This window comes from Zea mays, chromosome 1 (assembly GCF_902167145.1).
Source record: "Zea mays cultivar B73 chromosome 1, Zm-B73-REFERENCE-NAM-5.0, whole genome shotgun sequence".
Lineage (NCBI taxonomy): Eukaryota > Viridiplantae > Streptophyta > Magnoliopsida > Poales > Poaceae > Zea > Zea mays.
Window position 1 is genome coordinate 62682869 of NC_050096.1, and position 72089 is coordinate 62754957.

The following is a 72089-nucleotide window of genomic DNA, read 5'->3' on the forward strand; positions in this document are numbered from 1 at the left end:
TACGTGGTAGTCCCTTGGTAAAAGGATCTGCCAGATTTTTATCTGTTGAAATATAAGTCACACTTATAACTCCGGAGTTTCTCAACTTTCTGACAGACTTCAATCGTCTTTTGACATGTCTTGATGACTTTCCATTATCCTTAGAACTCGTCACTTTAGCAATCACTGTCTGATTGTCACAGTTCATAAGGATAGCTGGTATTGGTTTCTCAACCACCGGCAAGTCCATCAAGAGTTCACGCAACCATTCTGCCTCAACGGTTGCTGTGTCAAGTGCAGCTAGCTCGGCTTCCATGGTTGACCTCGTCAAAATGGTCTGCTTGCATGACCTCCATGATACCGCACCTCCACCAATAGTAAAGACATAACCACTGGTGGCATAAAGCTCGTCTGCATCAGATATCCAGTTCGAATCACTATATCCTTCAAGTACTGCATGCTGACCAGAATAGTGAATTCCATAACTCATTGTACCTTGCAGGTAGCGCATAACCCGCTCAAGTGCATGCCAATGATCAGTCCCGGGGTTTGACATGAACCTACTCAATTTGCTCACAGCAAACGAGATATCGGGCCTTGTTGCACCAGCAAGATACATGAGTGAACCGACAATCTGAGAGTATCTCAATTGGTCTAAACCAATTCTCTTGTTCTTTCGCAGTGTCACACTAAAAAGGCGGCTCAGCTATGAAGAGAGGCGAAAGCGAACTGGGATCTGGGATGAATTGGAGGCTGGCTGCCGGGCTCCTTTTATAGGGCCGAGTCCGCGACCCCCGTGCTTATCCACCCACGAAAATCTCGCAATCAGTTGAGATTTTGTAGCGATCGGTTAGGATAAGCGTAACAGCCAAGAAACCAAAAAATCAAACGGCAAAAGGTAGCCGCGCCCCCGCAAGGCGAGGGGCCGGATTTCGGCGGACCATTCACGCGCATGTCGTGCGCCCGCGCCCTTCGCCCCGCCCCGCCCCGGCCAGGCGAGCGAGCGCGCGCGCGCGTGTGGCTCTCCACACTCTCTCCTCTCATCCATGACTTGGTGAGTGAGTGTGGCTTCCATATTTAAGTTAGCTCTACTCCACAAGAGCTAGCAATATGGTGCTATTGGTTCCACCTATCCCTTTGCCATCCACTTATATGGGCTTTTGAGATTTTCCTGGGATTTATTTGAATAACTTAATTGGGCCAAGCCCATAAATCCTAACAACTGTGAGCTCGAAGTTAGGACGCCTTCTCCACGTGTTTTGTATCTTTTTGCAAATCGGGAGCTTATTAGAGTTTCTTTTTTCATAACTAGCTGGATGCCCGTGCAATTATTCGGCTAGTATATGGTTCAACCCTAATAAAAGTTAACACATACCTTGGTGGCAGCTCAGTCTTCTTGCACTTCGACTACCGATTTGCGGGGTAAAGTTTATGTTTTTAGCCAGATTTCTAAATGAATTTTTATCATATTATATACTTCCTCCGTTCTTTTTTATTTGTTACGGTTTAGTTCAAAAATAAACTAGCCGACGATAATTATTTGATAACAGAGGTAGTATATTTTTTTATGAGACATCCTACAACAAAATTCTACATCTGCTAATGACTAGAGGTGAACAGAAAAATGGTACTCCCTCTGTTCTTTGTTCTTTTTTATTTGTCACGGTTTAGTTAAAAAATGAACTAGCGGATGAAAAGTATTTGAGAACGAAGGTACTAGGTTGTAAGGACCTTGGCCAAAGATATAAGCGTTGAGAAATCATTTCATTATAGAGAATTGGATGGTTCATCGTTGGATGATGATGACTATTTCATCTTTTCAACAGTTAGATTTAGGCATACATATATTGTCAAAAACATGATAGCTCTATCCCACGATATATAGCTATTTGTGGAGATAGAGATCGATCCAGATTACTTAGGTGTTGTTTGGTTCACGAAATGTAACGCAAATGACAAGGATAATGATTCACACTCGAGTGCCAGCGGTAATAAATTTAAATAAATCGATATTAGTTTCTAGTTTGGTATCTGATTACGGTATGACTTAAACAAACATGATTTAATGTTAATAGTTATCCATCACGTTATAAATATGTGAACCAAATAACACCTTAGTGGCCACCAATCCTAAATCAAGAGACCAAGTTAAAATTCTGTAAGTGCATTGCTAGAAATTACAGAGGGAAGGGGGTGTTCTAGAAATGTAAAATGTTAGAGCGACAAAATCAATATTTTTACTCTCTCTGTTCTAAATTAAAAGTTATTCTATCATATACTACCCCTGTTCTCGAATATTTATCGCTCACTAGTTTATTTTAAACTAAACCGTAACAAATAAAAAAATGGAGGGAGTATTTAGTAACATCATAAAAGCTATGTATCTAAAAAAATCAAATATATACATATATAATTTATAGTGGATAGAGTGCTTAAAGAAAAATCATCGAGCATATATGGTGTTTAGCCCCTCTCTAGCCTTGCTTTAGGCCTCCCATTTCTTAAAAGGGTCAATTAACTCGAACTATTGCTACTAATATATCGACCGACAATTCTACATGGGCGAGTAACTTATATAATTCTTTGTATTGTCAATATTAGTAGTAATTTAGATGGCTATATATTGTATTTTCTACCTAATATGCCTACGTTGGTATGCTAATAAATTTGTTTACTAATATTTTTGTAGCGTTTTACTTGAATGGCCAAGAATTACCATTCTTCTCAATCTTTTTTTTCTCAATGTCTAAGGGCTTTCTAGTCTAATTTAACTAAATAAGTAACCTTTAAAGAAAAAACAGATAAATCTCCAACCAAGAATCCGAACCAACGTTTTCCAACCAAATAAACCGTCGCAGCCCTCAGCTACCGAAAAAATCTCTACTAACTATTAACGGGGCAGTGTAAACTGCCCCCGCTCCCGCACGCCCGCGCGCCAGCGAAACCGCCGCTCCCGCAACGCCCGCGCGCCAGCAACCCCCCGCTCCCGCACGCCCGCGCAACTGCCTCCCGCGCGCGCCGCCGACCTCGCTCCCGCAACGGCCTCCCCACCCCCGCCGCCGCGATTCCCCTCGCCCACCCCCGCCGCGACGGATCACGCGCACAGCTCGCCCCCAGCCGCCGCAATTCCCCTCGCCCACCCCCGCCGCGACGGATCACGCGCACAGCTCGCCCCCAGCCGCCGCGATTCCCTCGCCCACCCCCGCCGCGACGGATCACGCGCACGACCACCCCCTCCCGCCACGATTCCCCAGCCTCCCGCTGATCACGCGCACGACCGCGGCGAATCCCCCACTACGCCCGCTCTCAACAACCTCCGCCTCCATCGCGGTGCGTCTCGGCCATCCCTCGACTCCGAGATTTACGCCGCTCTCAAGAACCTCCCCTCTCAAAAACCATACTCCCAAGGAGGTACTGTAGACTGCTCGCCCATCCTTTTAGCGCAGAGCAGCGCGTCCTCAATCCGCTACTCCGGCAAGCCCGCTCCCCGACTGTATATCTACTCCGCTGTCACCTAGCGGCCGCCCTCGTCATGTTGGTTTTCGCCGAGGTGAGTTCTCCATCCGTCCTTTTTCCTCTGCCCCACCGGTTGCTTGTGTCATCTGTTGCGAATGTCCGTAGAAGGATTGAATATTCAAAAGTGCACGTCTCTGATGTGCTTATAGGTTATGTCATTGAATTGAAACTGGAAGTGTAGGTAGCCAATTTCTACGATACCGCATGATGTACTGCTCTATCTTCTATGAACACACCCAATGCTAAGAAGTCTGACAATTGATAGGGTGTGAAGGGAGATTGTTTGCTCTGCTTAAGAAGTTGTCTCGGTATTAGTAGACCCGTGCTTTACTGGTATAGTAGTTGGACCCAAAAAAAACTTTACTGTATCGAGCTAATTTTATATAGGAAGATGACCTCACAATGGAAATTCTCCAGTGAATTTGAATGGTACTCTGGTTATTAATGCCCATTGAAGATTATTGGCTCTCCTGTATGACATTGCAAAAAGGTTCACTTTATTCATGGACACGCGATTCACCGCGTTACTTGTTTCAGGTATCAGGATTCCAGGATTCCAAATCTGAGACGGATGTTGATGTTGACTATAACAGTTTGTACTCAAGGCAGGACTTTCTAAAAGGCAAGGACAGTGAGCTTTCATGGTTTAATGCTGGTGTCCCTATAATACCTTGCTCATTTATTTTTTCTGTTGTACCTTAGTTTGCACCTCTGGAGGCCACCTTGAAAGGAATATAAATCAACAAAGGGGGCTCATTTATTTTTTCTGCTGCACCTTAGTCTACACCTCTGGAGGCCACCTTGAAAGGAATATAAATCAACAAAGGGGGCTCATTTATTTTTTCTGCTGCACCTTAGTCTACACCTCTGGAGGCCACTATTTTTGCACAACTACTACTTCCCCCTTTGTTGATTTATGTTCCTTTCAAGGTGGCCAATGGGTTCAGATTTGGCGCTCCTGTCGCGTGTTAGTCTTGCGGATTGTAACATTTCCTTATCCCTTAGTTCAATTCATGGATAAAATTTTGTTTTAGGCTACTCTTTGATGTGTTAAATTATTACAAAAAAACAACTTGGTCTTGGTTCATTTCTAACATGAAAGTAGCCTCTTGCTGTTCTTATGCTTCCCCTAATATAACTTTTATTTTTTTGAATAATTTCCCAGCTTGTCGACAATTAGAGGCTCTCCCATTCTTGGATCCACTGAAGCATTTTAGAGGTGCTCTGTTCTACTATCAAAGGTTAGCATTATTGTTTCTGCACATCTCCTACTCCCTTCTTTGCATATTTATGGTTGATAAGTATAAGCACATGAATAGTATGGAAGAGAAAATAGATAATACATTATTACAAAGACCAACTTGGTCTTAGTTCATTTTCTGACATGCAATTAGCCTCTTGTTGTTCTTATATGCTTCCCCTAATATAACTTTTATATGACAAATGTTAAGTAATACAATGCCGAGCTTGTGTGTATTAGGGTTTTTTAATTGGGGTATAATGTTTATATGCATTCTTCCGGTATAAATCGGTTGATGCTAATTTTTAGATAAAATGATAGTGGGGAGGCTTAGCTGGTAGTATACTTTAACTTCGCTTCATTTGCATTTCTTAAGAAGTGTTGGCAGTTATCTGTAGCAGTCACCAAAAGCAGACCATTCTAGGTCAAACTGAAATGTGTAATGCTTGACAGCTTGAGCAATATGTACTTACCATCACAAAAACCATATCGGAACCAGCACCAAGACCACGTGTCAATTCCTGGCCAATCTGTAACCTATATTCTGGTTCAATGGGTGACATCCACATAGCCTGAAAATCAGTGTTCATAATCCAGAATTCCACACCCTTCATGGAGCTTTCAATCATCCTGTACAAGCATTGGAGCCACCACCTCCAACCCCTATGACTTTAATCCTGGGCTCATTATAGCAGTAAGAGGGAGAAGTGTCCACCAATCTTCGTCGATGGCCACAAAATGGCATTACATGTAGGAAAGCACAAAAGAAATACATGCACGATTGCAGGTGTTTGGGTAGCAGACACATGAGTTCCAAAATCTGGGGAAAAACAATCAAGCCTCCATATGGTTTCAACTTCCAAGCCAACTGACTTTCCTAACGAGACAATTGCATTTTTGGGACTTCAAATATGACGTTTCGCAATAATACCATCCAAAACATTTATTTTGTAAAAACAGGACAATAAACATCTTCCAATTGATTATACTACCATTTATCGTATTTTTTCACTTTTCTAATTTCTTTCCACGTATTTTATACTCACATTTACATCTCTTCGTCACCTGACCAAGCTGTCAAGCGCGTGGCAAAGCAGGAGCAGTCACCAAAAGCAGCTTCTAGCTTCCTAATTTTTTTAGTGACTAGCGACTCATCAATGCTTTTGAAGCTAATCCACTTTGAAGGAGTCCTTTTGTTGGCTTGTAGTACCTTGCTCCTCCAAGACGCACCAAGCACCAAGAGGATACTAAAAATGAACCAACATTGTTGCCTCTTGGAAGCGCAAGGGTAGGTAATAGGTCATCGCAATTTTGGAAACAATTAAAAGACACGTTGGCTGTTTGAAAGTCAAAAGGTTCATCCCTAAGGCGGCGACCACAGGAACATGCATGGAGGAAGACATATCCACTAAAATGTTGCTCCATTGCATCTGATGAAAAGAAATCGCCATGCCTGCGGTGCTTACATGGTCTGCCAGTTAGGCTAACAGCGTCACATTGCTGTCTTCCAGATTCCCATATTGCCCGGCATTCATCTTCTAGCTTCTTTGAGAATACCTTGACTGCTGGTCCTTTAACCATTGAGCCAAAGGACCACAATGCCTTCTGTAGCTGCACTTCATGCATTTTTGTGGTCTAAAAGGCAGGCAAACCTTTCAGGTATATCTACCTCCTTATCAGCTGGAAGCACCCTTTGACACCATGATGAAGGAAATTTCATGTTAAGCCCATTGTTACTTTCCAAGCACGATAATGTGATCTCAATAGCATTAGATCCTACAGGAAGTTGTCCATTCTTCTCAGTAGGACTTGCATGAGTCTTGCTTTCAGACTGACATCTCAGCATATTTCTTCCACTCAACAGTGCAATTAGAATAGAGGTACTTATAGACAACCATTTATCAAAAGTAGGGAGGTTAGGTGCATTAACTGGTTTCCCAGATGCAGCTGATACTGCAGCTGCGGCAGCAGCCACCATGCCAACACCTGCAACAGACCCGACACTTGCATTGCTTGAATATCCCCCTCTCCCTCTCAGCGCATCAGATTGCCGAAATATAAAATCCTTGATCAACTGAAAGTCATCATGGTTTGTTGAATATCCCCCTCTCCCTCCTGCCTCTCGCCAATCGCCTCGCGCCCTCGCCTCCGGTCCTCCGCACACCGCCCGGCTAGGAACCAAACAATCACTAAAGCAAGTGGATCTCCAGGGCCCAACCTAGCCTAAAAATGAGTTGATGCATTTCTCTGCTGAATTTCTACAACTGCGTACAAAGTAATTTAATCTAGGTAGCGACAATATTTAGAAAGACTTGATTGGTCGAGTACTAATTGACACACTAATTAGTAATTAGTATAATATTCCAAACTTGTGTGTGTTTCAGGTATTTATTGGGGTAGTGTAAAGTTTATATGCATGCTTCCTGTATATAGAGGTTGATGCTATTTATCTAATGATAGTGGGAAGGCTTAGCTAATAGTATGATTTGTGTACGGTGAGCCTATTGCCGAATAGATTCAAGGGTTGACGGCGGCAGACGTGGCAATGGTTGGTGATGGGGTAAATGACTCCCCAGCATTGGCGGCGGCAGACGTGGGCATGGCGATCGGTGCTGGCACAAACGTGGCCATCGATGCTGCTGACATCGTTCTAATGAAGAGCAGCCTTGAGGACATCATCACCGCCATTGATCTCTCACACAAGACCCTCTCCAGGATTAGGCTGAACTACATGTGGGCCCTGGGCTACAACGTCCTGGGCATGCCGATCGCCGCCGGCGTCCTGTTCCCTTTCACGGGCGTCGTCTGCTCCTCCAGCTCTACAAGAAACCGCTGCACGTTGAAGACGTGCCCAGGCCCGGGGAGGACTCAGATTTGGTGTGACTGCGAGTGAGTACTGATCCCTCGATCTCGATGTGTACTAACGATTGCATGCTGGCGTCACTGATGCTTAACGAGCCAACACCTGATCAATCCGTGTACAGCAAGCAACACGTTTTGGAACAGTTCGCCAATTGATTGTGCAATAATTTAAGACAAGGTTTATCTCTACTATATTAAGCTTCAAGAGTTTTTATCTTTTGTCTGGAAATGATGTTTACTTTTATTATCAAATATTATGTCAATCACTGTGTGTTGTGTCCTGTGCTGCAGTTTTTTACATGTGCCATGAATTGTTATGCATTTCCTAAAACAGCCTTCCCTTTACCTTCTACGTATGATCCCTTTATTATTTTCCTTTCAGGTTTTCTCGGCTTTTGGGTATGTTCATAAAATAGCCACCTTTAAGATATTGGAGCCACTGTTTTTTCTGACAGTGCAAATATACGGATCTAGAATTTTTTTATCCCTATTGGTAGCTTGATTTGTATCATAGTAGAACACTGATACACTGAGTAAAGTGTTCCTCGTTACAATACATTGATACACTAAGTAATCTTGTTTTTTCGGCTGGAGTGGAGTCCACTGTCACAGCCAACATGTGACTAAATTTCCTCACTACAGTCTACACCTTGTAGGTCAGTCTCTCTGTCTTAAGTCATCACAAGTTTAATGTTTTTCTTGCTTTCAATGACATTTTATTTGAAAACATTTGCTCTCTGACTTATTGCAATTGGTTGCTTCCAAAAGTGTTGGCATCCTCAACTCCACTGTAAGTCTCGTCTTTTTATCTTTTACAGTAGTATTCTTACGGACGAATCAAACCAAACATCAACACGGGATCAGGTGATTACTTTAGCAGCAGTATATTCTCTAGCCTTGCTTTGCTATTTTCATAAAAACATCTTGTGTTTTATGTTATTATCAGGCACATATAGTAATGTTTTAGGCATGATCAATGAAACTCAAGTCCTTCTTAGTCTACTTCCTCCCACTCGCATTCCCATCTCATTGTTCTGTTACACCAAAGACAGATGGATTTTAAAAGGTGTTACAAACGCTACCACATTGACATGTGACTTTACTCTGTTTTTCAGGTAGCATGCCCACTACTCTACCACCACTGATCCATATCTTTTAGGTCATTGTATTGCTATTTTGCAGGCCATCGACTAGAACAAAGATCTTTCTAGAGAATCATATTGTTGATTCAGAAATTTCTCTTACAGCCACTGTTAATTTGGTGTGTGTTTCGTCTTTATATATGTGCTTTTGGAGAAAGCTGATAGGCTAAATTGTTTGGGTTCTAGGCAGTAGCTAGAAAGAAACTTGGAAGCTGAGAAAAGCTGCTGCAATATATTGCAAGAACTTATCTCACGGCATTTCAAACTCGCTCGCTTCTTTCTTTTCTACATACATTCATAGTACATTGATATGTGATCCAATTTATAAAATTTTAAGCGAAATTTCTTGTGGATGGTGACCACTACCAAGTCTGGATCGTGAGTAGTACTTGGGAGATACTAATCATTGTTTGGTATACTAAAATAATCTGTTGTGGTTCTATGCATTCAGAATATGCGTTCATGATTTTGTTTTTGAGGAATTGGATGATGTGTTGTTTACTATCCTCGGGGCTACATGGTGTGGATTGTGAAGGCCGGCCGATGTACATAGAGAGGCCAGGGAAGGTGTCCCGGAGTTTGAGAGAGCTTTTAGGGAGAGGTTCTCTGCCTGCACATTAGCTTCTAAGAGGCATATTGACTCCACTACCATCTTCGACGTCCAAGGTGTGGTATGTTAATGATTCAGTTTGAGCTGTGCTTACAAAATGCAGATCTGTGTGGTTTTTGCTCTTAGAATATATTGCTTGTCATATATATATGTTTGTTGTTCTGTATCACAACTTCTTTAGCTAATCGATATGATATGAGGCCTATGAGTTGCCACTTTGCTTATGCTTGCTTCAACTCTTCTCAGGGGCTCACATGGATCATCCCAGAGCGCAAGCAAACTTTGAGATCGCGCCGAAAGCATGCCATCCCTGGAATCCTTCAGTTGGGAGTAACATTTAGTTCCACTGTGTGGTTTTTGCTCTCTAAATATATTGCTTGTCATACATATGTTTGCGATCTCATAGATTTGGATTTTGAGCATTACCAGTTTATTATTTTTGTTAATGCAAGCCTTGAAGCGTATCAAACTCTATGAACTGGTATGATTTGGAAGATAGGAATTGTAACTTCTGTGTTGCAAATAATCTATGAGGTGTGAGCTGCTAGAGGTAAAATTTGCTGAAATAGTTGATCTGAAATAGTCATGTATCTTGTGATATTAACAATTCCTCACAGTATTTGACTATTTGTATTGTAGCAACTGCTCCTTTTGCTTCGTGTAGTACTAAATTTACTGTTGTTTGTTTAAAAGAAAAATTTAGGTTCCATTTGCAATAGTGGATATGTTTTCACTGTCTGATGAATGCTGTTGGGATATTTGGTTTTTCTTTTGTCAAACTCTAATTAATATATTTTCCTTGTATTGTATGAATTGCGATGTTCAGAAGTACAAAGATATTAGTAAAGTCGAGAAGGACATCGTTCTCAGGTGTGTTCTTATGTTTACATTACATTCGAGAGGGACATTCTATTTGAAGCTCAACTTATCGTGTAAATTGGTTTCAAAGCTCAACGAGTATTGTGATGCTTGGTATTTTTGTTCTTCACACCCTCTTCGCCAAGGCCATCAATGGCGCCGCGCTGCACCTCTTCAGCTTCGCCGAGGCCATCAGCATCGGTCGCCCACCTAGAAACTCTTCAAGATCATAGACCTCCACGACAGGCTCTCGAAGTCTCGGACCTCCTATCCGACGTCTTTGGCTATACCTAGCCTCAACATCGAGATGACGATGTGAGGACTCTAGGTCAGTGTCTCTAGCGTTGTCCTGTCATGAAAAGCAAACTATCACGAAATGTTTTTATGGATTTTATCTTCATTGATGAAGATAAAATTATAGTTATGTAAACATTCTTAACCTTTAAAAAGATGCTAACAAGAACATTGAATGATAATTAATGTTTCTGCATCTCAATGTATCTTATTATAGCATGTTTACTCCGTAGCAATGAACGGGCACACACCTAGTTGTAAAGAAGACTGAAAACTGGATGGTCGCGGTGAGAGAGCTCCATCACCCAGCAGCTATCATGGCTTGTGCACTTGGAAGCCTTCTTTGTCTGATAGGGACCTGATCCTCGAGATTTCCCATGAGAAATGTATGTATTAGAGGACAGAGATAACAATAATATAGCTTTCACAAATAGGAACAAAAAATAGTCCTAATCGAGTCCGTGAAGACCTGGATGGAGGACCGTTCTTCATCCATGTTCCAGTCCCACAAACTTCTCTAGCTCTAAATTAGTTCTTTAGCATGTTAAAAATCTACCCAAAAAAACTTAGCACATAACTTGATACAGTTAGCAAACAAAACTGTAAAATAGATGTTGCTTGTTGTTTTAAATCCTGCTTCTTCAGTTTATATTGATTTGATATAATCAATTTATATTTGGCTTTAAATACTGTATTTCGTATCGGAGAAGATTTTCCATCTCGATCTGTGAGTGTTCGTGGAGACGAAGATGGAAAATTGTACATCCCTATCTTTGTCGCTGCATAGTACTGCTTGCTTCTCTGTAGACCGGCACGACATCGGCGTGGGCTGAGCGCCTGAGCCGGTTACTTTCAACGTGGTTCCTGCTGATAGAGACAAGGGAGCGACCACACCTGCAGGGCTTCCAAGGCTCCACCGACCCAAGCGACGCCATTGTGATAGCACTGAGGCTGAGCTCGCGAATGCGAAGGAGATTATATTATACTCTCCCTATTCTAAATTAAAATTGGTTTTACCTTTTTTATCGAATTCATACAGTAATTAATGTATGTGTTATATATATATATATTTAATTTTATAATTATCTATAAAAATCTAGAGCTAAAACTACTACTAGGACGGAGCGAGTACATGAGGAGAGGGACATGTTTAAAAAACGTGCACACAATTATAAATAATTATATGTGTCTGCTCTTCCCATTCTATAGTACTTTCTTTTTAGCATATCGACATCCATCCATGTGCTCACAAACAAAGGACGCCACGTTCAGCTGTCGGTTCCAGCATCAGCTAGCGCCTAGTGCCCGTCCAATCGTCCATCATGGGAACGATGATCACTGATGCCTTGTCCTGTTTGCATAGCGTGTTTTCATCTTAATTCATAGGTGCCGAAGCGATTTAACTTAGAACTACAAATTGATTTTTACACCATAGTAATTTAACACATTGGTAAATTATAACCATACATGGACATTCAAAGAAGTCTTAACAATGGTGCTTTAATCACAATAGTACGATGTCCGTGCGCTGCGATGGCCTCCCCGCCTCCTCTTTTCCTTCGAGACCTACCTCGTGGCCTCATGTGGCCTAACCCTAGCTCAAGCCAGGAGCACGTCCTGGAAGTTGCTCGTCGAGGCATCGTTTGAGAGGGCGTTTAACAATCTCTCCTCGTGCCTCCACCCTGGCTTTGAACCCAACGTCGTTCTCACCCAACTCTTTGGCACCGGTCTCTCCTGCGCCAACACTAGAAGCGTGATGATCTGTTTATGTTAGTTAGGTGGGGAGAGGGGAAGGAATAGATCGAGATAAGTCTTATCTAGAAGTATGATTATCTGTTTCTATTGATTAGGTTGAGGAGAGGGGGAAGGAATAGATCTACACGCATGATGCACGACGCACAACGGTGGAAACTCGTGCTCAAGGAGTAGAGATATTCATACCATTCCTGAACCTATGCGTGTTGTAGTAGTTTATTGTAAAATTTTAAAGAAATAAGTTCTCGAGACTCTGTTTATGTTAGGAAGCATATCAGGTGTATATGGTCCTTTGATGTATATATTGAATCATGACCATTTATTTCATAATTAATGTTCTCCTGTCCGTCTCTTTTCCTACAAAGAGAAGCATTTGTACGGTATAACTTGTCCTTTGTACATACAGAGGACAGAAATGTAAGGTATGAAATAATATTGAATCCAAGAAGGATGACACAAATTAATAAGTACACTATATATCTATATTGTACTTTCTCTATCTTAAATTAAAATTATTTTTAAATTTTAAAATGATTCATACAATAATTAGTATATATATTTTTGTATGTGTCTAAATTAATCATTATTAATTTAATTATAGATAAAAAATTTAAAAGCTAAAACGAATACTAATTTAGTAAGATAGACTATGAAAGTCTAACATGCGGTTGACATGGTTTTCTTATAAAGGCTAGTTTAGGAATCCTGTTTTCTCACGGGATTTTCATTTTCTCAAAGGGAATTAATTCATTTTCCCTTGATAAAATAGAAATTTCTTGGGAAATGTAGCTCCCAAACTAGCCCTAAATTATGGAAAACTGCGCTTGGGATTGGGAACCGCGGTGCGCCCGCTCTTGTTATCTTGTACTCCCTCAGGTTTCCTATTAGTTATCGTTTTAGATAAGGTTTAAGTCAAACTTATAAAATTTTGACTACAAATAACTATTTTGTTATTTAGTTTTGGAACCTAATATTTATATGCATTAATTTATCATAAAAAGTACTTTTATAAAAATATAAATGTATTAAGAGTTCATTTGTATTTTAACAAAAAAACATTGGTCAAAGTTATATATTGGAGACCGTGTCGTTGTCCTAAACGACAACTAATAGGAAACCGGAGGGAGTATGCTGAGTTGCTGACAACCTAAAAGCAGAAAGTATAACTGTATAAGTAATGCCATCAGCTCCGTACTTGACGTAGAATTCCAATGGAAATGGAACTAGACCCTTTCCTGGGCGTCGTGCTCGCCACCGCCGTCCTCCTCGTCGCCGTCCTCCGCCGGAAGCGCGGCTCCAGCCGCAAGTACAAGATGCCACCCGGGCCTAGGCCGTGGCCGGTGATCGGCAACCTCAACCTGATCGGCGCGCTCCCGCACCGCTCCATCCACGCGCTCTCCGCGCGGCACGGCGCGTTCATGTCGCTCCGCTTCGGCTCCGTCCCCGTCGTCGTCGGCTCCTCCGTGGAAGCGGCCAGGTTCTTCCTCAGGACCAGCGACACGTCGTTCATCGACCGCCCCAGGATGGCGGCCGGGAAGTACACCGCCTACGACTACTCCGACATCGTCTGGTCGCCCTGCGGGGCGTACTGGCGCCAGGCGCGCAAGCTCTGGAAGGCCCATCTGTTCAGCGACAGGCAGCTCAGGTCGCAGGAGCACGTCCGCAGCGAGGAGCTGCGCGTCCTGCTGCGCGCCCTGTCGTCGTCGTCCTCCGCGGGCGCGGCCGGGCGCGGCCGGCGGGCCGTCGCGCTCAAGGAGCACCTGCTCATGTACAGCCTCAACGTGATCTCGCGCATGGCGCTGGGCGGGAAGTACGTCGGCGAGGGCGGCACCGCGGGCTCGCCGATCTCGCCGGCCGAGTTCAGCTGGATGGTCGACGAGCTCTTCCTCCTCAACGGCGTGTTCTGCGTCGGGGACTTCATCCCGTGGCTCGGCTGGCTGGACCTCCAGGGCTACGTCGGGAGGATGAAGAGGCTGGGCAAGATGTTCGATCGCTTCCTGGAGCACGTGGTGGACGAGCACGACCAGCGGCGGCGGCGGGAGGGCGGCGGGTTCGTCCCCGCGGACATGGTGGACCTGCTGCTGGAGCTCGCCGACGACCCCAAACTCGAGGTCCCCATCGAACGGGATGGCGTCAAGGGATTCGCGCTGGTAAGGCTTGCTAATAATTCACTCCTTCGGCGCTTAGCTGGACGATTTGATCACAAACTTAAATTTAATAACAACATGTTAGTGGTTTGTCCCCAAATACCCCATCAGGAGCTGTCAATTTATTTGGATATGATAAGCTCTTCTCCAGTTTATTTAATTAACCAATCGCTGTCAATCATGTTAATTTAATTAGAAAATAAAGTGATGGCACATATGTTATAGTTATTTGTCACGTGGTACATGAACGCATTAAATCGAGATCTGCAGGGTAGTTCTAGTTTGAAATTTGAACAGTTGGCTTATTTAAAAATTTTCTTTCCGATTTCGATCGACAGGAGGAGCCCGCTATCTAATTTTGTACCTTGGTTGAAGTTCAGACTGGTGCACAACTTAAGTTAGGGATTGTTTGCTTTGTAAAGACTAATTCTTAGCCTCTCTTTTTATTCTATTTTAGTCTTTAAATTGTTAAATTGAAAAAGTAGAGTTTTAGTTTCCGCATTTATTAATTTAAAGATAAATAAAATAAAATGGAAACATTAAAAATTAGTCCTAGAAACAACCTCTAAATGGTACTCCCTCCGATTTTTTTATATTTGACTTTTGTTAGTATATAATTGAACTAACCAGCGTCAATCCTTAATATATAACTGAACTAATCAGCGTCAATTAAAAAAATGAGGTAGTACAGTATAATATACTTCGCCATACTTTTAAAAGAGAACCTCTGAAGCGATGAATACCGAATACGGATGCAGGACCTGATCGCTGGCGGCACGGACTCCACGGCGGTGACCATCGAGTGGGCCATGTCGGAGCTCCTGCGGAAGCCCGAGGTCCTCGCCAAGGTCACCGAGGAGCTGGACGGCGTCATCGGCCACGGCCGCCTGGTCACCGAGCAGGACATCCCGGACCTGCCGTACCTGGAGGCCGTCGTGAAGGAGACCCTCCGCCTGCACCCGGTGACGCCGCTGCTGGCGCCGCGGCTGTGCCGCGAGGACGCGTCCACGGGCAGCTACGACATCCCGCGGGGCACGCTCGTGTTCGTCAACGTCTGGGCCATCGGCCGCGACCCCGCCGTGTGGGGCCACGACGCGGAGGAGTTCCGCCCGGAGAGGTTCGTCGGCAGCGCCGTGGACGTGAAGGGCCACGACCTGGAGCTGCTCCCGTTCGGGTCCGGCCGCCGGATGTGCCCGGGCTACGTCCTCGGGCTCAAGATGGTGCAGGTCACCCTGGCCAACCTGCTGCACGCCTTCTCGTGGAGGCTGCCTGATAGCGTGGCGCCGGAGAAGCTGAACATGCAGGAGAAGTTCGGGCTCGCCGTGCCGCGCTTGGTCCCGCTCGAGGCCGTCGCCGTGCCCAGGCTGCCACCACACCTGTATGCCGGGCCATGATGCATGTCTATGTTTGTTTTTGTAGGCGCATACAACTGTCTCGTAATAAAAGATACATATCTTTTCTCTGTACATATACACCTAATAAAGAGACAAACAATATCGTCTACTACTACAGTCTATATTAACAGCAAAATGGTTAGAAGTTAGAAGAGACGCACACAGGACTCCCACTAAAGGCCCACAATTCGTACTTAAGTACGGAGTATTGTCGGCGTTTTGGACTCGCGAGGACCCTCAGCCGACTAGTGAATTTGACGCTGCGTGTCCCTGCCCAGATGGGTGATGCAATATGAAACACAAGAGTAAGGATGAGGCTTATATTATCTTGCACCGGGGTGCTCGTAGTAGAGGTTCCAAGCTTCGCGAGAGAGGGTTTTGGCCTTGAAGTGGGCCGTCCGAGTTAGCCTCCTCCCGTCTCCCCTGGAAAGGCCCTGGGCGCCCCCTTTTATAGATACAAGGGGATGGTCCAGCTGTACATATGGGGGTGTAGCTATGTGCTAACGTGGCCGGCGGGGAGGTGCTTGAGCCATGTAGAAGTGTTGCTGGCGGTGCGGCCCTGGGTCCTGCTGACGTTTCTTTGCCTTCGTAGAGAGCTGAGAACAATTGACGTCATGGACATATGCAGGGAACCATCAATACCTGTTGCCGGAGTAATCCAGATGTGACACCGGTCTTGTTCTTTCGTAGCCTGAGGCGGCTAGCTAGAGGTAGGGTAATGATGTATCCCTTGTAGCGTAGTCGGTCCGAGGCCGAGATCGGGCGAGGCGGTGACTTCTCCTGAGGCCGAGGTTGAGGTCGGGCGAGGTTGTGACTCCTCTCGAGGCCGAGGCTGAGGTCGGGCGAGGCGGGGACCTTCTCCCAAGGCCGAGGCTGAGGCCGAGGCCTGCGGTCGGGCGAGGCGGAGACCTTCTCCCGAGGCCGAGGCTGAGGCCGAGGCCTGGGGTCGGGCGAGGCGGAGCTCCCTGTTGCGCCCAAGGCTGAACTCGGGAGAGGCCGTGACTTACTGTTGTTAGTCTTACCCTGGTGGTTGGCATAGTAGTCGGAACAGGGTGAATAGTGTTGTTTTCCTATCAGAACGATCAGTAAAGGGGCGAAGTGACTACGGTCATTTCGACCTTGCCAACTGAGGCGCGCGTGTCAGGATAAGGTGTCAGGTGATCCCCATATTAAATGTGCATGCGATACGGTCGGTGGTAAGGCGATTTGGCCGAGGTTGCTATACGACAAAGTTTGCCCGAGCTTAGCCTCGGGCGAGCCGGGGGTGCGCCTGCTGCCTGAGGAGGCCCTCGGGCGAGGCGTGAATCCGTCCGGGACTACTGTTCTTGCCTGAGGCTGGGTTCGGGCGAGACGAGATCGTGTCCCTTGGTAGATGAGGCTTTAACTTTGAGCTGTGCTCACCAGTCTTTACGGTCTATTTTGAAGATGTTTTTCAGCCATGTTTAGAAGTATTGGGGGTACCCCTAATTACGGTACCCGACAGTAGCCCCCGAGCCTCAAAGGGAGTGTAGACACTCGCTTGGAGGTTTTGCCGGATTTTTCGCAAGGGGACTAGCCTTTCTTGGTTATACTTTGTTCCGATGGGTGTGCGAGAGCGCTCCCGTCGGGTGTAGCCCCCGAGGCCTCGGAGGAGTGGTTTGACTCCTCTGAGGTCTTAATTCTTCTTGTGATTCCTCGGTCGGCCTTGTTGTTCCCTCATGCGGCCTGGCCGCAGCCCGGGTGCATGGTTAGGCTCAGAGTTTTTTAAGCTGGTTTGTCGACGTGGTCAACAATTTGGACGTAGCCTGGTGCGAGAGCAGCCTCCGAGCCTCTGCACGGAGCGAGAGGACGATCGAGGACCGTCTCGGCTTTTGATTGTATGCCCCTTCGTCGCCTTTCCGCAAGGAGGAGGGGGGAACGCACCATGTTACCCTCGGTGGGCGCTGAACATGGTGTTTCCGGTGAGTTGCTATTGGGTAATCCGAGCGGACGCCCGAGCCCTGTTCGATAAGGGTCGGCTAGTGGCCCAGAGGCACACTCCAAAAGTACCTGCAGGTGATTTGCTGGACCCAGACCCATTCGATAGGGTCCGAGGGCTCGGTGCCTCCCTTCGGTGGGATTCCATTACAAACCGTTCCCGCTGGTCTCGAAAATGTCTTAGGGTACCTCGGGAGCGTAGCCCGAGCCTTGGCCATGTAACGGACGTACCTAGGGTCATCCCTGACTCTGCATGTTCTGGGGCGGCTGTCGAATCCCTTCGAGGGGCCAGCCTTCGAACCCCTGATCAGTAAAGGGCTCGGAGCCCGAGTGCTCTAGGGCGGTCGCCAGATTCCGCCGCGGGTAGGAACGACGCCGAGGGTGCTCCTCCTCCCCCTGCCGACACCTGAGCCTGTGGGGAATAGGTTATTCTAAGTATGTGTATGTTTCTTGTGGCCGCTGAGGCCTAAACATTTTTAGTGTCAGAGTATAAAGCTGTGTTTTCTTTTCTCTTGTTTCGAGCGTTAGGACTTGTTCGGTAGCAGAATCACTTATCCGAGCGCGAGTTACTTTTCGCGGAAGGTGATGAGTGAGGTATCTGTATCCCGGAGGCGTAGGAGTCCCTCGGCTCGGTCGGCCTTGCCATTCAAGGTCTCTCTCGCTCGTTTTTAGGATTCCGTTATCGATATAGTCGAAAGTGTCGGGGACCATAATTAGGGGTACCCTCAAGACTCCTAATTCTCAGCTGGTAACCCCCATCAGCATAAAGCTGCAAAGGCCTGATGGGTGCGATTAAGTCAGGGATCAGTCCATTCGAGCGACTCGATCACGCCTCGCCCGAGCCTAGCCTCGGACAAGGGCAGCCGACCCCGGAGGATTTCCGTCTCGCCCGAGGCCCCCCTCCAACGGCGGACACATCTTCGGCTCGCCCGAGGCCCTGCCTTCGCTAAGAAGCAACCCTGACTAAATCGCCGCACCGACCGACCAAATCGCAGGAGCATTTAACGCAAAGGTGGCCTGACACCTTTATCCTGACGCGCGCCCTCCGGCAGAGCCGAAGTGACCGCCGTCACTTCGCCGCTCCACTGACCGGTCTGACAGAAGGACAGCGCCGCCTGCGCCACTCCGACTGCAGCGCCACTTGACAGAGTGATGCTGATAGGAAGCCAGGCCCTGCCAAAGGCACCATAGGAAGCTCCGCCCGACCCAGGGCTCGGACTCGGGCTCAGCCCCGGAAGACGGCGAACTCCGCTCCGTCCGACCCAGGGCTCGGACTCGGGCTCAGCCCCGGAAGACGGCGAACTCCGCTCCGCCCGACCCAGGGCTCGGACTCGGGCTAAGACCCGGAAGACGACGAACTCCGCTTCGCCCGACCCTAGGGCTCGGACTCGGGCTCAGCCCCGGAAGACGGCGAACTCCGCTCCGCCCGACCCAAGGCTCGGACTCGGGCTCAGTCCCGGAAGACGGCAAACTCCGCTCCACCCGACCCAGGGCTCGGACTCGGGCTAAGACCCGGAAGACGACGAACTCCGCTTCGCCCGACCCCAGGGCTCGGGCTCGGGCTCAGCCCCAGAAGACGACGAACTCCGCTTCGCCCGACCCCAGGGCTCGGACACCGCCCTGGCCTCTGCCGACGACCTCCGCCTCGCCCGACCCAGGGGCTCGGACTCGGCCTCGACCATGGAAGACAGACTCGACCTCGGCTTCGGAGGAGCCTCCACGTCACCCAACCTAGGGCGCAGGCCAGCCACGTCAACAGGAAGCGCCATCATCACCCTACCCCGAGCTGACTCGGGTCGCAGAGAACAAGACCGGTGTCCCATCTGGCTGTCTCCACCAGATAGGCAATAATGGCGCCCCGCATGCCCTGTGACGACGGCGACTCTCAGCTCTCTTACGGAAGCAGGAGGGCGTCAGCAAGGACACAACCGCTCCGACAGCTGTCCCTCCGCCAGGCTCCGCCGCTCCTCCGACGGCCACGACATCACACTAGTTGGGTTCCAAGATTTCTCCGGCTGCCACATTGGCATGTACTCAGGGCACTAGCTCTCCCTCGCTAGACACGTAGCACTCTGCTACACCCCCATTGTACACCTGGATCCTCTCCTTGCGCCTATAAAAGGAAGGACCAGGGCCCTCTTAGAGAGGGTTGGCCGCGCGGGACGAGGACGGGACAGGCGCTCTCTTGGGGCCGCTTGCTTCCCTCACCCGCGTGGACGCTTGTAACTCCCTACTGCAAGCGCACCCGACCTGGGCGCGGGACGAACACGAAGGCCGCGGGATTCCCACACCTCTCTCGCGCCGGTCTCCGGCCGCCTCGCTCCTTTCCCCCCTTCGCGCTCGCCCACGCGCTCGACCCATCTGGGCTGGGGCACGCGGCACTCACTCGTCGGCCTGAGGGACCCCCCGGTCTCGAAACGCCGACAGTTGGGCAGTCTCCAACAACCTCTCCAACCCGGGACGGTGCTCCGTTTCGGGAGTCTTGAGTTCATGTCCCTCGACAGCAGCTACGACATGATACTCCTTCCACCGCCGCGCGACAACGACAATGGCGGCCGACAGCCCGCCCGCCGGCGGCGGAATCGACGACGTCTTCCCCGCGTGGCGGAAGAACAACATTCGAGCTCGCCCCGTCCTCTCCCCTGCCAACGGAGGAGGAGGCGGGGCAACCAAGGCCAAGCAGGAGGCCGCGCCTCGTCGGCTGTCGAGCGAGTCGACGTCCCTAGCACCCCAACGGGGGGCGCGTTGGGCGTCGACCTCGCGTTTGAGACGAAGGCGAGCGCCGTCTCCCCGCGACACACCAATCCCGAGCAAGTGGACGACGCCAGCGCGCTTGCGAAAAGCTTGTAGGATGTCGCCCTCGTACCGGAGGCGACGATGCAGTCAGTCCTCGACGTGACTTCATCGCCGCTCGACGACCAAAAGGTACCAACCGATTCCCATCCTACGTCATTTGTACTCAGCCTCAACCCACCTAGCAATCTCGCTTTGGCGGGCGCCCTCGTAGAGGCGAGTACAAACCCTCTGGGGTTTCGCTTGCGGTCGCCTTGGGACCGGCTGACGGACGTCTCGACCTACGGGCCCTCTGGGTCCGAGGAAGATGTCGACCCCAACATCTGTTGGGATTTCTCTGGATTTGGCAACCCCAGTGCCATGCAGAACTTCATGACCGCATGTGACTACTGCCTCTCCGACTATTCCGACGGTAGCCGCAGCCTCGACGACGAGGACTGCGGCCCAAGCCGCGAATGTTTCCACGTCGATCTAGGGGGTCCCTCCGAAGGCAACCATCTCGGCATGCCGGAGGACGGTGCTCCCCCTGGGCCGGTGCCTCGCGCTGACATCCCGCGGGAGCTAGCTGTGGTCCCCATTCCGGCGGGGGGTTACGACCCACAGCTTGAGCAAGTCCGCGGGGCGCAGGCCAGGATCGACGAGGGAGCAGGAGCGCTTGAGCCGATCCGCCGGAACGTCGGGCAGGCATGGGCGGGCCAACCCCCGGCCGGAGAAATACGTCACCTGCCCCAGGGTCTCCAGCACCGCGTCGCCGATGTCGTCAGGGTCAGGCCACCACCTGCATCCAGTGGGGTCGGTCAGAACCTGGCCACAGCAGCGATGCTCCTCCGCGCGATGCCGGAGCCATCCACCACCGAGGGTCGGCGAATCCAGGGAGAACTCAAAAATCTCCTGGAAGGCGCCACGGTCCGACGGGCCGAGAGCACTGCCTCCCGAAGGCAAGGATACCCCTCGGAACCTCATGCCGCGACCTCCCGATTCATGCGGGAAGCCTCGGTCTACACCGGGCGCACGCGCAACACCGCGCCTGCGGCCCCGGGCCACCTCGGCAACGAGCGCCATCACCGCGACCGTCGAGCCCACCTCGACGAGAGGGTGCGCCGAGGCTATCACCCCAGGCGTGGGGGACGCTACGACAGCGGGGAGGATCGGAGTCCCTCGCCCGAACCACCCGGTCCGCAGGCCTTCAGCCGGGCCATCCGGCGGGCACCGTTCCCGACCCGGTTCCGACCCCCGACTACTATCACAAAGTACTTGGGGGAAACGAGGCCGGAATTGTGGCTCGCGAACTACCGCCTGGCCTGCCAACTGGGTGGAACAGACGACGACAACCTCATCATCCGCAACCTCCCCCTGTTCCTCTCTGACACTGCTCGCGCCTGGTTGGAGCACCTACCTCCGGGGCAGATCTCCAACTGGGATGACCTGGTCCAAGCCTTCGCCGGAAATTTCCAGGGCACGTATGTGCGCCCTGGGAATTCCTGGGACCTCCGAAGCTGCCGACAGCAGCCGGGAGAGTCTCTTCGGGACTACATCCGGCGATTCTCGAAGCAGCGCACCGAGCTGCCCAACATCACCGACTCAGATGTCATCGGCGCGTTTGTGAATCATCTAGGCCCCTTTGGTAATGTTTTGGCAATTAATGACAACTGCTTGTGGACTAACAATTCTTGGAGAAATAAGAATGCAGGGTTGGACCACATAGAACAGGAAATGTTGAAGAATCATACGCATTGGTTGTGGATCAAATGAAGGGAAAGGTATAATATAGGTTTCACTTTTGCCGGTCTTGAGGAGTTTAGAGAAGATACCTGACCGGATTAGTAGGCTAGATAGCCGTACTATTAAGAGGGGGTCAATGACTCAGATCTGTGTAAAACTTAGTGCCTCATAGAGCATCAAGTAGTTGCATGTGCATGAGGACTAACAGCGCTTCTCATTTCGTGAGTTAAAAGTTCATTAAAAAAAACATGTTTGAAAATTGCGAAGTCATGGTCGCGCGGACTGTCCGGCCCTTGGGGGCGGACCGTCCGCGATCCTCCAGAGGGGTCCGAAGTCTGACAAATTGTGTGGACACTTTGTTCTATTGCACTGCGGACCGTCCGGGCCTTAGGGCCGGACCGTCCGCAGTCATGACCAGAGAAGGGTGGCTTCGGGTCTGTCCCTGATTTATAGGCGGACGGTCCGCCTGTAAGGGGCGGACGGTCCGCAAGTGTAAAACTCGTTTTTGGACAGGGACTGTGTGTTTTTATAGATTTGTACTATGGACTGTCCGGGGGACAAGTCCGGACAGTACTGTCTCAGGTCGCGGACCGTCCGGGATTTATAGCCGGACGGTCCGCGTGTGTTAACCTCTTTTGATCCGAGACTCGGGTGTTTCATTCTGCCAGGTCGCGGACGGTCCGGCCTTGAAGGGCGGACTGTCCGGACCCACCTTTTGAGTCAGCTCTGACATGTTTTCAAACGGTCTTTATAGCCGTTATATGTACGGCGGACCGTCCGGCCCTAGGGCGCGGACGGTCCGCGTGTGCGCAGACTGCCACCTTTTTGCACATAACGGTTGGTTTTAGATGGGGGACTATAAATAGAAGGGTAGCTCGTGTGAGAGAACTCTCTTGGCCATTCCTTGCACACATTGAGCTCATTTGTGATCCTCCAACTCACTCTCTCACACTCTTTGCTTGAGATTGCATTCTAGTGAGAGATTGAGGGTTCCTAGTGCATTTGCATCATTTGGTGATTCTTGAGGCACTAGGTGGTACACCGAGCAAGCGTCGTTGGCTTGTTACTCTTGGAGGTTGCCGCCTCCTAGACGGCTCGGGTGATTGTCTCCGTCGAGCTCTCCAAGAAGATTGTGGAGAAGCCGCGGTGTGGATTGTGAGGGGTTCGCGCCTACCTCGCCGGAGCGGCAAAGGTGACATTAGTGGAATCGAGGTATTGAGTGATTTCTTGTCCACTTGGCTCAAAGATCAAGTCGTGTCTTGATAGAGGAGCAAGTGAGAGCTTGAAGTCCACCTCAACGTGGATTAGGGGTGATCGGCAAATCACCGATACCACGGGATAAATTTCGGTGTCTATTTCTTCTAGCATTACTTATTGCCTTGCAATTGATTAGTGCTTTGCTTATTGTCCTTCAAGTATTCAATCTCCGTAGTTGTCTTTCATACATTGTTTACTTATTGACACTAGATAATTTATTCCACTTGTTGTATTGACTAAATTTATTTAGTATTGTTGTTTTTAGTCAAAACCGTCTATTCACCCCCCCTCTAGCCGGTGTCCTAGATCCTACAAGTGGTATCGGAGCCAAGGACTCCATTGTTTGTGGATCTAATCATCCCGGAGTGGGACAAAATGGCTAGTAACAACAATGTGCACATTGGGAAGCCACCGCACTTTGATGGAAACAATTATGATTATTGGAAAATAAGAATGTCAATGCATCTTAGAGCAATGGGTGGAAAAATTTGGCCAATTGTTAGGGATGGATTTGTTGTGTTGAAGGAAGATGAACCATCCGTTAGTGATAATGAGAATATTCTCACAAATGATCAAGCTATGAATGTCTTTTATGATGCTCTTGATATAAATGAGTTCAATCGTATCAAGAATCTCACAACCGCTCATGAGATTTGGATAAAACTAATGGAAATTCATGAAGGAACCACAATTGTGAAGAGTGCCAAACTATATGTGTGCAAAGGGAAGTTTGAGCAATTTATTATGAAAGAAGATGAGAGTGTATCCGATATGTTCAATCGGTTGAATGAGATAGTAAATGAACTCAAAGGACTTGGTTTTAATGTACCGGATGTGGATTTCACACACAAGTTCCTTAGATCACTTCCGGAGAAATATGAGACTATTGTGACAATGCTAGTAAGGAGTGATCTATCTACAACTTCTCCAACCGAAGTATTGGGAGAAATTCTCACTCAAGATATATTTAAGAAATCACAAGCCGATGCTTTAAGTTTGGCAAAGAAGGTGAAAAATGAATCTATTGCTCTCAAAGCCAAGGCATCAAAGGCAATTGAAAAAGAAGATAGCAATGATGAAGAAAATGAAAGTGAGAGTGATGGTGACATGGCTTTATTTGTAAGGAAATTCAATAAATTCATGAAGATGAAAAGAGGTCAACCTAGAAGAGGTCAAACATCTAGAAGAAATGCTTTCAATGATAGAAAATGTTTTGAGTGTGGGGAACCCGGTCACATTGCCATGAATTGCCCAAGCAAGAAGAAGAAGGGCAAAGATGAAAGTGACAAGAATAAAAAGAAATACTATAACAAGAAGAAAGATGGCAAAGCCTACTTAGTTGAATGGGACTCGGATGATAGCTCGGATGATAATGATGATGACACCTCATCCAAGCTTAATGCCGGAATTGCCATCAAGGAAGCTCCCTCACTCTTCTCATCCCCCCATTGTCTCATGGCCAAGGGAGATGCTAAGGTAAAAATCATCACCGATTTAAATGATATAAAAGATGATGATGATATCGATGATGTTGATGATGATGGCTATTCATATGATGATCTTGTTAGAATGTTAGGTGAGGCCGATGACTACATGCACAAAGAAAAAGAAAAATTTAAGACCTTGAAGGAATTGTATAAAAACCTCCAAGTGTCTTTTGAGGAGCTCAAGACCTCTCACAATGACCTCAAAGAAAATTGTGAGAAGCTTGCGGATGCTCAAAAATCATCTATTGTGCATGAAGTTGAGGTGGTCACTAAGGATGTTGGAGTCACTTGTGACTTACTTGATAGTCTTACAAGTGAACCACTACCTACTAACTCTATTTGTGATAAATGCAAAATTTCTCTCAATGATAACATTGCTCTTGATGAATCAAAAATTATTGTTGAGAATGAAGTGTTAGTAGATAGAATAAATACTCTAACTCATGACCTAGAAAAGGCATATGGTGGTAAGACTAAATTGGATTTCATATTGGGAAGTCAACGATGCTCTCTTAACCGTGAAGGTCTTGGATATGTTCCCAAGAAAGGAAAGAATGCTTTTGTAAAGCAAAAGACATTGTTTGTGAAAGAATGTGACAAAGTGTGTCACAAGTGTCACAAAAAGGGACATGTTAAGAAAAATTGTCCCAAGTTCAAACATGTATCCTCCACTTGTTTTGAGCATTGTTATGTTCTTTCTCATAATGCAAAAGGTGTTCATGCTAAATTTGTTGGTACTTCAATTGTTGGAAACAAAAAGAAAGCTATTTGGGTACCAAAGACCTTGGTCACTAACATCCGAGGACCCAAGCAAGTTTGGGTACCTAAAAGAGATTGATTTCCTTTTGTAGGTAAACTACAAGGCGGGAGGGAATCATTGGGTGTTGGATAGTGGATGTACTCAACACATGACCGGGGATATGAAAATGTTTACCCAAATGAGTGAGGAAGATTGCTCAAATTATGATAGTATCACATTTGGAGATAATCGTAAAGGAAAGGTTAAATGTTTGGGTAAAATTGCTATCTCAAATGATCATTCTATATCAAATGTGCTATTGGTTGAGTCTTTGAATTTTAATCTACTTTCCGTAGCTCAATTATGTGATTTAGGATTTTGTTGCAATTTCACGGTTGAAGATGTTATTATCTCTAGTGTTGATGGTAGCAATCTTAAGTTTAAAGGTTTTAGACATGAAAATCTTTATCTTGTTGATTTCTCATCTAATGAGGCAAAGCTCACAACTTGCCTATTTTCAAAAGCTTCACTAGGTTGGTTATGGCATAGAAGACTTGGTCATGTTGGGATGAAGCAACTCAATCGGTTAACCAAGCATGACTTAGTTCGAGGCTTAAAAGATGTGAAGTTTGAAAAGAACAAATTGTGTAGCTCTTGTCAAGCCGGTAAGCAAGTGGCAAACACTCATCCAAATAAAAGTCAAATGTCCACTCATCGACCTTTGGAATTACTTCACATGGATTTATTTGGGCCCACATCTTTTGTAAGTATTGGTGGTAATTCTTATTGTCTTGTGATTGTGGATGACTATTCAAGATTTACTTGGGTTTATTTTCTACGAGACAAATCCAATGTGTTTGAAACATTCAAGTCATTTGCTATATTGGCTCAAAATCAATTTGATTTCGACATCAAAAAGGTTAGAAGTGATAATGGGTCGGAATTCAAAAATGCAAGAATTGATCAATATTGTGAAGACAAGGGTATCAAACATGAATTCTCTTCCAAATATACCCCGGAACAAAATGGTATTGTTGAAAGAAAGAATAGAACTCTTATTGATATGGCAAGGTCTATGTTAGCGGAATATAATATATCGGATTCTTATTGGGCCGAGGCAATAAATACCGCTTGTCATTCATCAAATAGACTATATTGTCACAAGCTCTTGAAGAAAACTCCATATGAATTGCTCATTGGTAGAAAGCCAAATATCTCATATTTTAGGGTATTCGGTTGCAAATGTTATATTTTGAGAAAGGGGAGCCGGCTTTCTAAATTTGAGAAGAAATGTGATGATGGTTTTCTTCTTGGATATTCATCAAATAGTAAGGCTTATAGAGTCTTCAACAAAACTCATGGTATTATTGAGGAAGCATATGATGTTGAGTTCGATGAAACAAATGGGTCTCAAGATGAGAGTGATAATCTCGATGATGTTGGGGGGACTCAATTGATAAATGCAATGAAAACAATGGCCATTGGTGAAATAAAACCAAAGGAAGATGATGATGAAGATAGTGTGGTTGTCACTCCTTCATCCTCAACTATAAATGAGGAAAATCACCAAAGCCAACAACTTAATAAAACCATGGATACTCATGATCAAGGTACTTCAAGACCTTCGGTTCCTCCAAATGCTTCATCAAGCAATTATCAAACGGTATCAAGAATTCATCATTCCATTGTGAAGGATCACCCGGTTGATCAAATTGTGGGTGATATTAGTAAGGGTGTTCAAACTCGCTCTCGCATAGCTTCGTTTTGTGAGCATTTCTCTTTTGTATCTTGTATGGAACCTAACCGTGTAGATGAAGCTCTACTTGATGTTGATTGGGTGAATGCAATGCATGAAGAATTAAATAACTTCGCTCGAAATGAAGTTTGGGAGCTTGTTGAGAGACCAAAGAACCACAATGTTATTGGTACAAAATGGGTGTTTCACAACAAGCACAATGAAGATGGTGTGGTAGTAAGAAACAAGGCAAGATTAGTTGCACAAGGATATACTCAAATTGAAGGATTGGATTTTGGGGAGACATTCGCTCCCGTAGCAAGATTAGAAGCAATCCGGATTCTACTTGCTTATGCTTGTGCACATAATATCAAGCTCTACCAAATGGATGTAAAGAGTGCCTTCCTAAATGGTAAGATTAGTGAACTAGTGTATGTTGAACAACCTCCCGGTTTTGAGGACCCCAAAAGACCTAACCATGTGTTCAAGCTTTCTAAAGCTCTCTATGGGCTTAAGCAAGCTCCACGTGCTTGGTATGAAAGGCTTAGGGATTTCTTGCTTTCCAAAGACTTCAAAATTGGGAAGGTTGACACTACTCTATTCACTACAAGAATTGGCAAAGACTTATTTGTTTGTCAAATCTACGTTGATGATATTATTTTTGGATCTACTAATGAATTATTTTGTGAGGAGTTCGGAAAAATGATGTCAAAAGAATTTGAAATGTCTATGATAGGAGAATTGAGCTTCTTTCTTGGTCTTCAAATCAAACAATTGAAATATGGAATTTTTATAAGTCAATCGAAATATTTGAAGGACATGCTCAAGAAGTTTGGTTTAGAAAATGCTAAGCCTATCAAGACTCCAATGGCAACAAATGGTCATCTAGACTTAGATGAAGGAGGTACTATGGTTGATCAAAAACTTTATCGTTCAATAATTGATAGTTTGCTTTATATTACCGCATCTAGGCCCGATGTTATGTTTAGTGTATGCATGTGTGCTCGATTCCAAGCTTCACCTAGAGAGATTCACTTGAAGGCCGCTAAAAGAATTCTAAGATATTTGAAGTATACTCCCAATATTGGTCTATGGTATCCCAAAGGTGCTCTTTGAATTAATTGGATATTCGGATTCGGACTATGCGGGGTGCAAAGTTGATAGAAAAAGCACCTCCGGTTGTTGTCAATTTCTTGGTAGATCTCTTGTTTCATGGTCTTCTAAGAAACAAAATTCGGTTGCTCTATCTACCGCCGAGGCGGAATATATATCGGCCAGAAATTGTTGTGCTCAACTATTATGGATGAAACAAACCTTATTGGATTATGGAATTATTTTCAAGAATGTGCCTCTCATGTGTGATAATGAGAGTGCGGTAAAATTGGCTACCAATCCGGTCCAACACTCACGAACCAAGCATATTGATATACGACATCACTTCTTAAGGGATCATGTTGGCAAGGGAGATATCTCTATTTATTCAATTGGCACGGATGATCAATTAGCAGACATTTTTACAAAGCCTTTGGATGAAACAAGATTTTGTTCTCTAAGAAGTGAAATGAATGTGATCGATCTCTCAAATGTGGCTTGAAGTTGATCACACATGTGTCGTATTGCATCTCGGGTCTAAATATGCTCTTTATGCTATTTATTTGGTATTTTTGGTGCATTTTTCATTCCGAATTGCTCTAAATAGTTTAATTCAAAAATTTTGCATTACTCAATTACATCATATGTATATGCATGCATACTAACTCTTGGATTGGTCAAAATGTCCATATATGAGCACCAGTTCGGATTCGAAATTCAAAATCAGCAAGTGGACAGCAATTGGAAAAATGAGTATCAGGCCGCGGACCGTCCGCAGCATCAGGAACTGGACAGTCCGATCAGCCTCGCAGACAGTTTGAAATCATCAGGGCGCGGACCGTCCGCCGCCCCAGCGCGGACCGTCCGCGATAGGGCAGTAAAAACGGGCAGTGGCAGCAGACTTGTCAGTTGCGCTCATTCGCTGGTCCTCTCTTGCTCTCCACTCGCCCAATACTCCTCTGTGTCGAGTGTGCGCGGACGGTGCAGTAAAGTTGCGCGCGGACAGTCCGATAGCTTGTGGCAACATTCCATCAACATGTCTTCATCACGGTATCTTCAAATCTTGTGGATTTCATCAAATGTCTTCTATTTCGAGATTATTTGGGTTTCCTCTCTGATCTGAAATTGAGCCGTAGTTTTCAAAATCTGATTGGTGGGATTGTTAGTTCTCCTCAATATGAATGCTATGCAAAATTTTGAACTCGTTTGGATGAGTATTCTCTGCAAAATCATCAAATTCAACATTTGTGGCGGCTAGGGTTCTTGAGTCGCCCCTGGTCGGTCGCGGACTGTCCGCCTAGTGGACGCGGACCGTCCGGGCCTCTGGCGCGGACAGTCCGGCCCCCTAGCGCGGACCATCCGGACCCTGGCAGAGCATTACAGTTCCATTCCTCTTATAATGGTGATTGATATCAACTATTTAGTCATGGATGTTTGTCACATTATTGCAGTGGTTTTGGTGGTCTCCGCAAGAAACTTGCAGGTCGCTTCAAATCAAAGCGTCCTCGTGGAGGTGATGATGATGATTATACACCGACCACTGATTCAGAGGCCCAATCCTCAGCTGGGGGCTCTGGTTCTATGGATACTGAGGACCTTCCCCATGTTCATCCTGACTATCCCATTGACATTTCTGGGTGGACCTTTCCAAAGCGCAGGTTCTCTATGGCTGAGTACTGCTCTAGGCGGACTGTGAACCAGTACACTCTGCCATCTGATACAAATATCCAGTTTTTCCACACTCAGCTGCAGTTTGATGTCTTTTGGGGCACCCTGGTGGATACCAATTTTCACAAGCATCAGGTGATTGATTGGTCCTTCTTGCTTAGTCAATCAGTCATGGAGGGTCTCATCCCTAAGTTTGAAACATGTGGATTATATCAGTTTATGGGACAACGCACAGATTTCAATGAAATGGCTGTTAAGCAATTCTTGGCTACCTCAGAGATTGATATTGACGAAGAATCTATCACCTGGATGACTGGCTTCAAGCGCTATTCTGCTTCCTTTGCTGACTTTGCTGCTGCAAACAGTCTGAACTATGGCACCATTTCTGCTGGGCTGGATCTTTATACTGAAGATAATTTTGAGGATTTTGTGCAGTTTTATGAGCCAGCCAGGCTTGGTATACCCAGGAGGTTTGGAGAGACAGCAGGACTCAGACATCATCCTGCTGTAATCAACAAGATTGCCAGAGTCACCATTCTTCCCAAGAGTGGTGATAAGAGTAAAATACGAGATAAGTTCTGGAACATCATCCAACACATCATGAATGGTGAAGTCATGAATATTGTTCTTTTCATGATGAGGCAGCTTAATGATTTGAAAATGGACAAAAATCAAAATTTAGCATATGCTCCTTACATTATGGCTCTCATCAAATCCAAGACAAGATTTGAGGGCCCATGTGAGATTGTTCACACACCATTCAGACCTTTTAAGAATGAGATAGGGTTTCTCACCAGGCCACTCACTCCCTTTCCAGATGATGAGGAAGACCCTGGCTATGAGGGTGGAGCCGCTCCTAATGTTGAGGGCCAGCAGATGCCTCCTCCTCCACCTCCTCCTCAGCCTCAACACTATTGGGAGCCTGCTCCAGGATACTTTGATCCTTATTTTCACAATCTGCAGCAAGGGCTTGAGACTCACATTGATACTCGCTTTGAGGGCCTAATGACACATGTGGATCACCGCCTCGATGACATGCAGTCTCGCTTTGACAGTAACTGGGATGCACTCAACTCTGAATTTTCTGAGTTTCGCGATCAAATTCACACTACTGTCACTGATCCCATCATGTCCAGGCTGAATAATATGCAACAGAGTTTTCAAGATAACATGGGTGCTCTCTCCAGTCAATTTGACAATCTTTCTACAAATGACAACATGCATGATATAAGTCAGAGGCAGCAGCAGCTCCAGCAGGATTTTAGCCAGTTCTCCTCCCTGTTTGACACCTTCAGCACTCATTATTACAACATGCATCCTCCGCCGAGTGATCAGTGAGGCTTCTCCTTTGTGGCAATTGATGCCAAAGGGGGAGAGAAGTTGTTGTCTGGCGTCTTCTTCAGGGGGAGCTGGTGGTTTTATGTGGACATTAAGACCATGCATATGCATTTTACCTTTTCATGACGCTTGCATCAGTTTATGTCTTACGCTCTGGTCTGATCTGTTAACTCTATGTCGTATGTCTGTGGACTATTATCTGTAATATTCTGTGGGATGAACTATGTTTTAGTTCAAATTACTCTGTGTGTGGTTAATCGAGGTGTGATTAAAATTGCTGCGCTCACTCTACGGATCATCTCTTGTATGCCTCGATAACCATGATTGTAGGAAAGTCTCCATCAAACTCCAATATATTATGTGTGTTATATCTTCAGCTTCAAATAATCCTGCACACACTTAGGGGGAGCCCTTCTTACATATTGAGTTTTCATTGGGATTTATCTATCTCTCGGACAGAACTTCAAATCAAGATAAGTCTTATGAAACTCATCTCCAAGATCTATCTTATACTTTAGGTATGAGAGAGATTTGGAGAAACTAAACTTCTCTTTAATATACTATGTGGTGTTGTCATCAATTACCAAAAAGGGGGAGATTGTGAATCATCTAGGCCCCTTTGGTAATGTTTTGGCAATTAATGACAACTGCTTGTGGACTAACGATTCTTGGAGAAATAAGAATGAAGGGTTGGACCACATAGAACAGGAAATGTTGAAGAATCATACGCATTGGTTGTGGATCAAATGAAGGGAAAGGTATAATATAGGTTTCACTTTTGCCGGTCTTGAGGAGTTTAGAGAAGATACCTGACCGGATTAGTAGGCTAGATAGCCGTACTATTAAGAGGGGTCAATGACTCAGATCTGTGTAAAACTTAGTGCCTCATAGAGCATCAAGTAGTTGCATGTGCATGAGGACTAATAGCGCTTCTCATTTCATGAGTTAAAAGTTCATTAAAAAAAACATGTTTGAAAATTGCGAAGTCATGGTCGCGCGGACTGTCCGGCCCTTGGGGGCGGACCGTCCGCTATCCTCCAGAGGGGTCCGAAGTCTGACAAATTGTGTGGACACTTTGTTCTATTGCACTGCGGACCGTCCGGGCCTTAGGGCCGGACCGTCCGCAGTCATGACCAGAGAAGGGTGGCTTCGGGTCTGTCCCTGATTTATAGGCGGACGGTCCGCCTGTAAGGGGCGGACGGTCCGCAAGTGTAAAACTCGTTTTTGGACAGGGACTGTGTGTTTTTATAGATTTGTACTACGGACTGTCCGGGGGACAAGTCCGGACAGTACTGTCTCAGGTCGCGGACCGTCCGGGATTTATAGCCGGACGGTCCGCGTGTGTTAACCTCTTTTGATCCGAGACTCGGGTGTTTCATTCTGCCAGGTCGCGGACGGTCCGGCCTTGAAGGGCGGACTGTCCGGACCCACCTTTTGAGTCAGCTCTGACATGTTTTCAAACGGTCTTTATAGCCGTTATATGTACGGCGGACCGTCCGGCCCTAGGGCGCGGACGGTCCGCGTGTGCGCAGACTGCCACCTTTTTGCACATAACGGTTGGTTTTAGATGGGGGACTATAAATAGAAGGGTAGCTCGTGTGAGAGAACTCTCTTGGCCATTCCTTGCACACATTGAGCTCATTTGTGATCCTCCAACTCACTCTCTCACACTCTTTGCTTGAGATTGCATTCTAGTGAGAGATTGAGGGTTCCTAGTGCATTTGCATCATTTGGTGATTCTTGAGGCACTAGGTGGTACACCGAGCAAGCGTCGTTGGCTTGTTACTCTTGGAGGTTGCCGCCTCCTAGACGGCTCGGGTGATTGTCTCCGTCGAGCTCTCCAAGAAGATTGTGGAGAAGCCGCGGTGTGGATTGTGAGGGGTTCGCGCCTACCTCGCCGGAGCGGCAAAGGTGACATTAGCGGAATCGAGGTATTGAGTGATTTCTTGTCCACTTGGCTCAAAGATCAAGTCGTGTCTTGATAGAGGAGCAAGTGAGAGCTTGAAGTCCACCTCAACGTGGATTAGGGGTGATCGGCAAATCACCGATACCACGGGATAAATTTCGGTGTCTATTTCTTCTAGCATTACTTATTGCCTTGCAATTGATTAGTGCTTTGCTTATTGTCCTTCAAGTATTCAATCTCCGTAGTTGTCTTTCATACATTGTTTACTTATTGACACTAGATAATTTATTCCACTTGTTGTATTGACTAAATTTATTTAGTATTGTTGTTTTTAGTCAAAACCGTCTATTCACCCCCCCTCTAGCCGGTGTCCTAGATCCTACAGCGTTCCTTGCCGGCACCACCTGCCGCGACCTGGTGAGCAAGTTGGGTCGCAAGACCCCCACCAGGGCGAGCGAGCTGATGGACATCGCCACCAAGTTCGCCTCTGGCCAGGAGGCGGTCGAGGCTATCTTCCGAAAGGACAAGCAGCCCCAGGGCCACCCGTCGGAAGATGCTCCCGAGGCGTCTACTCCGTGCGGCGCCAGGAAGAAAGGCAAGAAGAAGTCGCAAGCGAAACGCGACGCCGCCGACGCGGACCTTGTCGCCGCCGCCGAGTACAAGAACCCTCGGAAGCCCCCCGGAGGTGCCAACCTCTTTGACAAGATGCTCAAGGAGCCGTGCCCCTATCATCAGGGGCCCGTCAAGCACACCCTTGAAGAGTGCGTCATGCTTCGGCGCCACTTCCACAGGGCCGGGCCACCCGCGGAGGGTGGCTGGGCCCGCGACGACGACAAGAAGGAAGATCACCAAGCAGGAGAGTTCCCCGAGGTCCGCAACTGCTTCATGATCTACGGCGGGCACACGGCGAATGCCTCGGCTCGGCATCGCAAGCGAGAGCGCCGGGAGGTCTGCTCGGTGAAGGTGGCGGCGCCAGCCTACCTAGACTGGTCCGACAAGCCCATCACCTTCGACCAAGCTGATCACCCCGACCATGTGCCGAGCCCGGGGAAATACCCGCTCGTCGTCGACCCCGTCATCGACGACGTCAGGCTCACCAAGGTCCTCATGGACGGAGGCAGCAGCCTCAACATCATCTACGCCGAGACCCTTGGGCTCCTGCGTGTCGATCTGTCCTCTGTCCGGGCAGGCGCTGCGCCCTTCCATGGGATCATTCCCGGGAAGCGCGTCTAGCCCCTCGGACAACTCGACTTTCCCGTCTGCTTCGGAACACCCTCCAACTTCCGAAGGGAGACTCTGACGTTCGAGGTGGTCGGGTTCCGAGGAACCTACCACGCGGTGCTGGGGAGGCCATGCTACGCGAAGTTCATGGCCGTCCCCAACTACACCTACCTGAAGCTCAAGATGCCGGGCCCCAACGGGGTCATCACCGTCGGCCCCACGTACAAACACGCGTTCGAATGCGACGTGGAGTGCGTGGAGTACGCCGAGGCCCTCGCCGAGTCCGAGGCCCTCATCGCCGACCTGGAAATCCTCTCCAAAGAGGTGCCAGACGTGAAGCGTCATGCCGGCAACTTCGAGCCAGTGGAGACGGCTAAGATCGTCCCCCTCGACCCCAGTGGTGACGCCTCTAAGCAGATCTGGATCGGTTCCGAGCTCGACCCCAAGTAAGAAGCAGTGCTCGTCAACTTTCTCCGCGCGAACGCCGACGTTTTCGCGTGGAGTCCCCCGGGCATGCCCGGCGTACCGAGGGATGTCGTCGAGCACTCGCCGGATATTCGGGCAGGAGCCCGACCCGTCAAATGGCCTCTGCGCGGATGACACCCGGGGGCTGCGCACACCCCCGGGAAAGGCCGCTTGTCATCGCCGACGTTCTGGAGCCCGGAACGCACAAGCTGGCCGGCGGTCAAGGCGGGGTCTACAACAACGCTTGGAACATCCGACAGCTACGTCGCTTCTACCCTTAAGACGTTTTCAAGCTGTTCGTACACCTTGCTCCCGCACAAGTCTCAGTCATCGAGGAAGGGTCGGCCTCGCCTCGGCAGAACCCGACCCTCCCTCGGGGGCTAAAAAGGGGGAACCTCTCTGCGTCAAGACTGGGTGTACCTCTCCGCATCCAAAATTTTCGATCAAAAAGGCTTTTTGCATTCTCCCGGCTATATCAGAAGCAGGGCCCTAAGGAGCAAACGTGGGTGCATGTAAGTGGCTGTCACACCCGGTTTTAGAAGGCAAACCGAATGCAAACCATGTACGTGCCAGGATCAGTTATTCACGTACACAGCAGTTACATAATATGGACATCATCACAAAGTGCTCAAAATAGTATTAAAAGGGAATAATAGTCGATTACATCGTACGTCTGAGACGTCCATATAGTTCTTACAATAAATCAAAGTGCGGAAAAGAAACGTAGAAAACCGCGGCCTTCACAGGCAGCCGACTGGGGGTTGCCGCTAACCCACACCTAGAACTCGTCGTAGTCTTGGAACTCCTGGAAGTCTCCTTCCACAGCTTCATCTTCGCCTGAGCAGTGGTTGCAATGCTGACAACCTAGGGGGGGTTTGGTGTGTAGAGCAAGGGTGAGTACACATCAACATACTCAGCAAGTATCCTGTTTGGCTGTAGTGGACTAGCTTTATGTGGGGATAAGTCAAGCAGTTGCTTTTTGTTGGGGACCTTCGGCATCCGAAGGTCCTCAAAAACAGGATTTAACAGTATTTCTGGAGTATAATGTGTGAACAGGTATCTTCGGACTCAAGTCGGCACCACAGTAGACCAGAATAATACGAAGGTTGATACAGCGCCGAAGGTGTGAGCAGGAAAGCTTCGGCGTGACAGCAGAAAGTGAAACCGACTTAAAGATGAAAAGGCTATTTAGACCTCGACAGATTACTATAGAATTATTATCAACTGTAAAGGGCATGAATGTAATTTTGTATGGGTTGTGTCCCGCGCCTATAAATAGGTGAACAGTACTCCCGTACTGTTCACGCTGACTTGGCATTCGCTTTTTGCGTCACGCTTGTACTATCATCTCCTTCCAGTTGAAGGTACACTTGTAATTCAATGATATTCCTGTTTATACCTAATAATAATAGATAATTGTTTATGTTGTCTTTTATATCCCTTACATTTCATCCTTCATCACTGTATGATGAATATATGGAAATATGCCATTTATAACCTTCGTCCAGGAACCATTATATCCTAAAAGGAAATAATGCTTCGAAGGACGAAGGGCTTTAACGATTAACATTTTCTATGTTGCCTTGTTCTTAACTCATAGCATCTGAGAACAAGTCTCCAACATTGGCGCCCACCTCCGGTGAACCCACTTCCACTCTTCGAGTTTTTTTGAACACCTTCGGCGATCATAAACCTTCGTTATGGCGCCGAAGAAAGCTTCAGCGACTGGGGCTGCAGCTCTGCAACCACTGGATCACAACTAGGAGACAATCTCCCTTCGGGAGGCCCGAAGCCAGAAAAGGAAGGCTGTCAGCCCGACACCACCAGAGGACGAGATAGATCAAGAAATCAGAGATATGGAAATGCTTCATCAACAAGTACAGAGGAAGAAAGAAAAGATGGCCAGGCTAGCCGAACTGCAGAGGCAGATAGACGAAGCCTCTGAAGAAGTTCGTCATCTTGCTCAGGATGAACAACACCGAAGGCCTCAGCACCAAGACCTTTATCAGGAGGGTTTTCCCAATGAAGATGACTGGTATGACAATTTCCATCATGGGAATTTTGTTTTTGATGATGCTTCTCCTCTGTCCGCTGAGCTGCAGGCTACACCTTGGCCTCCGTCCTACAAGCCGCCTCAGCTTCCCGTATTTGATGGCCACTCAGACCCGAAGCAGTTTTTGATGAGCTATGAAGCAACAGTATCTTCGTATGGTGGCAATGCTGCAGTCATGGCCAAATCTTTCGTTATGGCTGTCAGGAGTGTGGCTCAAACCTGGTATTCCTCCCTTCGACCAGGAACGATCACTTCATGGCAGAAGCTGAAGGACTTGCTGTTAACTAGCTTCCAAGGATTTCAGACGAAGCCGGTCACTGCTCAGGCTCTATTCCAGTGCACCCAAGATCACGAAGAATACCTTCAGGCGTATGTCCGAAGGTTCTTGCATTTGAGGGCACAGGCACCAACGGTGCCCAATGAAATTGTCATTGAGGCCATGATCAAGGGGCTTCGGCCAGGACCAGCAGCTCAGTACTTCGCTCGGAAGCCTCCTCAAACTTTGGAGAAGCTGCTCCAGAAGATGGACGAGTACATTCGGGCCGATAATGATTTTCGCCAAAGAAGGGAGGAGGCTTTCAGGTTCTCTGAAATGACCAGGGGCTTCGGAGGGAGGTTCTACCCGAGGCACGTGAGATCAATTCATAACTCTACACAAAATGATGATAGAGGAAGCCAACAGCAAAGGCCACAATGTTCCTCACAGGCTTCGGGGCAACAGCAAAGCTCCTTCAGACCACCAGCTCCAAGAGGCAGAGGCGCCAGGGGCTTTGGAGGAAGATTTGGCGATCAACCAAGAAGAATCTTTTGCTTATTCTGCGGTGAGAACAAAGGCCATACTACCAGGATGTGCCATGTTACTATTCAGAAGCAAAAGGAAATAGCTGAAGCAGCAGCACAACAAGCTCAGCCGAAGCAGGTCATGCATACAGCTTCGTATCATTCGCCCTACATTCCAGAATATGTGGGCAATCATCCTGCAGTTTCTGTTGCTTCGGCGAGTCAGCCTCAAGCTTCTTGGCAACAGCCTCCGCCTCCGCCTCCACCTCCGTTGCAACAAGGCCAGCAGCCAGAAGGGAGCCAGTATGCTCCACACCAGAGGGACTTCAGGGAGCAGTCCGAAGCTCGTACAGTCAATAGCACTGTGCCAGAGTCAAAGCACATCTATTGACAAATATCCTACCTTAATAGCAATCTTTTTCATTCAGTTTTATTTTCTGTAATAAAGGACATTGTTTAGGTTTCATGTAATTAGTTTCGTTGATTCCTACAAGGAAAATATATTTTCTTCACAGGCTTATATTGATTAAAGTTCAAAGACTTGTGATAACAAAGAGGACCTTCGAACTATCGAAAATTCTTCGAAGCAACAAAAAGTCGTTCTAAGGAATGCAGAGTAAGCTTGCCAAAGTCACAAAAAAGTCGTTCCAAAGGGAGCGCAGTGTAAGTTTTCTGCTCCAAAGTCGTTCCAAAGGGAATGCAGAGCATACAGCGAAAAGTCAACGCTGATACCGCCTAAGTAAAAGGCGAAGCGCGAAAAGTCAACGCGAATACTGCTGAAAGTAAAAGGCGAAGAAGCTCCTAAGGGAGGCTTACAGCGAAAAATAAACGCTGATTCCGCTGAAGTAAAAGGCGAAGAAGCTCCTAAGGGAGGCTTATAAAAGATTGTGTTTTATTGCAGGGATGCGTATGTATCTTCGGAATAAACATCATCGCACATAACATAACATCATCGCATCATTTCGCATAGCATAAGCATCATACATCATTTTGCACATGGCACAAGAGGTGGACACATTATCAATCTACAAAAGAACGCTTTCAAAAAAGGGAGAAATCATAGTCACAAAAAAAATACATTATTGATCTTCGGAAGTGTAGCTTCGGAAAAAATTTTCACGAAGCCTGGATATTATTCATCAGAGCATTGGATATTGTTGTGACAAAGATAAATTTTTCTTCACGAAGCATGAAAAGAAGGGAAGGTGTTTTTTCGTCAAAGACTCAAAAGCGGTACGTGTAAAGTTTCATGCATCGTAAAGAATTGACTAACAAAAATAGGTATATTACATTTGGGGTTACAAAATGGTACAGTATATTACATTTCAGAAGTTTTCACAAAAATACTTAATCTTCTCTCAAAACGACTTCTGCAGCCTCGTTCAGGAGCCGATTGACGACTTCGTCCATAATATCTTCAGCCATCTTTTTAATTTCGTCGTCTCCTTTCGGTTGAGGGCCCGAAGACGTTTTAGCAGGATCTGAAGTAAGACAGGATACGGCTACATTGCTATTACAAATCGCAAACAAATCTTAAAGCCTAAAGATTACAACACAATAAAAACTATTAGTTAATACCTAATTGACCTTCGGCCTCTGCGCTCTTTTCAACAGCCTTAGCTACTTCTCTAGCATCGTGAATGCCCTTTTCACTTCTTCGAATAATCTCTCTGGCCATTTCTCGGCCACCATTATCCCAGATATCGGTAAAAAACTTTCCACCAATTATACTAGCTTCGGCCGAAGGATCTCTTGCATCTTCAAAGGACAAAGCAGGTTCGGACTGTGCTAAAATTTTTACATGTTCGCAGCCCTTCTTCTCTAAGATGGTGGCAATCCCTCTGGCGCCAGAGAAGGCACATATATCTCCTCGGCTGTTTAAAATTTCTTCGAAGGCCTCAGCTTCGTGGTCGATCCATTCGATGGGACCTTCGGGATTGCCTCTCGTAAAGTTTTCTTCGCTTGAGAAGGCGCCAACCCTGGCGAAGCTAGCTTTTAACTTCTTAACACACTCTATAGATTTGTTATAGCATTTCTTTCTGGACGAACGAAGCTCTTCAACAGTTATTTCTAGGTGATCGGCCCATTGGTCGCTGAGTTCTCGCTTTGTTTCTTCAAGTATGCGTTCTTCCTTAGCTCTGGCCAGTTGTTTCCGAAGATCTTCAATTTCCCGCTTCTGAGTTTCAGCTTGACCTTTGAAAGCAGCTTCGTCCTCCTTTATTTTATTTATCAATGAGTGCAAAATTTTATCTTTTTCGAGACCTTCGTTCCTCAGTTCAATAACTTCGGAACGAAGGTTGCTCAGGGCTATAGAACACCCTTCGTCTTCAGCATCTTTCTGTGCCCTGAGGGCATTGCTAAGTATCAGGCCCTGCAAAGAGAAATATGTCTGCGTCAATAGGTTTAAACAAACGAAAAATTTTGGAATCAACAAAAAATACAAGGATTTCATTTGTCGCACCTTTAAGCTATTGTAAGCTAGGCTGTCGGCCAGATCATTCTTCGACAGCACCGAAAGCCCATCTTCTAAGGTTGGGAATCCGAAGCTCTTGCTCATCTCCCGGCAGACAGAAATTTCCTTGCTGTCAGGGAGACAATACAAGAAGTCTTCTTCTCCACTGCCATTGAATATTAACGCCCCCTTTGGATATTTCAGTTTCTGGGCGTAGTGCTGCGCCTCTTGCTCTTCTTTTTCTGATAATTTTTTCCCCGAAGCATGACGAACAATATAATCACGAACTTTGGGGGATGCTTCGGGGGCAATGACACCGGTTTCTTCAACAAAAGTTGGCTTTGTTATTTTTTCTGCCTCACTTTCCAAGGATTTTATCTTTGCAGGCTCTGAGGGCCCAGCTTCGGTTTCAGTCCCTTGCCCTGGAGCTTTAGAATCAAAAATTTCAGTTGTTGTTTCAGGAATGACAGCAGCCCTCTTCGGAGGTGTGCTTGAAGATTTGATCGTTTCCAGTACATCTAGCACATTAGCCATTCTCTTTCTTTTTGGAGTCACTGATGGCACTTTTTGATTTTTTACTGTCTCAATGTTTGCTGCAGGGCTCAAAACTTCTGATGTTTTGGATCCCTCAGTTGCTTCTTTTACCTCTTCCATTTTTTCTGTGGACGGCGCTTCGGCCTTCTCTTTCGTTTCTGATAATAAAATCTTTGATTGCTCCAATTCTATCTTTGTTGGCACTTCGGCCGTTTCTGTGACTTCTGGCAGCAAGGTTGGCTCGGCTGGTTTTTCAGCTTCGGTGGCCGAAGTAGTTTCTCCGGTAAACTCAGGCACCGAAGCTGGTTCAATATAGCGCGGCCGATGTGTAAGAACCTTTATCTTCTTTCTTTTCGGTTCTGGCTCGCTAGGAGCAGTTACAGATTCTTCTTTTGCAGAGGTTGTGTTTTTTCTTTTCTGCCTTCGAATGGGATAGCAATAGTCAGGGTAGACAAACCCGATTGCATCAAATACCCGATTCAGCCTCTTCTTCTTTCGGCCTCCGAAGGCTGCTGACATTGCAGTGTCTTCGGCCTTCGAATAAGCCCCAAGCAGTTCATCACTTAAATTTTCAATACTTTTTAACCAGTCATCATCTGGCTCAACGAATTTATCTCCAAATTTAAAAGTGTACTTCAACCTGATAAGTCCACCTTCGTCGGCCTCTTTTACGGTTTCTTGTGGCATTTCCCATTCCTCCGCGAGCGGCCATACCCTGAAGGCAATATGTTCTTGTACTAAGTCTCTCGTTCCAATGAAAGAGCAGACTGCGCCGAAGGCCCTCTGGCATTCTTCGACAGCTTCATTCATTTCAACCTTCGGCCTCCGAAGGCCGAAGCTTTGCCAGATAGGGCGCATAATTATACCTTTGATATCTTCTCGTATTGTCAGATCATTCTTCACATAAAATCATTCTGTCATCCAGTCGCCGGGCCATCTCTTCCGAAAGGTTGGCACGGGGCAGCTTGACCCGGACCGAGAAACGAAACTATAGCAGCCAAAATTATTGTGATACTGTTCCTTACCCCAAGGTTTTGTTTCGTATGATAATTCGTGTATATTGCAGAAGCTTTTTGCATCAGGCTTCAGACCTTGGCTTCTCACGGCCCACACAAAGATATTCAGCCTTATGATTGCTTCGGGGGTAAGTTGGTGAAGATAGACTTCGAAGATTTTCAACACCTCCACGACGAAGCTGCTCAAGGGAAATCGCAGTCCAGCTTTCAAAAAGCTTCGGTACACTACGACTTCATTCTCTTCAGGGTGTGGGCACGTTTTTTCCCCTTCGTCGGCCCTCACAATGGATAAATCCCGGAAATACCTTCCTCTCATGTTGACAAGATGATTCTCTTTGATAGTTGATTTACCATAAACTGAATGGCTTGGTCGCCAGGGACGATCTTCGGAGTCTTCACCACCACTGTCCACATCATAGCTGTCATTGTCACCAGTATCTTCAGACAAACCTTCCAGAATTTCCTTGGTGATTTTTTCTGTATTGGTCTTTGACATCGCTGTAAGAAACCCCAAGTTTTTCTCTTCGTCCAGGCTCAGCTTCATCTCAGCAGCAGTCTTCTTATCCTCAGACATCTTCGGAGACACTAAAAACTATTTTCAAAGCCGAAGCTTCAAAGCTAAAGGCTTAACAAATCTTAGTGCACAAGAGCTAAAAATTGAGTGGGCGGGAGCAGTTGGCCAGAGAGCGTGTCAAATGAGTTTGCGGTATGACCGTATTTATACGCCAAGAGCGTTGAAAATTGAAAGACCCCGCTTGTCAGTGAATGTTGCTATTCTAGCAAAGGGAAGGTGTTTTTTCGGACCTTCGGCGTAAAGCCTTCGTCCATGTCGCAATCTAAATTTATTATTTTAAACAAATTAATATTGCGAGGGGCTACTGTTGGGGACCTTCGGCATCCGAAGGTCCTCAAAAACAGGATTTAACAGTATTTCTGGAGTATAATGTGTGAACAGGTATCTTCGGACTCAAGTCGGCACCACAGTAGACCAGAATAATACGAAGGTTGATACAGCGCCGAAGGTGTGAGCAGGAAAGCTTCGGCGTGACAGCAGAAAGTAAAACCGACTTAAAGATGAAAAGGCTATTTAGACCTCGACAGATTACTATAGAATTATTATCAACTGTAAAGGGCATGAATGTAATTTTGTATGGGTTGTGTCCCGCGCCTATAAATAGGTGAACAGTACTCCCGTACTGTTCACGCTGACTTGGCATTCGCTTTTTGCGTCACGCTTGTACTATCATCTCCTTCGAGTTGAAGGTACACTTGTAATTCAATGATATTCCTGTTTATACCTAATAATAATAGATAATTGTTTATGTTGTCTTTTATATCCCTTACATTTCATCCTTCATCACTGTATGATGAATATATGGAAATATGTCATTTATAACCTTCGTCCAGGAACCATTATATCCTAAAAGGAAATAATGCTTCGAAGGACGAAGGGCTTTAACGATTAACATTTTCTATGTTGCCTTGTTCTTAACTCATAGCATCTGAGAACAAGTCTCCAACACTTTTAGTTGGTCAGATTATTATTTACTAGTAGAAAGCCAAGTTTTAGCATTAACCCAAGTTATTAACCCGATGTACCCTTTCCAAACGGAAAGAATACCACTTACCAGCACCATAGTCATAACCAAAACCATCAATCTCATAACCACCTGTACCAAAGTATCTCTGATCAAGTACCACTAATCACTGGAGCTCCCTTGGCCGCTCATAACCGTGAGCACGGCTGATATATCAGTTTTTCAAACACTCTGCAGAGGTTGTGCACTTTACCCACAAGCCGTGATTCCCATTCTGCCCGGAGATCATGACTCTCCATTGATCACTACCAAGGTGACCCAGCAGGGCATCACTACGTAGCCTTTACAAAGATTCCCCGGGACAAATCAACCTTGGCAGAGCGAGCCGCATACACCGAGCCCCATTGACGGCACGACGGCTAAGTGAACTACACCCCGGATCCTCTAATTATTCAGCTAAGGGCATCCCATTCCACCCTCATGGTTGCACTGTTTTCCCGGGCGGTCATCCATAGAACAGGTCCTTACGGAGAGGCACTCGAGAAACCGCTCGAGCCCCCTTGAAGGTCACAAGTACAACATCATAATAAGAGAAGGGAAAACAGCGTATCATAGATAATCTCATCATGTTCATTGATTAGAGTTAAGCAATAGCATAAAGCTAAACAGTAATAATCCAACCCAAATAGGTAATCAAGGACAGGGATAACAAAAGCTAGTCAATCCTTAGGCATAAATGTGTAAAGCGGGAGGTGAATTAAATAATGAATAGGACATAGATAGGTCAAGGGACACTTGCCTCCACCAACCGACTGCTGCTCAGGGGCTTCTCCTGCGAGTTCCTCGGGCTCTTCAACCGGATCGTTCTCTATGCGAGCGCAAACATACATACATCCACATATTTAATACAAAAGAACAGTACACCATACAATAGAATGCAATAAGTAAACAGACGTTCTACGCGGGCTCGCGAGTACGGTTAAGAGAGAAAGAGGAAAAGACAGTCGAGAAACGATCACGTTACATGATTATAAATTAACTACTCGCTTAATGGAAGGAAATTTAATGTAGACACTATGTTTAGCGTAAAGTAAAGTCATGTTTCATGTCTAATTATTATAAGCAGGTGGAGATAAACAAAAAGATGGTCGCGTGGCGAGACGCGCGACAAGGCTCTCTAAAACAAATTAAGAAGTTAACGACTCGTCGCGCGACCGAGCACGCAACGAGACACTTCGCCTTAGTTACGAGGAGACGTTAAGCGTCGCGCGACGAAGCGCACGACGGCATACGTCGACTAAACTGAGTCCAAAGTGGAACGTCGCGTGAATACACACGCGGCGTTACACCTTAAACAACCTGAAACAAAAAATGGATCGTCGCGCGATGAAGCGCACGACGCAACACAAGATAGAATCTGAATTTAGACAAATCCGTCGCGCGGCGAAGCGCGCGACGCAACACGCTAATTAACGAATAATCACCGCGAGCGCGGGCGAGCGAAGATACGGTCGGGCGAGGCCGGGACGGGGGAACGGGCAGGCGAGCTGGGGCCAGGGTGGTTGAACCGGCCAGGGGGGCGGTTGAACCGGCCAGGGGCGGCCGAGCTGGGTGGCGGGATCGCCACCGCGCGCGGGGGAGGGGCGGGGACCGCCGCCGGGCGGGCAGGGGCGAGCGGGCGCCGCCGCGGGCGAGCAGGGGCGGGCGAGCGCCGCCGCGGGCCAGGGGAGGGCGGGCGCCGCCACGCCGGGGAGGGGCAGGGGCGGGCGGGATCGCCGCCGCGGGGAGGGGCAGGGAGCGGGCGCCGCCGCGCCGGGGAGGGGTCGAGCGGGGGGGGGGGGGGAAGGCCGGGGACGGGGAGCCGAGCGCCGCCGTGGGAGGGAGGCCGGGCGGGCGAGCCGGGGGCGGGCGCCGAGCGGGGCCGAGCGCCGCCGGGGAGCCGAGGGGGCCGAGCGGGGGCCGCACGCCGCCGGGGAGGGAGGCCGGGCGGGGAGCCGCCTCGGGACGGGCAGGGGCAGGCGGCCGAGCGCCGCCGGGCGCGGGGGGGGGGGGGGGGGGGGGGCGGGCAGGGGGCCGCCGCGCGAGGGGAGGCCGGGGTCGGGCGCCGCCACGCCGAGCAGGGGCGGGGACGGGCGGGGTCGCGCGCGGGCAAGGGGAGAGGGAGGGCGCGCGCGGGGGGAAGAAGAGGAGGGAGAGAGAGGAGAAGGGGAGGGGAGCTCACCTCGGGGTCCAAAATCCGGTGATCGCCGTCTCCAAATCCTAGGGCACCACGGGGAGAGAGAGGTGGAAGAGGGAGAGGAGAGGTTGTTGCGCGGGAGATCCAAATGAGAGAGAGAGAGGGGAGGGGGGCGCATGGGGGGGGGGGTTTGGGCGCCAGGGGCGCGCAGGCCGGGGCGGGCCGGGCCGGCTGAGCTGGGCTGGACTAAGCTAGGCTGGGCCGAACCACTTCGCGGATCAAAAACCCACGACGAGCGCGGACCACTAAATGGAATTAAATCGCAAACCGAAATCCGGAACGGAACGAGACGAACACACAACATCAGACAAAGAAATGTGCTTCGGCATGATGCAACACCCATGACACTTAGGTTTTGGTTTATACATGACACGGACACCTGCCGCTATACTGGTTTGAAATTGGGAAGAAGGAGCAAACGGGGAAAGAGAAGAGAGAGTAACGCCCGAATTTGGTGAGAGAAAAGAAGAAAAAATTCTACCCCCAAATTCAGGGCGTTACAAACCTATCCCCCTTAAAAGAATCTCGCCCTCGAGATTCAGGGTTGGCTAGCAAAGAGCTCGGGGTATTTAGCCATCAGATCATCTTCACGCTCCCAGGTTGCTTCTTCCTCTGAGTGATGATCCCATCTGACTTTGCACATTCTGATGGTTTTCCTTCGGGTGACTCTGTCTGCGACCTCAAGGATTTGCACTGGCTTCTCAACGTAGGTCAAGTCCTCATGGACTTCAAGACCTTCCACTGGCAACTGCTCTTCTGGCACACGCAAGCACTTCCTCAACTGAGACACATGAAAGACATCATGCACAGCAGACAAATTTTCGGGCAAACTGAGCTGATAGGCCACTTCTCCACGTCTTGCAAGAATCTGATACGGACCAATGTAGCGGGGTGCTAGCTTGCCTTTCACTCCGAATCTTCTGACTCCTCTGATCGGTGACACTTTCAGATAGACAAAGTCTCCGACTTCGAAACTCAGCTCTCTTCTTCTTGTGTCTGCATAGCTTTGCTGCCTCGATTGCGCTATCTTTAGATTCTCTCGGACCATCTTGATGTTCTCTTTGGCTTCAAGCAAAATGTCTGGCCCAAACACTTGCTTCTCTCCAGGCTGATCCCATTGCAATGGAGTTCTGCAACTCCTTCCATAGAGCGCCTGAAATGGTGACATCTTCAAACTGGCCTGGTAACTGTTGTTATAGGAAAACTCTGCATAAGGCAATCTCTTATCCCATCCGGACTGATCTTGCAACGCACAGGCTCTCAACATGTCTTCAAGAATTTGATTGGCCCTTTCGGTCTGGCCATCCGTCTGCGGATGATAAGCTGAACTGAAATTCAGATGCGTGCCCAAAGCTTCATGCAACTGCTGCCAGAAATGAGAGGTGAACTGCGTTCCTCTGTCTGACACTATCTTCTTTGGCACACCATGAAGACAAACGATCCGAGACATATACAATTCTGCCAATACGGCACTGCTATAGTTGGTCTTGACAGGTATGAAGTGGGCTGACTTGGTCAAACGGTCCACTACTACCCAGATGGAATCGTAGCCGGCTCGAGTGCGAGGCAATCCGACTATGAAATCCATACCAATTTCATCCCATTTCCACTGAGGGATCTGCAACGGTTGCAACAATCCAGCAGGTCTCTGGTGCTCTGCCTTAATTCTTCGACAACTATCGCACATAGCCACATGCTCTGCGATTTCCCTCTTCATTCCGTACCACCAGAATTTCTTCTTCAGATCCTGATACATCTTCTCACTGCCAGGGTGAATCGAATAGGCTGTCTCATGAGCTTCCTTAAGGATCAACTCCCGAATAGACTGGACATTGGGAACACACAAGCGGTCTTTGAACCATATCACGCTTTCTGCATCTTCTCGAAAATCTTTGCCTCTGCCATCTAGAATCAGTCGCCGAATCTCACTGATCTTCTCATCATTCTTCTGCGCTTCTTTGATTTCGCGCTCCAAGGTAGGTTCCAACTCAACTGTGACTCCTCGAGAATTGTTCAGAAATCCGAGACTCAACCTGTCAAACTCCTTGGCCAACTCATAAGGCATCGGACGAGCAACCATCAGATTGACTTGACTCTTTCTGCTCAAAGCATCTGCCACTACGTTTGCTTTGCCTGGATGGTAATGAATCTCCAACTCATAGTCTTTGATCAACTCTAACCATCTTCGTTGCCTCATGTTCAACTCTGACTGAGTGAATATATACTTCAGACTCTTATGATCTGTGTAAACATCACATTTCTGTCCATACAGATAGTGCCTCCATGACTTCAGTGCATGAACCACTGCTGCCAACTCTAGGTCATGGATTGGGTAGTTCTTCTCATGAACCTTCAACTGTCGGGACGAGTAAGCCACAACTCTTCCCTCTTGCATCAACACACATCCCAAACCTGTGTAGCAAGCATCACAATACACCGAGAAGGGCTTGTGCACATTAGGCAAGACTAGGACAGGCGCTGTAGTCAACTTCTCTTTCAGCGCTTCAAAGGCCTCTTGGCATTTCTGGGTCCACTTGAACTCAACTTTGTTGCCTAGCAACGCTGTCATCGGTTTTGCAATCTTCGAAAACCCTTCAATGAATCGGCGATAATATTCGGCCATTCCAATGAAACTCTTGATTCCTCGAGCATCTGTTGGCGCTTTCCAGTTCAAAATGTCTGCCACTTTCTTAGGATCCACAGCCAATCCTTCTTTGTTGATTATGTGACCCAAGAACAGGACTTCACTGATCCAGAACTCACACTTGCTCAACTTTGCATACAACTGATGCTCTCGCAATCTCTGCAATACCATCTTCAAATGATCTGCATGCTCTTCTTCGCTTTGAGAATAAACCAGAATGTCATCAATGAATACCACCACAAACTTATCAAGGTAATCCATGAATACACTGTTCATCAAGTTCATGAAGAACGCTGGCGCATTGGTCAAACCAAAAGACATCACTGTGAACTCATACAACCCATACTTGGTAATGAATGCCGTCTTCGGAATGTCCGAAGGTCGGATCCTGAGCTGATGATAACCTGACCTCAGATCAATCTTGGAGAACACACTGGCTCCTCTCAACTGGTCGAACAGATCTTCTATTCTGGGCAAAGGATACTTGTTCTTGATCGTGACCTCATTCAAAGCTCGGTAATCGATACACATTCTCTTGGTGCCATCTTTCTTTTCCACGAACAAGACAGGGGCGGCCCAAGGCGAGGTGCTTGGCCGGATGTAACCTTTCTCTGACAGCTCATCAATCTGCTTCTTAAGCTCAACCAACTCTGGTCCAGATATTCTGTAAGCTCTCTTAAAGATAGGGGCGGTTCCAGGAAGAAGCTCTATAGCAAACTCAACTTTCCGCTCTGGTGGCATACCCGGTAAGTCCTTTGGAAACACATCTGGGAACTCGGACACAACCTTGATCCTCTCGATTGGGTCTGCTTCACTGCTATCAATAGCTATCTGATAACAACTTCCTTTCTTTGGCTCAGGCGGGACTAACTTGGTCACCACTTCCTCTCCTAGTGGGGACACCAACTTGATTGTCCTCTTATCACAACTGATAATTGCCTGGTACTTATCTAGCCAATTCATCCCTAGGATGACATCTATTCCCTGAGTACCCATTACTATAAGGTTGGCGGGAAACGCTATCCCCCTTATTTCCACACTTATATTCAAACAAATGCTATCGGCTCAAATTCTACCACCGGCTGAGTCAATTTGAATGGGGGTTGACATGGTAGTAATTGGAAGATTATGTGCTTCTACCCATGATGCAGTAATGAAAGAATGTGTTGCTCCAGTATCAAATAACACTTCTGCAATATGGGAGTCGACTGGGAACATACCTACTATCATGCCGGGGGTCTCCTGAACTGCTTCCGCCTCCAAGTGGTTCAGCCTTCCATGATTATAACGCGGCTGAGGGCGATTGCCTGCTCCAGGCTGAGGCACATTCTGCTTTGCTGGGGCATTGGGGCCTGACTGCTGCTGGGCTGCCTTCTTCGGACATTGCATCACCCAGTGGCCTTGCTCTCCACAGTGGAAACATGCTCTGTTTCCAACCTGAGCTGGTGCTGCTTGACTGTTCTGCTGGGCTGCTGGGGCAGGAAGACGAGGTGCCTGCTGATTCTGCTTCTGAAACTGACCTCCTGACTGATTGTTCTGACGGTTCTGGTACTGATGTTGAGGGTACTGCCTTTGGAACTGCTGATGCTGCTGAGGTGGACGCTGGTTCTGCCTGAACTGCTGAGGTTGATTGCCTGAGAAACGAGGACGATTGCTGCTTCCAGGCTGGGGTCCACTGATCTTGCGCTTACGATCTTCCATCTCCTTACGCTTTCTCTCTGTCATGATTGCTCTGTCAATCAGGTGCTGGAATGTCGGGAAGGTGTGATTCATCAGTTGGTACTGTAGAGGGTCAACCAAGCCTCTCAGGAAACGGTACTGTCGCTTGGCGTCAGTGTTGACATCTTCAGGAGCATAACGAGACAATTGCAGAAACCTGTCTCGATACTCACTGACAGACAATGGCCCTTGCTTGAGGGCCAGGAACTCCTCCTTCTTCACTGTCATCAGACCTGCAGGGACATGGTACTGACGAAAACTTCCTCTGAACTCTTCCCAGGTGATGGCGTCAGGGTGGGCATGGGTGGCGAGGTAAGACTCCCACCATGACTGGGCTGCTCCTCTCAACAGACGGGGACCATACAAGACTTTCTCCCTGTCATCGCACTGAGCGGTATGCAACTCCCGCTCCACAGTGCGCAGCCAATCTTCAGCATCCATGGGGTCAGAAGAATGAGCAAACGTTGGTGGATGACCTCTCATGAATTCAGCACGCTTGTCTCTAGGCATCTGAGGCATCTGAGGCTGAGGTGGGGCCTGCTGTTGTTGCTGCTGCTGCTGCTGAATGGCGGCCAAAGTCTGACCGATGGCTTGAACTGCCTGAGTCTGCATCAGAAACATCTGCTCGATGGACATCGGGGGCGGGGGCGGCAGGTGCTGCTGCTGGGGCACCTCCTCCTGCGGAGCGGCTCGCTCCTGTTGAGCACGCCTTCCTCCTCTGCGCCTGTTCTCTGACATCTGCAGAATGCAACCACACATCAGAACTGATCTGGCAAATCTTTCAGCATAAGAAAAGAGGATAGAATTCTCCAACAGCACTAAGCAGATGAGCATCTTCACTGATCTCCAACACAGACCACACAGCTTCTCAGATAAAGAGGAAAGGAGAATAATGGGTTTCCCAACTATATAACTAACTTTATTAACATAATAGGTAAACCAAAATGCAGGGGATACCCACACTCTGGTGACAATCATTACAAAGATCCAAACCAAACATAGTTCATCATGACAAACATGAATGCACAGGATATAGCAAACTACCCTATCTAACTAAGACTTAACTAAGAGCGAGACTAACGCTAAGACTGAAGCTTCTATGTATATATTTCGTATTAATTACAAGATCCAACTCTAACGATCTATGGTTCTAGATTTATCTTGGTCTTGCAGTCGGGATTGCCATAAGACTGGTGTCCACGCTGAGGTGAGCGGTACGGGTGCTGAGTCTCGACAGGAGCGGGGGAACCGCCGTCCAGGTGACGACGTTCCGCGCGCTCAGCCAGCAGCAGGGCGATCTCAGCACGAGCCCTACTCAGCTCGTCTAATGCATGGTCCAGCTCCGTGTTTAGCACGGCGGCTAGGTTGACTGTGCTGCTCAACCTAGGATTGCCCTCACCGACAGGTGAGACAATCACGCCTCCTGTGCTGCCGGATGGACGACGGGGGTAATACTTCAGGTCGAGACCGTCAGCTGCCCCACCGAAAACCGAGCAGTAGTGTGAAAGCGCACGCCGTGCAGCATCTTGCATGGCTGCCTCAGCTGAGTCCCGCTCAGAGATAGAATAGTGCTCTGAGCAGACCTCAGCACCCTGGAGACTGTTCTCCGGGCAGCGCACCAAGCAAGTTGCCTCCCAGCGGTCCGGGTAGACCCCACGACTATGCTGGTAGACCACACAGCGATACTCGATGAACCAAGTATGCCGGTCAAATGCCCGACGTAGCAGGGTGTCGAGCGCATCGTGGAAGTGACACCCGTGAGCAGCGTCGCGAGTGATGGGTCGAGCAACCCATCCTTCCGGCTCAAGGTTAGCAGAGAAGTCGGTGTCGTGGCTTGAGCTGTCGTCGCCTCCTCCGTCGTCTGGGTCTCCTCCAGCAGCTACTCCAGAAGCTGGGACGCCCAGTGGTGGTGCAGGGGGCAGCTCCAGAGGAAGCACAGGGGAGCAGCTCCTCACAGACTCTATCTCCTGGTGGAGCGAGAAAGAAGAGCCCTGCTGCTCCTGTCGTCGATGCTCCTGCTCCTCACGCAGGCGGTGGTGCAGTCTCTCCAAGTGGCTGGACTGTCCGGCCACGGGACGGCGAAGCGGACGCTCAGCAAGGCGGGAGGGTAAGAAGGGGATGACTGACTTTCGTGCAGTGTGTCTAAGTCGAGCCATCTACAAAAGACATCGCAAGCAAAAGGGTGAGAACAGAATTAATAGGACCAGCAAATAATGAATCATGAGTGAATAAAGGATTAGAATAAAACATGATTTTCAGCAAGGTATAATGTATAGTAGAACATAGGTTTGGTCGGTATGACCAACTTTTGAAGGGATATCAAAGTCAAGGCAGAGACAGAGGTCTATAGTCCTTAGAACGACCATTCTACTCTAGGTTAGCGGTCCTACAGTCAGCACGGCTTTGATACCACTTATGTCACACCCGGTTTTAGAAGGCAAACCGAATGCAAACCATGTACGTGCCAGGATCAGTTATTCACGTACACAGCAGTTACATACTATGGACATCATCACACAGTGCTCAAAATAGTATTAAAAGGGAATAATAGTCGATTACATCGTACGTCTGAGACGTCCATATAGTTCTTACAATAAATCAAAGTGCGGAAAAGAAACGTAGATAATCGCGGCCTTCACAGGCAGCCGACTGGGGGTTGCCGCTAACCCACACCTAGAACTCGTCGTAGTCTTGGAACTCCTGGAAGTCTCCTTCCACAGCTTCATCTTCGCCTGAGCAGTGGTTGCAATGCTGACAACCTGGGGGGGGGGTTTGGTGTGTAGAGCAAGGGTGAGTACACATCAACATACTCAGCAAGTATCCTGTTTGGCTGTAGTGGACTAGCTTTATGTGGGGATAAGTCAAGCAGTTGCTTTTAGTTGGTCAGATTATTATTTACTAGTAGAAAGCCAAGTTTTAGCATTAACCCAAGTTATTAACCCGATGTACCCTTTCCAAACGGAAAGAATACCACTTACCAGCACCATAGTCATAACCAAAACCATCAATCTCATAACCACCTGTACCAAAGTATCTCTGATCAAGTACCACTAATCACTGGAGCTCCCTTGGCCGCTCATAACCGTGAGCACGGCTGATATATCAGTTTTTCAAACACTCTGCAGAGGTTGTGCACTTTACCCACAAGCCGTGATTCCCATTCTGCCCGGAGATCATGACTCTCCATTGATCACTACCAAGGTGACCCAGCAGGGCATCACTATGTAGCCTTTACAAAGATTCCCCGGGGCTGTAGCCACCCGTTAGGTTTCCTAAATGTACCGCACTCCTCCCCAAGGGACAAATCAACCTTGGCAGAGCGAGCCGCATACACCGAGCCCCATTGACGGCACGACGACTAAGTGAACTACACCCCGGATCCTCTAATTATTCAGCTAAGGGCATCCCATTCCACCCTCATGGTTGCACTGTTTTCCCGGGCGGTCATCCATAGAACAGGTCCTTACGGAGAGGCACTCGAGAAACCGCTCGAGCCCCCTTGAAGGTCACAAGTACAACATCATAATAAGAGAAGGGAAAACAGCGTATCATAGATAATCTCATCATGTTCATTGATTAGAGTTAAGCAATAGCATAAAGCTAAACAGTAATAATCCAACCCAAATAGGTAATCAAGGACAGGGATAACAAAAGCTAGTCAATCCTTAGGCATAAATGTGTAAAGCGGGAGGTGAATTAAATAATGAATAGGACATAGATAGGTCAAGGGACACTTGCCTCCACCAACCGACTGCTGCTCAGGGGCTTCTCCTGCGAGTTCCTCGGGCTCTTCAACCGGATCGTTCTCTATGCGAGCGCAAACATACATACATCCACATATTTAATACAAAAGAACAGTACACCATACAATAGAATGCAATAAGTAAACAGACGTTCTACGCGGGCTCGCGAGTACGGTTAAGAGAGAAAGAGGAAAAGACAGTCGAGAAACGATCACGTTACATGATTATAAATTAACTACTCGCTTAATGGAAGGAAATTTAATGTAGACACTATGTTTAGCGTAAAGTAAAGTCATGTTTCATGTCTAATTATTATAAGCAGGTGGAGATAAACAAAAAGATGGTCGCGTGGCGAGACGCGCGACAAGGCTCTCTAAAACAAATTAAGAAGTTAACAACTCGTCGCGCGACCGAGCACGCAACGAGACACTTTGCCTTAGTTACGAGGAGACGTTAAGCGTCGCGCGACGAAGCGCACGACGACATACGTCGACTAAACTGAGTCCAAAGTGGAACGTCGCGTGAATACACACGCGGCGTTACACCTTAAACAACCTGAAACAAAAAATGGATCATCGCGCGACGAAGCGCACGACGCAACACAAGATAGAATCTGAATTTAGACAAATCCGTCGCGCGGCGAAGCGCGCGACGCAACACGCTAATTAACGAATAATCACCGCGAGCGCGGGCGAGCGAAGATACGGTCGGGCGAGGCCGGGACGGGGGAACGGGCGGGCGAGCTGGGGCCAGGGCGGTTGAACCGGCCAGGGGCGGCCGAGCTGGGTGGCGGGATCGCCACCGCGCGCGGGGGAGGGGCGGGGAGCGCCGCCGGGCGGGCAGGGGCGAGCGGGCGCCGCCGCGGGCGAGCAGGGTCGGGCGAGCGCCGCCGTGGGCCAGGGGAGGGCGGGCGCCGCCACGCCGGGGAGGGGCAGGGGGCGGGCGGGATCGCCGCCGCGGGGAGGGGCAGGGGGCGGGCGCCGCCGCGCCGGGGAGGGGTCGAGCGGGGGGGGGGGGGGGGGGGGGGGAAGGCCGGGGACGGGGAGCCGAGCGCCGCCGCGGGAGGGAGGCCGGGCGAGCGAGCCGGGGGCGGGCGCCGAGCGGGGCCGAGCGGGGCCGAGCGCCGCCGGGGAGCCGAGCGGGGGCCGCACGCCGCCGGGGAGGGAGGCCGGGCGGGGAGCCGCCGCGGGACGAGCAGGGGCAGGCGGCCGAGCGCCGCCGGGCGCGGGGGGGGGGGGGGGGGGGGGGGGGGGGGGGGGCGGGCAGGGGGCCGCCGCGCGAGGGGAGGCCGGGGTCGGGTGCCGCCACGCCGAGCAGGGGCGGGGACGGGCGGGGTCGCGCGCGGGCAAGGGGAGAGGGAGGGCGCGCGCGGGGGGAAGAAGAGGAGGGAGAGAGAGAGAGGAGAAGGGGAGGGGAGGGGAGCTCACCTCGGGGTCCAAAATCCGGTGATCGCCGTCTCCAAATCCTAGGGCACCACGGGGAGAGAGAGGTGGAAGAGGGAGAGGAGAGGTTGTTGCGCGGGAGATCCAAATGAGAGAGAGAGAGGGGAGGGGGGCGCATGGGGGGGGGGGGGTTTGGGCGCCAGGGGCGCGCAGGCCGGGGCGGGCCGGGCCGGCTGAGCTGGGCTGGACTAAGCTGGGCTGGGCCGAACCACTTCGCGGATCAAAAACCCACGACGAGCGCAGACTACTAAATGGAATTAAATCGCGAACCGAAATCCGGAACGGAACGAGACGAACACACAACATCAGACAAAGAAATGTGCTTCGGCATGATGCAACACCCATGACACTTAGGTTTTGGTTTATACATGACACGGACACCTGCCGCTATACTGGTTTGAAATTGGGAAGAAGGAGCAAACGGGGAAAGAGAAGAGAGAGTAACGCCCGAATTTGGTGAGAGAAAAGAAGAAAAAATTCTACCCCCAAATTCAGGGCGTTACAGTGGCAAGGCCGACTGAGCCGAGGGATTCCTATGCCTCCGGGTTAAGGACACCTTCACTCGTCACCCGCCACGAAAAATGACCCCTACTCGGGAAGCCACCCTGTTATTGACGAACAAAGTCGGACACGCAAAATAAAAGGAAGAGTACGGCTTCATGCAATAGAAGCAAAGTGTTTAGGCCTCGGCGGCCACAGGAGGACGCGCGCACATCCAACAGAAACTGATCCAACAAGAGTCAGGCGTCACCTTGGGAAGGAGTCGCGCCTTCAGCTCCGTCTCCGCCTTCGGTGAGGTCCATCTCGGCTTCCGGCGACGGCGCAGGGGGGAGGATTTCCGCCTCAAAGGTGGTCGCCAGCACTGCGCTCGGACCCGCGGCGACCGCGTAGAGCCGCTGGACTTCCACCAGGGCAGCTTCGTCTTCGTCAGGAAGACAATACCCCTCGCTAACCCGCTCCAGGTCCACAACGTAGTGGGAAGCAAGCACGGCGAAGGCCCACCTGACGCCATGGTGGAGCACCTCGCGGAGCCTGCCACGCGCGTGATCACCCAAGGCTTGAAGGCGGCTTTGAGGGGAGCTTCGTGAGGGGACGTCACCGGAGCCAAGGATCCGATAAACGTCCGAGATGGCTTCGGACATGGCCGTGAGGTCGGCTTCCCTCTGCTCGGCCGCCCCGGCAAGCGCCTCGGCAAGCGCCTTGGCGGACTCATCGAGGGCGGACTCGAGCTCTGCGAACAACCAGAAGAAAAAACCTCAAACACAAGCAGAGGAAACAAACAAGAACAAGAACCAAGGATGGTCAAGGCATACCCCCGGCTCGGGCACGCTGCTCCGAGGTCGCGGCCTGGGCCGCGGCTAAGTCGGCCGCGAGGGCGTCGGCCCGACTTTCGGCCTCGGCAGCCCGGCCCCGAAATCGGTCCCGCTCCTCGACGACCTGGACGAGCTCTGACCGCTGCCATTGCACCTCTACGCGCGCCGTGGCCACCTCCGTGCGCGCCGCTGCCGCCTCGGCTCTCAGGTCAGTGCAGAGCAACTGGAGGTCCGCTACCTTGGCACCCTGCTGAGAAAGGCGCGCAGTGGCCCTGGCAAGCGAGGTCCTGAGGGACCGCAGCGAGCCCCAGACATCGACTTCGCGGCGGATGAACGACGACTTGGCGGCGCTCCGACCCGACAGATCCTGAGGGAAGGAAACGGGGCGTCACAAAGAACGCCTCGGTCACAGAAGAAAAACAAAGGTATGCCCGAAATCGTTACCTGGAGGATTTTGGGGACATCCCCGCAGAAAACCTCCAGCAACGACCGGAGCGACCCCACCGTTGCTTCGACACGCTCGCGGAGCTCGTCCCAGGACTGGTCCTCCCGTTCATCGTCGAGAACGAAGACGGGGTCCGAGGCCTCACGGGTCCGGAACCGGAGCAACTGGCGCCGGACCTCGGGGCTCCGCCGCACAGCGACGAGGCCGCCGCCCGGCAGGACGAATCGTGCCTCCCCGCCCGCCTCTTCCGAGGCACCGGGCGCCGACATATCAGCCGTCTCGGCGTCGGCAGCAACCGGTCGCTCCTCGACCGGGACGGCGGTGACTTCGGTAGCGACAGGCGCCGGCATGGCCGGCACGACCGGTGGGCTCAGGACCACGTCGGCGTCAGCCGCCTCTCCTATCACAATGGCCGCCTCGGCAGAGGAGCCGGCCTCGGGAACCTGCTCCACGGCGACCGGCGCCGTCTGAGCCCCCTGAGGTGGAACGCCGTGCGAGAGGGTCGGTTGAACGGCAAGGCCCGAAGCGGCGCTGGCCGCACAAGCCGGCGTCGTCTTAAGTGCCTTCCGGGGTGCCAGGTCGGTCAGGCCATGGCTTCGCTTGCTGAGGAGAAAAGAAAAATCATGGCTGGAACCTATGAATGGAAAGCCAGGACGAAGACATTCCGAGATACTTACCCGCTCCGGGCCATGATCCACCGTGCCTGGGGGGAAGTCTCTTGGATCCCAGCCCCCGGAACCGCCGCCGAGGCCCGCTTCGCTGGCAACTTCGGCACCGCCCTCGCTTCGGACGCCCGGGGGGCAGATTGCCCAGGCACTGTAACGGTGGCCCGAGGGCCGCCTCTCTGCGCTGCCGGCGCGAGCGGCGGCACCCGGGGAGCAGACGCCCTGGCCTGGTCCTCCGGGGTCACCTCGGCTCCTCCAGCCGGGGTGTCAGGAGCCCTCTCGGGTTGCCCTTGCCTCTCAGGCCGGGACCCTGATGCCCCGACTCCGGGGACTGACGGCGTCAGCCCGCTCGGGGGCTGGCTCGACGGCTCCTGGCCAGACCCCAAGCCGGGGCTGAGGCCAAGGCGGGCGGCCACATCGTCCTCCTCGTCATCATCTTCATCATCGTCGTCGTCGGGCGTTTCCGGCGACGGCTCCCTCGGGAGCCCCTCCCTCTCCTGCTGGCGACGGCGCTTTTCCAAGGCGTCTCGAGCCCGCCTCCGCTCGCGGGCCCGGGCCTTCTCCGCGTCCTTCTTCTTCTTCCTCTCCTCCACGGCGACCCGCCGCGCTGCTCGGGCCACCGCGTCCTGCGGGACCCGAGGCAGGGAAGGCTTGTGCCACCCCACCTCTTGAAGAGGAGGGGAAAAACCTCAATCGTAAGAACCCGGAGCGACCGGATGTATGAAGAAGGAAGAAGCGGACACTTACCAGAGTCACGCACCCCTGGTCGGGGCGCATCAAAGGCTGGGAGAAAGCGTGGGAGTCCGGCTTCCCCAACGCAACGGACACCCGCCATCTGAGGGCGTCAAAGGGAAGAGGATCAGGGGACATCCGCGAGCCCTCCCAGTCGGCCTCCGGGGTCATCTCCCAAAGCGACAGCCGCTGCTCCGCCAAGGGAAGCACCCTCCGACGGTGGATGGCGGCAACCACTCCCGCAGCGGTGAGTCCCCCTTCCCGCAATGCCTCCAAGGCCTGGAGGAGTGGCTCGAGGTTCTTCTGCCTTTCGTGTGGGGTCCCGTGGCGCCAGGCGTCGGTGGCAGCGGTGACTACTCGCTGGGAGAACGGCGGGAGCAACTCGCCGTCGTTCCGGAGGTAGAACCACCGGCGCTGCCACCCCTTGTTCGAGGACGCGAGGGTGGCTGGAATATACAGCGACGCCCGCGACTGCCTCAGCAGAGGGGTACGGCCGCCGGCCCGCACCGCTGCACGGACTTTCCTCTCCCCCGTCGGCGAGGCGAAAAGCTCCGCGCAAAAGAAATGGGTCCACAAATCCCAATGGGGGGCGATCCCCAAGTACCCCTCACACACCGCAACGAAGATGGCGGCCTGCGAGATGGAGTTAGGGGTGAGGTTATGCAACTCCACCCCATAGTGGTACAGGATCGCCCGCATGAAGCGGCCCGCCGGCACGCCGAATCCCCGCTCGTGGAAGGAGACAAAGCTCACGATGTACCCCGGCGGTGGGGACGGAGCGGCTCCACCCGCGGGAGGAATCCATTCCGGTCGCTGCTTATCAGTGAGGGGACGGAGCAAACCCTCGCCGACTAGATCTTCCAGGTCGCTCGCCGTCACCGTGGAAAGGGGCCATGGATCGCGCGGCGGAATGATGGTCACCCGCTCAGCCATCACCGAGCTAAAAGGGATGGCGGCGCGAAGGGCAGGAAGGGCGATTCTCTCTTCTCTGGCTAGATCTCTCGGGTTGCAAAAACCTAAGAGGCAGGCAGGAAGCAGAGCAAAGAACCGTCACCGGACCCTCTCCTAGGTATACAAAGATCAAGGCGAGGATGGTTCCAATGTTCCGCCCGGACCGGACGCGGGATTCAAAAACGCGAAGCGAAACGGCCGTTCCTCGAACGGCTCGCGCACGCGCAACGGCCGCCCCGCCAACTACTCACCCCGTCGCATTAACTCCACGGCTGGACAGGCGGCGCTTCTGGCAGGAGCAGCGGGCGACGCTTCGCCTTCACCGAAACAACCGCGCCAAAAAAGGTACGCCGCGTCGTTCGGTTTCGTATCCTTTTCCCTTTTTCCTCTTTCTCTATCTCTTGCGACAGGGACCGGGGAAGGGGGATACTTCGAAAGGGATCCTTCCCCGTGAAGAAACCAGGCTCCGAGCCTCCTTACTGATCAGGGGTTCGAAGGCTGGCCCCCCGAAGGGTTCAACAGCCGCCTCAGATCGCGTGGGCCCTACACCCACTACTGGTCAGAGGTTCGAAGGCCGGCCCCCCGAAGGGTTCCACGGCCGCCTCAGGCTACTCGGGCTCCGCGCCCATTACTGATCAGGGGTTCGAAGGCTGGCCCTCGAAGGGTTCGCAGCCGCCTCAGACGCCGAGCAAGGGATGACCAGGGGTACGTTCGATACATAACCAAGGCTCGGGCTACGCTCCCGAGGTACCCTAGGACATTTTCGAGACCAGCGGGAGCGATCTTGCAACGGAATCCCATCGGAGGGAGGCATCGAGCCCTCGGACCCCGTCGCCAGGGGACCGGGTCCGGCAGATCACCCGCAGGTACTTTTGGGCGTGCCTCTGGGCCCCTAGCCGACCCCTAACGAACGGGGCACGGACGTCCACTCGGATTACCCGCTTGCAGCTTACCGGAGACACCATGTTCGGCGCCCATCGAGGGTAACATGGCGCTCTCCCCCCTCCTCCTTGCGGAAAGGCGACGCAGGGGCGTATGTAAAAAAGCCGAGTCTGTCCCTGATCGCCCTCTTGCCCTGTGCAGAGGCTCGGGGGCTGCTCTCGCAAACCCAGCTCCGGCCAAACCGTTGACAGCGTCAACATACCAGCCCGAGAACTTGGGCCCCGACCGTACACCCGGGCTACGGCCAGCTCGCATGAGGGAACAACCAGACCAGCCGAAGCATTATGCAAGGCATTAAGACCTCGAAGGAGTGAAACCACTCCTCCGAGGCCTCGGGGGCTACACCCGGCGGGTGCGCTCGAGCGCACCCGCCGGAACAAAATGCAACCGAGAAAGGCTGGTCCCCTTGCAAAAAAGTGCGACGAAAGCCTCCAAGCGAGTGCAAACACTCCCTTCAAGGCCCGGGGGCTACTGTCGGGGACCATAATTAGGGGTACCCTCAAGACTCCTAATTCTCAACTGGTAACCCCCATCAGCATAAAGCTGCAAAGGCCTGATGGGTGCGATTAAGTCAGGGATCAGTCCATTCGAGCGACTCGATCACGCCTCGCCCGAGCCTAGCCTCGGACAAGGGCAGCCGACCCCGGAGGATTTCCGTCTCGCCCGAGGCCCCCTCCAATGGCGGACACATCTTCGGCTCGCCCGAGGCCCTGCCTTCGCTAAGAAGCAACCCTGACTAAATCGCCGCACCGACCGACCAAATCGCAGGAGCATTTAATGCAAAGGTGTCCTAACACCTTTATCCTGACGCGCGCCCTCCGGCAGAGCCGAAGTGACCGCCGTCACTTCGCCGCTCCACTGACCGGTCTGACAGAAGGACAGCGCTGCCTGCGCCACTCCGACTGCAGCGCCACTTGACAGAGTGATGCTGACAGGAAGCCAGGCCCTGCCAAAGGCACCACAGGAAGCTCCGCCCGACCCAGGGCTCGGACTCAGGCTCAGCCCCGGAAGACGGCGAACTCCGCTCCGCCTGACCTAGGGCTCGGACTCGGGCTCAGCCCCGGAAGACGGCGAACTCCGCTCCGCCCGACCCAGGGCTCAGACTCGGGCTAAGACCCGGAAGACGACGAACTCCGCTTCGCCCGACCCTAGGGCTCGGACTCGGGCTCAGCCCCGGAAGACGGCGAACTCCGCTCCGCCCGACCCAAGGCTCGGACTCGGGCTCAGTCCCGGAAGACGGCGAACTCCGCTCCACTCGACCCAGGGCTCGGACTCGGGCTAAGACCCGGAAGACGACGAACTCCGCTTCGCCCGACCCCAGGGCTCGGGCTCGGGCTCAGCACCAGAAGACGACGAACTCCGCTTCGCCCGACCCCAGGGCTCGGACACCGCCCTGGCCTCTGCCGACGACCTCCGCCTCGCCCGACCCAGGGGCTCGGACTCGGCCTCGGCCATGGAAGACAGACTCGACCTCGGCTTCGGAGGAGCCTCCACGTCACCCAACTGTCACACCCGGTTTTAGAAGGCAAACCGAATGCGAACCATGTACGTGCCAGGATCAGTTATTCACGTACACAGCAGTTACATAATATGGACATCATCACACAGTGCTCAAAATAGTATTAATAAGGGAAATAGTCGATTACATCATACGTCTGAGACGTCCATATAGTTCTTACAATAAATCAAAGTGCGGAAAAGAAACGTAGATAACGCGGCCTTCACAGGCAGCCGACTGGGGGTTGCCGCTAACCCACACCTAGAACTCGTCGTAATCTTGGAATTCCTGGAAGTCTCCTTCCACAGCTTCATCTTCGCCTGAGCAGTGGTTGCAATGCTGACAACCTGGGGGGGGTTTGGTGTGTAGAGCAAGGGTGAGTACACATCAACATACTCAGCAAGTATCCTGTTTGGCTGTAGTGGACTAGCTTTATGTGGGGATAAGTCAAGCAGTTGCTTTTAGTTGGTCAGGTTATTACTTACTAGTAGAAAGCCAGGTTTTAACATTAACCCAAGTTATTAACCCAATGTATCCTTTCCAAACGGAAAGAATACCACTTACCAATACCATAATCATAACCAGAACCATCAATCTCATTGCCACCTGTACCAAAATATCTCTGATCAAGTATCACTAATCTCTGGAGCTCCCTTGGCCGCTCATAACCGCGAGCACGGCTGATATATCAGTTTCATAACACTCTGCAGAGGTTGTGCACTTTACCCACAAGCCGTGATTCCCTCTCTGGCCCGGGCTTGCAAGACCCTTATTCACTCCCGAGGTGAATGGCCAGGGATTCACTACGAAGCCTTTACAAAGATTCCCCGGGGCTGTAGCCACCCGTTAGGTTTCCTAAATGCACCGCACTCCTCCCCAAGGGGCGAACCCAAACTTGGCAGAGCGAGCCGCATACACCGAGCCCCATTGACGGCACGACGGCTAAGTGAACTACACCCCGGATCCTCTAATTATTCAGCTAAGGGCACCCCATTCCACCCTCATGGTTGCACTGTTTTCCCGGGCGGTCATCCATAGAACAGGTCCTTACGGAGAGGCACTCGAGAAACCGCTCGAGTCCCCTTGAAAACCACAAGTATAATCATAAAGAAGAACGGGAAAACAGCGTATCATAGATAATCACATCATGTTCATTGATTAGAGTTGAGCAATAGCATCAGACTAAGTAGTAATAATCCGACCCAAATAGGTAAACAAGGACATGGATAACAAAAGCTAGTCAATCCTTAGGTATAAATGTGTAATGCGGGAGGTGAATTAAAGAATGAATAGGACATAGATAGGTCAAAGGACACTTGCCTCCACCAACCGACTGCTGCTCAGGGGCTTCTCCTGCGAATTCCTCGGGCTCTTCGACCGGATCGTTCTCTATGCGAGCGCAAACATACATACATCCATCCACATATTTAATACAAAAGAACAGTACACCATACAAGATAACAAATAAAGTGAATATGCACCAAGTATGACATTCGATAACGCATTTGTTATGGTTAGAAAGAAACGGGAAAGGTCTCGCAGGGGGGGGTTAAATCTTATGCACTAATGACACAATTGGTTTTTAACAAAATAATTCTGTTATATAAATTTATATATACTAATGGAAACCTAATCACTTTTAGTTGATCAACATTGCACAGGGTAAACAATTAACTACGTGAATCAATAACATAACGGAATTTTAAATTAAACTTCCTATTTTCCCATAGCATGAACAGTGATTAGCCTACTTAAAATACAGTAATTATGATCACAGAAAGTAAATAAAATAAAATAAAAAAAAATAAAAAAAAAACAGAGGGGGGGGGGGCGGTTGAACCGGCCCTAGGGCGGTTGAACCGGCCCTAGGCGGGGCGCGCAGGGGGTGGCCGAGCGGCCGAGCAGGGGGGGGGGGGCGGGGCGGCCGAGCGGCCGAGCCGGCCGAGCCGGCCGAGCCGGCCACGGGGGCGCGCGCGGGGGGGGGCCGGGGGCGCAGCCAAGGGGCCGAGCGGGCGGGGTGGGGCGGGCGGCCGAACCGGCCATGGGGCCGAGCGGCGAGAGGAAGGGGAGGGAGGATGGGGGAGGGAGGATGGGGGAGGGAGGAGAGAGGGAGGAGGGGAGGGGGCTTACCGGCGTCGGGGATCGACGGCGAGGGGCGGCCGGCGGCAGGGGGCGGCGCGGCAAGCAGGGGGCGGCGGCGGCTACCTAGGGCAGGGGGCGGGTAGGGGGTAGGGGCGGCGGCCTAGGTGGGGAGGGAGAAAATGAGGGGGGAGAGGGAGAGGGTTAGGGAATAAGGGAAAGAGGGGGGGGGGGCGGCTGGGCCTATTGGGCCCAAGGGGGGGGCGCCAGGGGGCGGCTGGGCCGGCCGGGGTCGGCCCAGGGCGCGGGAGAGAGAGAGAGAGGGGGGAGAGAGAAAGAGAGAGAAAAGAGAAAGAAAGATCTTCTCTTCATTTTCGAAATCCGATCTTTCTACATGAATGCATTTGCACTTTCAAAGCAATCAAAAGAAATGCAAGGTTCGGCATGGTGCATCAAACAACATAAGGTATTTAGGGTTTTTTCCTTACACGGGAATTCCAAACCGAATCCCGCTAGAACTTTGGAAAAGGTCAAGGTTTAGCGAGGGGAAAAAGAAAAGGAAAAGGTAACGCCCGAATTTTGGCGAGTAAAGAAAAGAAAAAATTCAACTGCAAAATTCGGGGCGTTACACCAACCTAGGGCGCAGGCCAGCCACGTCAACAGGAAGCGCCATCATCACCCTACCCCGAGCTGACTCGGGTCGCAGAGAACAAGACCGGTGTCCCATCTGGCTGTCTCCACCAGAGTGGTGATTCCATCTGACTTTGCACATTCTGATGGTCTTCCTTCGGGTGACTCGGTCTGCAACCTCAAGGATTTGCACTGGCTTCTCAACGTAGGTCAAGTCCTCCTGGACCTCAAGACCTTCCACTGGCAACTGCTCTTCTGGCACACGCAAGCACTTCTTCAACTGAGACACATGAAAGACATCATGCACAGCAGACAAATTCTCTGGCAAACTGAGCTGATAGGCCACTTCTCCACGTCTTGCAAGAATCTGATACGGACCAATGTAGCGGGGTGCTAGCTTGCCTTTCACTCCGAATCTTCTGACTCCTCTGATCGGTGACACTTTCAGATAAACAAAGTCTCCGACTTCGAAACTCTGCTCTCTTCTTCTTGTGTCTGCATAGCTTCGCTGCCTCGATTGCGCTATCTTCAGATTCTCTCGAACCATCTTGATGTTCTCTTCGGCTTCAAGCAAAATGTCTGGCCCAAACACTTGCTTCTCTCCAGGCTGATCCCATTGCAACGGAGTTCTGCAACTCCTTCCATACAGCGCTTGAAACGGTGACATCTTCAAACTGGCCTGATAACTGTTGTTATAGGAAAACTCCGCATAAGGCAATCGCTTGTCCCATCCGGACTGATCTTGCAACGCACAGGCTCTCAACATATCTTCAAGAATTTGATTGGTCCTTTCGGTCTGACCATCTGTCTGCGGGTGATAAGCTGAACTGAAATTCAGATGCGTGCCCAAGGCTTCATGCAACTGCTGCCAGAAATGAGAGGTGAACTGCGTTCCTCTGTCTGACACTATCTTCTTTGGCACACCATGAAGACAGACGATCCGAGACATATACAATTCTGCCAATACTGCACTGTTGTAGTTGGTCTTGACAGGTATGAAGTGGGCTGACTTGGTCAAGCGATCCACTACTACCCAAATGGAATCGTAGCCGGCTCGAGTGCGAGGCAATCCGACTATGAAATCCATACCAATTTCATCCCATTTCCACTGAGGGATCTGCAACGGTTGCAACAATCCAGCTGGTCTCTGGTGTTCTGCCTTAATTCTTCGACAACTATCGCACATAGCCACATGCTCTGCGATTTCTCTTTTCATTCCGTACCACCAGAATTTCTTCTTCAGATCCTGATACATCTTCTCACTGCCAGGGTGAATCGAATAAGCTGTCTCATGAGCTTCCTTAAGAATCAACTCCCGAATAGACTGGACATTGGGAACACACAAGCGGTCTTTGAACCATACCGCACCTTCTGCATCTTCTCGAAAGTCTTTGCCTCTGCCATCTAGAATCAATCGCCGAATCTCACTGATCTTCTCATCATTTTTCTGCGCTTCTTTGATTTCGCGCTCCAAGGTAGGTTCCAATTCAACTGTGACTCCTCGCGAATTGTTCAGAAACCCGAGACTCAACCTGTCAAACTCTTTGGCCAACTCATAAGGCATCGGACGAGCAACCATCAGATTGACTTGACTCTTTCTGCTCAGAGCATCTGCCACTACGTTCGCTTTTCCTGGATGGTAATGAATCTCCAACTCATAGTCTTTGATCAATTCTAACCATCTTCGTTGCCTCATGTTCAATTCTGACTGAGTGAATATGTACTTCAGACTCTTGTGGTCTGTGTAAACATCGCATTTCTGTCCATACAGATAGTGCCTCCATGTCTTCAGTGCGTGAACCACTGCTGCCAACTCTAGATCATGGATTGGGTAGTTCTTCTCATGAACCTTCAGCTGTCGGGACGAGTAAGCCACAACTCTTCCCTCTTGCATCAACACACATCCCAAACCTGTGTAACAAGCATCGCAATACACCGAGAAGGGCTTGTGCACATCAGGCAAGACTAAGACAGGCGCTGTAGTCAACTTCTCTTTCAGCGCTTCAAAGGCCTCTTGGCATTTCTGGGTCCACTTGAACTCAACCTTGTTGCCTAGCAACGCTGTCATTGGCTTCGCAATCTTCGAAAACCCTTCAATGAATCGCCGATAATATCCGGCCATTCCAATGAAGCTCTTGATTCCTCGAGCATCCGTTGGCGCTTTCCAGTTTAGAATGTCTGCCACTTTCTTCGGATCCACAGCCAATCCTTCTTTGTTGATTATGTGACCCAAGAACAGGACCTCACTGATCCAGAACTCACACTTGCTCAATTTTGCATACAACTGGTGCTCTCGCAATCTCTGCAATACCATCCTCAAATGATCTGCATGCTCTTCTTCACTTTGAGAATAAACCAGAATATCATCAATGAATACCACCACAAACTTATCAAGGTAATCCATGAATACACTGTTCATCAAGTTCATAAAGAACGCTGGTGCATTGGTCAAACCAAAAGACATCACTGTGAACTCATATAAACCATACTTGGTAATGAATGCCGTCTTCGGAATGTCCGAAGGTCGGATCCTGAGCTGATGATAACCTGACCTCAGATCAATCTTGGAGAACACACTGGCTCCTCTCAACTGGTCGAACAGATCTTCTATTCTGGGCAAAGGATACTTGTTCTTGATCGTGACCTCATTCAATGCTCGGTAATCGATACACATCCTTTTGGTGCCATCTTTCTTTTCCACAAATAGGACAGGGGCGGCCCAAGGCGAGGTGCTTGGCCGGATGTAACCTTTCTCTGACAGCTCATCAATCTGCTTCTTAAGCTCAACCAACTCTGGTCCAGATATTCTGTAAGCTCTCTTAGAGATGGGGGCGGTTCCAGGAAGAAGCTCTATAGCAAATTCAACTTTCCGCTCTGGTGGCATACCCGGTAAATCCTTTGGAAACACATCTGGGAATTCAGACACAACCTTGATACTCTCAATTGGATCTGCTTCACTGCTATCGACAGCCATCTGATAACAACTTCCTTTCTTTGGCTCAGGCGGGACTAACTCGGTCACCACTTCCTCTCCTAGTGGGGACACCAACTTGATTGTCCTTTTATCACAACTGATAACTGCCTGATACTTATCTAACCAATTCATCCCTAGGATGACATCTATTCCCTGAGTACCCATTACTATAAGGTTGGCGGGAAACGCTATCCCCCTTACTTCCACACTTATATTTAAACAAATGCTATCAGCTCGAATTCTACCACCGGCTGAGTCAATTTGAATGGGGGTTGACATGGTAGTAGTTGGAAGATTATGTGCTTCTACCCATGATGCAGTAATGAAAGAATGTGTTGCTCCAGTATCAAATAACACTTCTGCAATATGGGAGTCGACTGGGAACATACCTACTATCATGTCGGGGGTCTCCTGAGCTGCTTCAGCCTCCAAGTGATTCAATCTTCCGTGATTATAGCGCTGTTGAGGGCGATTGCCTGCTCCAGGCTGAGGCACATTCTGCTTTGCTGGGGCATTGGGGCCTGACTGCTGCTGGGCTGCCTTCTTCGGACATTGCATCACCCAGTGGCCTTGCTCTCCACAGTGGAAACATGCTCTGTTTCCAACCTGAGCTGGTGCTGCCTGACTGTTCTGCTGATTTGCTGGGGCAGGAAGACGGGGTGCTTGCTGATTCTGCCTCTGAAACTGACCTCCTGACTGATTGCTCTGATGGTTCTGGTACTGATGCTGAGGGTACTGCCTTTGAAACTGCTGATACTGCTGACGCTGCTGATGCTGCTGAGGTGGACGCTGGTTCTGCCTGAACTGCTGAGGTTGATTGCCTGAGAAACGGGGACGGCTGCTGCTTCCAGGCTGGGGTCCACTGATCTTGCGCTTACGATCTTCCATCTCCTTACGCTTCCTTTCTGTCATGATTGCTCTGTCAATCAGGTGCTGGAATGTCGGGAAGGTGTGATTCATCAGCTGATACTGCAGAGGGTCAACCAAGCCTCTCAGGAAACGGTACTGTCGCTTGGCGTCGGTGTTGACATCTTCAGGAGCATAGCGAGACAATTGCAGAAACCTGTCCCGGTACTCACTGACAGACAATGGCCCTTGCTTAAGGGCCAGGAACTCCTCCTTCTTCACTGTCATCAGACCTGCAGGGACATGGTACTGACGAAAGCTACCTCTGAATTCTTCCCAGGTGATGGTGTCGGGGTTGGCATGGGTGGCGAGGTAAGACTCCCACCATGATTGGGCTGCTCCTCTCAACAGACGGGGACCATACAGAACTTTCTCCCTGTCATCGCACTGAGCGGTATGCAACTCCCGCTCCACGGTGCGCAGCCAATCTTCAGCATCCATGGGGTCAGAAGAGTGAGCGAACGTTGGTGGATGACCTCTCATGAATTCAGCACGCTTATCTCTAGGCATCTGAGGCATCTGAGGCTGGGGTGGTGCTTGCTGCTGCTGCTGCTGCTGCTGCTGAATGGCGGCCAAAGTCTGACCGATGGCTTGAACTGCCTGAGTCTGCATCAGAAACATCTGCTCAATCGACATCGGGGGCGGGGGCGGCAGGTGCTGCTGCTGGGGCACCTCATCCTGCGGAGCGGCTCGCTCCTGCTGAGCACGCCTTCCTCCTCTACGCCTGTTCTCTGACATCTGCAGAACGCAACCACACATCAGAACTGATCTGGCAAATCTTGCAGCATAAGAAAAGAGTATAGAATTCTCCAACAGCACTGAACAGATGAGCATCTTCACTGATCTCCAACACAGACCACACAGCTTCTCAGATAAAGAGGAAAGGAGAATAATGGGTTTCCCAACTATATAACTAACTTTATTGACATAGTATGTAAACCAAAATGCAGGGGATACCCACACTCTGGTGACAATCATTACAAAGATCCAAACCAAACATAGTTCATCATGACAAACATAAATGCACAGGATATAGCAAACTACCCTGTCTAACTAAAACTAACTAAGACCGAGACTAACGCTAAGACTGAAGCTTCCATGTATATATTTATTTCGTATTAATTACAAGATCCAACTCTAACGATCTATGGTTCTAGGTTTATCTTGGTCTTGCAGGCGGGATTGCCATAAGACTGGTGTCCACGCTGAGGTGAGCGGTACGGGTGCTGAGTCCCAACGGGAGCGGGGGAACCACCGTCCAGGTGACGACGCTCCGCGCGCTCAGCCCGCAGCAGGGCGATCTCAGCACGAGCCCTACTCAGCTCGTCTAATGCATGGTCCAGCTCCGTGTTTAGCACGGCGGCTAGGTTGACTGTGCTGCTCAACCTAGGATTGCCCTCACCGACAGGTGAGACAATCACGCCTCCTGTGCTGCCAGATGGACGGCGGGGGTAATACTTCAGGTCAAGACCGTCAGCTGCCCCACCGAAAACCGAGCAGTAGTGCGAAAGCGCACGCCGTGCAGCATCTTGCATGGCTGCCTCAGCTGAGTCCCGCTCAGAGATAGAATAGTGCTCTGAACAGGCCTCTGCACCCTGGAGACTGTCCTCCGGGCAGCGCACCAAGCAAGTCGCCTCCCAGCGGTCCGGGTAGACCCCGCGACTATGCTGGTAGACCACACAGCGATACTCGACGGACCAAGTATGCCGGTCAAATGCCCGACGTAGCAGGGTGTCGAGCGCATCGTGGAAGTGACACCCGCGAGCAGCGTCGCGAGTGATGGGTCGAGCAACCCATCCTTCCGGCTCAGGGTTAGCAGAGAAGTCGGTGTCGTGGCTCGAGCTGTCGTCGCCATCTCCGTCGTCTGGGTCTCCTCCAGCAGCTACTCCAGAAGCTGGGGCGCCCAGGGGTGGTGCAGGGGGCGGCTCCAGAGGAAGCACAGGAGAGCAGCTCCTCACAGACTCTATCTCCTGGTGGAGCGAGAAAGAAGAGCCCTGCTGCTCCTGTCGTCGACGTTCCTGCTCCTCACGCAGGCGGTGGTGTAGTCTCTCCAAGTGGCTGGACTGTCCGGCTACGGGACGGCGAAGCGGACGCTCAGCAAGGCGGGAGGGTAAGAAGGGGATGACTGACTTTCGTGCAGTGTGTCTAAGTCGAGCCATCTACAAAAGACATCGCAAGCAAAAGGGTGAGAACAGAATTAATATGACCAGCAAGTAATGAATCATAAGTAGATGAAGGATTGGAATAGAACATAATTTTCAGCAAGGTATAATATATAGTAGAACATAGGTTTGGTCAGTAGGACCAACTTTTGAAGGGGTACCAAAGTCAAGGCAGGGACAGAGGTCTATAATCCTTAGAACGACCATTCTACTCTAGGTTAGCGGTCCTACAGTCAGCACGGCTTTGATACCACTTATGTCACACCCGGTTTTAGAAGGCAAACCGAATGCGAACCATGTACGTGCCAGGATCAGTTATTCACGTACACAGCAGTTACATAATATGGACATCATCACACAGTGCTCAAAATAGTATTAATAAGGGAAATAGTCGATTACATCATACGTCTGAGACGTCCATATAGTTCTTACAATAAATCAAAGTGCGGAAAAGAAACGTAGATAACGCGGCCTTCACAGGCAGCCGACTGGGGGTTGCCGCTAACCCACACCTAGAACTCGTCGTAATCTTGGAATTCCTGGAAGTCTCCTTCCACAGCTTCATCTTCGCCTGAGCAGTGGTTGCAATGCTGACAACCTGGGGGGGGGGGGTTTGGTGTGTAGAGCAAGGGTGAGTACACATCAACATACTCAGCAAGTATCCTGTTTGGCTGTAGTGGACTAGCTTTATGTGGGGATAAGTCAAGCAGTTGCTTTTAGTTGGTCAGGTTATTACTTACTAGTAGAAAGCCAGGTTTTAACATTAACCCAAGTTATTAACCCAATGTATCCTTTCCAAACGGAAAGAATACCACTTACCAATACCATAATCATAACCAGAACCATCAATCTCATTGCCACCTGTACCAAAATATCTCTGATCAAGTATCACTAATCTCTGGAGCTCCCTTGGCCGCTCATAACCGCGAGCACGGCTGATATATCAGTTTCATAACACTCTGCAGAGGTTGTGCACTTTACCCACAAGCCATGATTCCCTCTCTGGCCCGGGCTTGCAAGACCCTTATTCACTCCCGAGGTGAATGGCCAGGGATTCACTACGAAGCCTTTACAAAGATTCCCCGGGGCTGTAGCCACCCGTTAGGTTTCCTAAATGCACCGCACTCCTCCCCAAGGGGCGAACCCAAACTTGGCAGAGCGAGCCGCATACACCGAGCCCCATTGACGGCACGACGGCTAAGTGAACTACACCCCGGATCCTCTAATTATTCAGCTAAGGGCACCCCATTCCACCCTCATGGTTGCACTGTTTTCCCGGGCGGTCATCCATAGAACAGGTCCTTACGGAGAGGCACTCGAGAAACCGCTCGAGTCCCCTTGAAAACCACAAGTATAATCATAAAGAAGAACGGGAAAACAGCGTATCATAGATAATCACATCATGTTCATTGATTAGAGTTGAGCAATAGCATCAGACTAAGTAGTAATAATCCGACCC

General features: G+C 49.8%; 1 protein-coding gene and 1 long non-coding RNA gene across 2 annotated transcripts; both read left to right on the forward strand.

Annotated features, from left to right (window-relative positions):
* Nucleotides 1–8018: 8018 nt before the first annotated feature.
* Nucleotides 8019–10688, forward strand: LOC103635226 (uncharacterized). The gene is made up of 3 exons (XR_002266111.2): nt 8019–9405; nt 9596–10219; nt 10354–10688. It is a non-coding gene; the product is annotated as an uncharacterized lncRNA (long non-coding RNA).
* A 2709-nt stretch (nt 10689–13397) lies between these two features.
* LOC100284951 (flavonoid 3-monooxygenase) lies at nt 13398–15918 on the forward strand. Its single transcript, NM_001157846.2, has 2 exons — nt 13398–14406; nt 15162–15918. Exons 1-2 carry the CDS (start codon nt 13468–13470, stop codon nt 15795–15797), a joined length of 1575 nt encoding a protein of 524 aa, NP_001151318.2. The 5' UTR covers nt 13398–13467; the 3' UTR covers nt 15798–15918.
* The last annotated feature ends 56171 nt before the right edge of the window (nt 15919–72089 follow it).

Coding starts and splice junctions, on each gene's coding strand:
- LOC100284951 (NM_001157846.2), top strand. CDS start 13,468: ATGGAAATGGAACTAGACCCTTTCCTGGGCGTCGTGCTCGCCACCGCC. Junction 14,407..15,161: donor GCGTCAAGGGATTCGCGCTG/GTAAGGCTTGCT, acceptor ATACGGATGCAG/GACCTGATCGCTGGCGGCAC.